At 40.2% G+C, this 72,089-nt stretch overlaps 3 protein-coding genes and 1 long non-coding RNA gene across 7 annotated transcripts in view; 3 read left to right on the forward strand and 1 right to left on the reverse strand.

The window, feature by feature from the left end:
- The first annotated feature begins 401 nt into the window (after positions 1-401).
- Positions 402-14,460, forward strand: chst6 (carbohydrate sulfotransferase 6). Of its 3 annotated transcripts, XM_044194346.1 has the most exons (3): positions 403-829; positions 8,517-8,597; positions 9,552-14,460. In XM_044194346.1, the coding sequence occupies exon 3, from the start codon at positions 9,643-9,645 to the stop codon at positions 10,837-10,839; it is 1,197 nt and encodes a 398-aa protein (XP_044050281.1). In that variant the 5' UTR covers positions 403-829; positions 8,517-8,597; positions 9,552-9,642; the 3' UTR covers positions 10,840-14,460. The 3 variants fall into 3 exon arrangements, with proteins under 3 accessions (XP_044050282.1, XP_044050281.1, XP_044050280.1); XM_044194347.1 differs by lacking the exon at positions 8,517-8,597 and having other exon boundaries at positions 402-829; positions 9,569-14,460; XM_044194345.1 differs by lacking the exon at positions 8,517-8,597 and having other exon boundaries at positions 653-829.
- Positions 4,380-5,542, reverse strand: LOC122875364. The gene is made up of 2 exons (XR_006377812.1): positions 4,681-5,542; positions 4,380-4,588 (listed from the first exon to the last, which is right to left on the reverse strand). It is a non-coding gene; the product is annotated as an uncharacterized LOC122875364 (long non-coding RNA).
- A 5,143-nt stretch (positions 14,461-19,603) lies between the features above and the next one.
- spire2 (spire-type actin nucleation factor 2) lies at positions 19,604-51,969 on the forward strand. 2 transcript variants are annotated; one of them, XM_044194341.1, is made up of 15 exons: positions 19,611-20,078; positions 30,740-30,783; positions 31,752-32,132; positions 33,955-34,035; positions 34,159-34,323; positions 36,042-36,128; positions 36,737-36,854; positions 38,402-38,568; positions 39,993-40,215; positions 43,885-44,012; positions 45,039-45,176; positions 45,268-45,335; positions 46,894-46,921; positions 47,595-47,692; positions 50,557-51,969. In XM_044194341.1, the coding sequence occupies exons 1-15, from the start codon at positions 19,781-19,783 to the stop codon at positions 50,999-51,001; spliced, it is 2,469 nt and encodes an 822-aa protein (XP_044050276.1). In that variant the 5' UTR covers positions 19,611-19,780; the 3' UTR covers positions 51,002-51,969. The 2 variants fall into 2 exon arrangements, with proteins under 2 accessions (XP_044050277.1, XP_044050276.1); XM_044194342.1 differs by lacking the exons at positions 47,595-47,692; positions 50,557-51,969 and adding an exon at positions 47,173-47,588 and having other exon boundaries at positions 19,604-20,078.
- Positions 51,970-54,890: 2,921 nt separating this feature from the next.
- sntb2 (syntrophin, beta 2) overlaps positions 54,891-72,089 on the forward strand; it is a 34,082-nt gene continuing 16,883 nt past the window's right edge. The window contains exon 1 of the mRNA XM_044194343.1: positions 54,891-55,890. Within this exon, the coding sequence (XP_044050278.1) occupies positions 55,167-55,890 (724 nt within the window). The 5' untranslated portion in view covers positions 54,891-55,166. The remainder of the gene's footprint in view (positions 55,891-72,089) is intronic.

Consider the following 72,089-nt stretch of genomic DNA (forward strand, 5'->3'; position numbering starts at 1 on the left):
TGAAATCGAATTAAATGTTTTATTTCTTTAATCAACCATACCTGCATTTATATAGCGCTTTCATCAAAAGCGCTCTACAATTTCGCCTCTCATTCACCCATTGACGCATGTTTGTTTCACAATCCCCGTGGGGGACAGTCATTGACATAATGCTTTCCCTAACCCTAACCTTAGCCTAATTGTAACCTGAACCCTAAAATCGAGTCTTAACCCTCAAAAAGCAGTCTCTACCCATGGAGACCTCAATTTTTTGTCCCCATAGTAACACAAGCCCCTCTCTGGGTTAGTGTGCATTCAGGTTAAAGTCGCCAACGGGCGACTGAGCCACATATAGCTTTAGATGAATAATCTCCATAGCAGCCAACAGAGACGCTTAGCCTACATCATGCTGCATCATTGCTTTTCGTTGCTTAATGTAGCCTAATTTTACTATTTGAACTGACAGAGTAATTTATTACAGTACTAGCCTATATGGAGAGTCGGGTAATGTTTAGTGTTGATACTGTTTTGTAAAACTTCAATGCAAACTTCTATGACTCAGCAGATACGACCCTCAGGGAATACTTCGCAGCACGGTGCTTCTGTCCTCCTGCTGCTCGTACGCTGCTGGCTCCGGTCCCGCCTGCTCCACTACGCACAGCCCCAGCCCGCTGCCACCCAGCCCACTGCCAGCCAGCCCAGCGGAGCCTCTGGCCACGTCTCAAAACGCCGCTTTGCACACAGCCGGAGGAGCCGTGGCCGAGGACAGAGTGGAGGAAAGGAGAGGACAGCGGGGTGTTGGGACAAAGAGCTCCGTCGAGAGGCACGACGACCGAAAACAAAGCTGAAGGTGAGATTTTCCTGCTAAATGTGGGGATTAGAATTAAAATTTGTTGGGTGGTTAACCGCATACAGAAACGTATCTATACTTGAACCAAACTCAGAGTTTCTTCAACGGTTTTACGACTAAGAGACAGGGCGCTCTTTTTTTTTTTGAATCTTTATTTAGTTTCTACTAGTTCAATGCAAAAACAAAAGCGCAACATAGATACATCAATACATTAATATTGATAGGGGCTCCATGACACGCCATTATTCCCATTTAGTCCGGGGATGAACGGCAAGCACAGTAATTTCCATTCCACAGTATTAAATTATGGTCACGTCCATTTCCATTTTCTTATGGAAGCTGACAGTTTAGTTGTTGATACATACATTTAAATTCAAGCTGCTGACATCTTTATTCGTACTTTTTCTTAAAAAAAAAACAACAACAAAAAAACCGTTTTGCCGTTTTGCTGATGTCATTTAAGTGGTCAGAATTTGGCTGTTTGCTGTACTATGACTAGTAGCCGGATCTAATATAGTTAGTTCAACTTTTTATTACCAACTAAATCACTGTGAAATATTGGTATTGTGTCTAGCACAATTAATTGAAGGTAACCTTTAAACAAAAGAGTTGATAGTTGAGCAGCTGTTGTTGAAGAAGACTGCCTGGCTGAGTAGAGTTTATTTATCCTCTTGACACAGTGCTCTTTCCACAAATACTCATGGCTGTATAATGCAGCTGCACAACATTTTGAAACAACACTGTAAAGCTAGTTACCCAGTATGGTTTTGGGTAACTGCATTCTCAGAAACATGCAGGGCAACAGAGGCTTGAAAACTGCAGCTGGGGAAACCAGAGGGTGGCAACATGTCTCTTTTCACAGAAAGAAGTATCTGTTCCCAGATCCAACCTCAGTTGTGGAGGCACCCCAAACAGCCAGTGCCAGTGTTGCTGCATAAAAGGCCCGATACGGACGTGGACAGTGGTCAGGACAGGGTTCTGTTCATACTGTCTTGGGTGTTTGTATAAGCGTATAAGTTCACACACATGATGTCTGTGCACTGTGCTGTCCACATGCGCATACATTTTGGGCTGCAATAAACAAATTTACACTTAATATTGCCTGAAGGCGAAATCGTTGTTGATGAACGGTCGATAATAGGACTTGTTGTTCCCCCCTTTGTCATGAGTATCCTCCCACAAATATTGCATTTCGCAGTTGTTTTGTTGACTTTGGTGAAGTGTATCCACACTTTATATAAGCATTGTAACATATTTGACACATGAGTAAAAATGATCCATACAAGCATTTAAACCGATAGACACCAGACACCATATACAATATCACAAATCACAAATTTGCCTTAGGGGGCTTTACAGTCAGTACAGCATCCACAGCCTCTGTCCTTAGACCCTCAATTTGGATAAAGACCCCCCCCCCAAAAAAAGCTTTTAACAGGGAAAAACTGAAACCTTCTGATTGTGGGCAAATAATAATATGTATTATATATATTAAAGTTATATACAAATATAATAATTAACTTAATGTAACAGCATGTCCGTTAGTGAGGATGGTAAGCTCTCTCCTGTTGGAGTCTCCTGTTGCAGCTCATTCAACAGTTTAGTTCTGCAGTATTGTGTCGTGCAGCATTAATCCTGCTTTGTAATTGAATTCACGTTAACCTCCTCCTGCAGGGCAGACTGTTGAACAATCCAGTATGGTCTAGATTTCAAGGAAATAGAAGTTTGTTTGATTGTCTGGATCCTGTCCCTGTGAATCACAGCCTCACCCACTTAGAGGAATTACAGTATCTGGCAACCCATGAGGACTGGCACTGTCCTGCTTTGGGCCCGGAGATTCAGCCAGAAATTTCACATGCCTGGCTGGGTTTTTGTGAGCTCTCTGGAAATGCAGCAACATCAGTGAACGGAAAAGTCAAGGAATTAGTTACTCAAGATGTATTTTCGTTTGTTTTGACCAGATTTTGAGTTTGTTGTTTGTTGATGTGAGATGCTGTTGTTAAGTTAAACTACTGTAATTGGATTAAATAGACTGCTCTGTCAGGCCAATCAAGGACATTAGAAAGTTATTCCAAACAAGGGACAGGCCTTATGATTCACTAAATAATCAAATTCATGACAAAATTCTTCCAGTGTATTCTGGTAAAGTTACTAATGTATAAGTGATTTGGACGTGAGAGGATCTGGTAAGATGCAACCTATATGACTGGCCTACTAATACAACAATAGAGGCATGTCTGGTGTTTACCTTGATATCCCGAGGGTCCAAACGTGAGGACCTCATGTCGGGGCTTGTTCAATAAGCACAACAGATTATGTTACACTTGCATGGATCAGCTCACTCAGCAGGGATCTTGGTTTCTCTTGGAAACGTCGAAGGACAGTCCATAACACAGTGTCTTCTTTTCACTGTTTAGTGAATATATTCATTTGGATGCTGGGATAGACCCCTGAGTTGGTGCGGTGTCCCTGCCTTCTAACTAACGGGAAAAAAAGACATTAATGTAAAGCAATAATAGCTTGTCACTGCACACGGAATATGGAAAAAACATCAATGCATTAGAACATCAAGATTTGATTAGTCTTGACTGTAGATTTACACAGTGTTCTGCTAATGTGGATGGAGAGCCTCTTGCTTCACCTCAGTACTTTTGTTCGTATCACAATATGCTTTACAGCATAGCAATAAAGTTCATTTAACGGCACGGGAGAGAGCAAAGTCCAAGTTCATGCCAAAGAGTTATACAGGATGGTTTTGAACCAATACACAAAAATAAACAAAGAGATTTGTTCCGACAATTATAATCTGGCATATGGATTATTTCATTAAAAAAACTAAAAATTACTTATGGTTTACTTAACAAACACAATCTAAAGGTTTTTACTTCAATTTTTTCACAGAGACCAGAGCTTCAAGAAGCCATTTCTGGTTCCGTGAAGTTATTTTTGAAAATAGCTAATGATGCAGATATTTGAAGTCTGATATGTTTAAAATTATTTACATGTAGTTTGGTTAAAGTTACTAATAAACCTTGTTTACAAAATCGTCTCATGCACCACTAAGTCACTTGTACGGTCCTGCGTTTGTAAGAAGCCACATATGTTGTTTTTATGGACGTTCGAGTATTGTTTACATGTTTAAAATAAGTAATGATCAACTTCATTGTATCAGAAATGGATGCCTCTTTTCATGGGCCCATTTTCCATAAAGTAATGTCTGTAAAAGCTCTTTTATCCAGTATTCGAGCTACCCTAGGTGACTAGTTGATACAAAAAAATATTGAACATTCTTTTAAAATATGTGTACTTTATCATGGAGAGAACGCATGTAGTTTAAAACAGCTTCTTTGTATTCATAAATAATCAATACAAGTACAGTTGTATTACATTTTGAGTTTATTTTATGTATTTGCTAACTTTCTGATGCTTGATGTATAAAGCTAATGTATATTTTTGTCTTCTGTTTGTTTAATTTTTGATTAGCTCTTATTGTTGTGGTGCACGATCTAAGGACCCAAAAGCAGAACACAGCGAGGCGGAGAGCCGGGTAGTGGTTTTAACAGTCTTTATTGTAACACGGTAAACAGTCACTGGGCGAGTCGTAGTCTGCTGGAGCCGGCAGTGAGGTTTGCCGACACGGTCCGTGGAGAACCAGCAGGGCTCAGGAGCGGCTCGTGCAGCGAGGCAGGCAGACCAGGAAAGGCAGTTTGCAGAGATCGGAGAGGACAAGGTGGCTGCGATCACTGGCAGGGAGTAGCTCTGCGGCAGAGACAGACAAGGTTACACATGAGACGACAACAGTGAGCAGCAAGAACTTAACTTGGTTGGGTTTGGAGCCGTAGCGAAGGTACCTTACTGATGTACTGAGACAATCTGGCGCAGGTTGCGTGGTAGAGCCAGGAGTTGATTGGGTGATGAATGTCAGCTGTGCCGGTGATCCGCAGCAGGAGGGAAAACCCGAGTGCCCCGCCAGGCCCGTACACACACACACACACACACACACACCAAGAGACGAACAGAGGACTGACGAGGAACACAGGGAGGGGAGAGTAACACCAGAGTACACACGGGGGGGAAATGTGGATAAACTATGACGTCGGTTTGTCAATGAACTGCAGAGAAACATAATTAATGGCATTTGACATGCTTACATTGTTTCGACTGGAATGCTGCAGAACTTGTTCACTTATCAGTATCACAAGTATTGTATAAAGTAACTGTGCTTCCTTCCAGTAATTAGAAGAGTTTATTGCACATGTATTGCAGAAGTGCAATAAAATACATATTGTAAAGCTTCCAAGTGGTAGTGTTTTCTGTATTTCAGCCCAGATTGGATGGCAAGGAGAGTGATCTTGCAGGATGCTTAGTCACCTCTTCCTTTGTCCTACGTTCTCCTTCCTTGTCTTATCTAGCCAGTGCTTCCTGCAAATCGAGCCCTTACTGACATTTACGTCTAAAGTGGAATTCTTATTCAACAGGTCCAGACAAGTTCATTGTATGATGCAGTTAGAAGGTCATTTATAATTTTCACCAGTGCTGTCTCCGTGCTATGATGCACTCTAAATCCTAATTAACTGTTATTCTGTAGGAAGTCACACAACTGATTGCCGACTGCTTTCTCAAGGATCTTAGAGAGGAAAGGAAGGTTAGATATAGGTCTGTAGTTGGCTAAAACCCCTGGATCAAGAGTGGGCTTTTTAAGAAGACGTTTAATTACAGCTACTTTAAAAGACTGTGGAACATAGCCTGTTAATAAAAACAGACTGATCATATCTAGTAAAGAGGTGCTAACTAAGGGTAACACGTCTTTAAGCAGCCTAGTTGGAATGAGGTCTAAGAGACAGGTTGATGGCTTAGATGAATTAATCGTCGAAGTCAGCTGAAGAAGATCGACAGGAGCAAAGCCAAAACACATATCAGGCTCTACAGCTGTTTCCAAGGTTCCTGTGTTTGAAGACAAGTCAGCACCGGTTAAAGGCAGGACTTGATGAATTTTTTCTCTAATAGTTAAAATTTTATCATTAAAGAAACTCATGAAGTCGTTACTACTGAGGGCTATAGGAATACATGGCTCAGGAGAGCTGTGACTCTGTCAGCCTGGCTACAGTGCTGAAAATAAACCTGGGGTTGTTTTTATTTTCCTCTATTAATGATGAGTAGTAGGTTGCTCTGGCATTACGAAGGGCCTTCCTATATGTTTTAAGACTATCTTGAGATCTTGCCAGACTAAACGGGATTCTTCCAGGTTGTTGGAACACCATTTCCTTTCAAGTTTTTGTGATGTTTGTTTTAATTTGCAGGTTATACCATGGAGCTAACCTTCTTTGTTTTATTATCTTCTTTTTTAGAGGAGCGATAGAATCGAGTGTTGTTCGCAGTGAGCCTGCAGCACTATCAACTAGATGGTCAATTTGGGAGGGACTGCAATTTGCATAGGAGACCTCTTTTATATTGAGACATAACATTGAATTAAATGCAGATGGGATTGCTTCCTTGAATTTAGCCACAGCAATATCAGATAAACATCTAGAGTAGGAGTATTTGCCTAATGGCGTGTAGTAGCAGTAATAGCAGTGGTCCATTAAAGAAGGATTCTGTGGAAAGACTATTAAATGTTCAATTTCAATGCCATAAACCAGAACAAGGTCGAGGGTGTGGTTAAAACAGTGAGTGGGTTTATGTACACTCTGACAGAAGCCAATCGAATTTAATAAAGAGATAAACGCAGTACTAAGGCTATCATTTTCAACGTCCACATGAATATTAAAATCACCTACAATAATTACTTTACTTGTTTTAAGAACTAAACTTGATAAAAACTCAGAATTCAGATAAAAATTCAGAATAAGGACCAGGAGCGCGATACACTATAACAAATAGAATTGTCGTGTTTTCCAGGTTGGGTGTGAAAGACTAAGAACAAGGCTTTCGAATGAGTTAATATTTAGTTTAGGTTTAGTGCTGATTAATAGGCTTGAGTCGAAGATAACTGCAACTCCACCTCCTCGGCCGGTGCCTCGAGGAATATAATAAGTATTAATATGACTGGGCGGAGTGGATTCATTTAGGCTAACATATTCTTCATGACCCAGCCAAGTTTCAGTAACACAAAATAAGTCAATATGATACTCTGATGTTAACTCGTTCAACAGTACAGCTTCAGATGACAGAGAACTGATGTTTAAGAGTCCACATTTAATTCTCATATTTTGTTTTGCTATTTCAGCATTTTGTGTTTAGGTTTTTATGTACAGCTCCTCTTCTGTTAACTTTTTTTATTAATTTAAGTGGTTGGGGGGCAGACACCGTCACTAAGGAGTTTTGGGTGGGTAACTGCTCTGGAAGCGCAGAGAAGCATGTAGGACTGCAACTCTGCCATGGTTTTGGTCCACTAATAAACTCGGCCAGATTTCTGGATATGAGAGCTGCTCCATCCAAAGTGGGATGAATGCCGTCTCTGCTAATCAGACCAGGTCTTCCCCAAAAAGTCCGCCAATTATCTACAAAGCCCACTAATCCTTTCAATATTAAAGGAGTACTATGTTGTGGACTCCAGAAATGTTAGAAAACCACCCCAAATTTTTTTAAATTCTCCAGGCTTTCCTTTCAGGTTATACATTATCTTTGTATCTATGTTCAAACACTTCTTAAAGCAAACTATCCCTCCCCATGAACTACAAACTGATCTATTTTTAAAAAAAGATCATTTTTTTGAATTTTCAACTTTATTGGACAGTTGACAGTGAAGAGGAAGATTGGGGGAGTAAGACATGCAACTAAGGTCCCCGACTCCGCAGATCTGATCTTTAAGTTGCCTTTTATCTCCAAACTGATTGTAAAGGTGGAGCCAAAAAGCTTTAAGTCACTTTCTCGTCAGGGGAGTGCCCATTCGCTCAGCGGTTGACTTGCAGAGGATCATTGAGCAGGTAGCGGTGGGAAGGCAGTTCCCCCTAGAAGAAGGTGACTCTTTGTAGACGCTGTTTTGCTGCTTCAGAATGCAGTAAAAGTTCACTGACCCAGAACATTGCAGCAAGTATCTATTGTCATCTCCACTGTATTGGCTTCACTCCATTTGCTGCTGGTGAAACACAGGATTGAATTCATTGAGATTCTACAAATCACCTGTAAGGGTCTCCACATCAGGCTCCCAGATACATTCATGAACTTTTCAAACCTGACCCACCAGTCCTGCTGTGCTTATCATCTCTCCCCGCCCCTTCCACTTTAATATATAGTAATTATCTAAATTAATTTCATTTAAGACTCAAAAGTAACACTGCGTTCACACATACAGGTACAAAGTAGTAGGCGGTCTCTGGCCTGTCATGAATCTGTAGCTCTGTAGGTATGTTCCATTGAGCATGTTATTTACATACCTTGCTCTGAGCTCTGACTAGACAGTTGTTTTCATTTTTTTTTTTTTTCCAGTTCATTTTATGTTGCACAGTTTCCGGAATACTGAATAGCCTTGTGTGCTTCCTTTTTTTTAACGCTATGCATGCTGTTGAAACTGTTTAATACAACAATGACGCCCGAGCTGGCAAGACTGACTGGCACTGCAGTCGTGTATCTGCGCTGGAAGTGATCCCCATTCCACTAGTAGAGCGACTAGGAAACAACTCTGTACTTCTGCTTATGCAGGCTTTAAAACAAGCACGCTTGAGCCTTTCTCAACTTTACCCTGCAGTGTCACTAGATGCCTGCTGGACTACAGAGACTTGGCTCACAATGAACAGAAGCCTATCTCTCTCCCAGCTTTTGAATAAGGGTAAGAGATTTTGATTTTGTGGCACCCAGGCTATAGAACAGCCCTCCTGTAGACATAAGTAACGGTCAGCAGTGTAGACTGTTTTAAAGAGTGTCTGAAAACATTCTTATGCAGACACAACTTTCATTGCTGTATCTGCTTTCTTAGTTTGTTAGTTGGTCTTGTGCTCTGTTTTAGTGATAGACTGATTAATTGGTCTGGCATTTTGAGATAATCGGCTCTGGCCGTTGCCTGCCCACACAAGGTAGACAAGATAAACAGAAAATGTCCTAAATGTTAACATGTTTCTCCCATCCTAAATGACAACAAATCGAATCTAAAACCGTTACTGGCTAGCCTTAAATATATATTATGTTATAATGTATAGAATAATGCAGTTGAAAGACATCGCTTCTGACATACTGTACCCCGCTCTCACATTCTGAAATCTACAGCATAACCCAATGTGTTTTTCTATTTCATTAATTAATAAAAATTCCATCTAAAACAACATGTCAGTGGCTAGTATATTACATTGTAATATGCATGGAATAATGGAATTATACATGACTTTTCTTCATTTTGATATTGGCCACCCTTCTCTCTGAATATCGGCATTGGCCATTGAAAAACCTGTATCGGTCGACCACTACTCTGTTTTTACAAGCTTGTTTGTGAAGCTTGCTCTAGGCAGGCGCTCCTGCTTCTGAAACTGTCGAGAGATATTGTTGCTTTTAGCTAAACAGCTTTTAGTCAAAGACCAATTTTATCAGGGTCTCTGATTATTTTAATAATATTTTCCATTATCTCCTGTATTATAACAACTGTACGAGTTGCTAAATTGTCATTTGCAAGGAATATTGTGCATTTCCTGTCCATTTATCACTCTCTCTCTCTCTCCTCTCTCTCTCTCTCTTTCTGTCTGTCTGTCTCTGTCTCTCTCTCCTTCGATTCATGTCTCTCATTCACCCTCAGCCCTGTCTTTTCTACAGCAGAGTCGACACACAAGGTGACGAAAAAGAGAAATATCCACATTAAGCACCAGAAACAGTGATCCGCAGCCATCATGCCACGCTGCAGTGTGAACCTCAGCACCATGATTTTCCTGGTGATCCTGCAGGGGGCAGCAGTGGTGCTGTTCTGTGGCTGGTACATCCAGCTCAATCGCTGCGGCTCTGCCCCCTCCAACAGCAAAGTTCACGTTCTGCTGCTGTCATCGTGGCGATCAGGCTCGTCCTTCCTGGGTCAGGTGTTCAGTCAGCACCCATCTGTCTTCTATCTTATGGAGCCAGCTTGGCATGTGTGGACCAAACTGCATAAACCCGATGCACGGGTGCTCCGAATGGCGGTGAAGGATTTATTACGGAGCGTATTCCAGTGTGACTTTTCCGGGATGGAGGCCTACCTGTCAGAGCACCCCAATGTGTCCTCCTTGTTTATGTGGAGTCATAGTCGAGCACTGTGCTCAGAACCAGTCTGTCCTCTGACACCACGCAACCAGTTCAGTAACCAGACTCTGTGCCTCCAGTCATGTGACGCTAGGGGCCTGCAGCGGGTGGAGAAGGCCTGTGGCATTTATAGTCACGTGGTGTTAAAAGAAGTGCGATTGTTTGAACTTGAATCCCTCTACCAGCTCTTGCAGGATCCAAGCCTAGATCTCCGCATCATCCACCTGGTCCGAGACCCTCGGGCAGTGGTACGGTCTAGAGAGGAGTCAGCCAAAGCCTTTGAGAGGGATAATGCTATCGTCTTGGAGCAGAGAAGCATACCAATAGCCGAGGTGCAGTATCAAGTCATGCAGGAGATCTGCCGTAGCCATGTGCGCATCAATGAGAGGGCAATCCTGAAGCCCCCTCCATTTCTAAAAGGCCGCTACAAAATGGTCCGCTATGAGGACATGGTGCGTGACCCACATGGGGAGATAAATGACATGTATGAGTTTGTAGGCCTGGAGATGACCAGAGAGTTATCTGAATGGATCTACAGGGTGACTCACGGAAAAGGCAAAGGCTCCAGGGCAGAGGCCTTTAAAATCACATCAAGAAACGCCGCTGATGTCTCCCAGGCATGGCGTACCACGCTGCCACACAACAAAGTCAAACGTATCCAGGAAGTGTGTAAAGGGGCCATGTCATTGCTTGGGTACAGGACGGTTAATAGTGTAAAAGAACAGAAGAGACTTGACATAGATCTACTAGTGCCACAGAAACAGTTTCAGTTCAGCTGGTTGCCAGCTAAAACAAAGCATCCAAATAACAGTTAAAACATGAATGACAAAGACATTAACACCACGAGACTACACTGGACTGAAGACGGTATTCTTTATTAGGGGTTTAGGGGTGTAACAGTAAGTGTATTCATCCCGAAGGGTTCGGTACAGGACGTTCAGTTCGGTATGCGACTTCCACGGCTCGGTGCACCCTGTGACCCAGTCTATTACTGTCAAAATAATCTATTTATGTCTACTACTCGCACACGCGGAACAGAAATTCTAGAGCACAAGTTTTTATTGGCTGTAAAGGTCTTTAATGAGTGCTACCACAGACTCATCAACTGAAGGATGGCATGATGTCCAAGGTTAAAGCATTGATTTGTGACAAATACACACCTCACTGTCAGTGGAGTGAGAGGATAGAAATGTGAAATGACAGCACAGCTGTATGATACGTTATACATGATACATTTAGAACTAATGTGAATTCATTACATTTGAATCCGCATTGTTTTAAGCTGGGCGTCTTGCCAGTGACCCCTGCAGGTCTGTCCCAACAGGAGATTGTTGATCAATGACGACGCTCCCACAGAGGAGGAGAGGCCAGGTGTGTCCCTGAAACAGGATATTATGTTTGTTTACAGGGAGATTATTTGGTCTATTTTAGTTGGTCTAGTTTATTAGTTGATTAATAACTGATTACACTCATACACTAAATGACTAGCGTTTTCAGTAAAGTACATTTGACAATGATTAAGGATGAAAGCATTTAGTCAATAGAATGTTAATTCATGTTGATTTACATCTTCAGAGCCAAATTATCTACTGTTACTAGTTAGTATTTAGATTCTCTGAGTTCTTTCTGTTAAGATATTGATCAATTCTGTTTCTATAGAAAAATGTCAAAGCATCAGTAGTTTCCCTTAAACATGAACTTGAGCATATATTTTTATTTTGCAAGTGCAGCACAATTGTTCTGATTGAAACCATATCTACTTTCCCCTTGTAGAATGTTATACGACAAAATATTGTTGCCAGTTGGTATTCAACACAAACGTTGATTTGAGGTCTACGCTTTAAAATATTTCCTAATTTTAAATTTAGAAACTTAAAGCTGCACTAATTATTATTAATCGTTATTTTTATATTAACAATGGATCAAATGACTACGTGTATGTGAAAGGGGTCTATGCAGTTCCCCTCACTTTAGAGAGTTTCAGCGTCATTCAAGAATTCAGCATTTAAAGGAAAATTCCACCATAAATCATTTCAATACAGCCCCAAAATAACAGCTCATCACAAAATACTAGAATGTCCAGAGCATTAATGTGTAACATTGCCATTTGACATTTTGAAGTCTTGGCTGTTGTTTGGCTTCACACTGAAATGAAAGCATTTCTGCACCAGCTCTTGAGTTAGCTTAATGAGTAGCCAATCAGTTTGCAGCTACTGACACATACTGTATTCAGTAAGAAATGTTTACTGGGATGGTACATGCCAAAGTTAAGTATTAGATTAAATATGCAACAGAATACAGTATACAGTCTACTGTGCTGAAAGGGTAATTGTCAGTTCAATCTGCACAATAGGAAAGTTGAAGAGTCTTTGACGTTTGACCCCCTTGTGACATCATATTTTGAGGGGGTAGTGATGCCATGAGCTGTACAGGAATATCCCCCGATAGAGACACTGGTGATGAACGGGTGAAGAGCAATAGATGAAGATTTGGATGAATGAGATGTGGAGCGGCACTTCTGATGAGCTCACTGGAAGGACCAATTGGAAAGACTGGTTGTGATGGAGACCGGAGGGGAACGGGGTGGGCGAGGGTTGCATCGATCTGATGCTGAAACGACAGCTGACAGCAGCAGAGAAAGGAACCATTTTAAACTTTGACAGCAACGATACGATTGGCTCAGAGGTTGTGGCAAAATCTGATTGGTTTAACTGAAAGAGTGAATGCCCTCAGTCATCTGATTGAGTTGGAAACAGGAACAGCCACTGAGAGAGAGAGAGAGAGAGAGAAAGAGAAAGAGAGTGAAAAACACAGAATAAGCATGAAGATGGTCTTCCTGGTTGAACGTACGCTGAGCTTCATTAAGAGTTAATATGGCTGAAGATGTGAGTCTGTTGCTGTGCTCCGTGTGTCTGCCTGAGACATGGAGCGTATGGAACAAAATGTTCACTGAGTACACACTGTTCTCTCACTGTGTGTGTGTGTGTGTGTGCAGAAATGTTTAGGGATTTTCCAGTGACAGAGCTCTGTAGTGTTGAAAAAACAAAGTTGAACAGAACACTGCACCTCTTCTATGTTTAACAGCAGTGTTGTGGGTTTTGTTAGATATGAATCAAAATAGAAAGCTTTTCCCCTTTGCTCCTTATCACTGTCTATTATCCATGCTAATATCATCAGCAATAAAAAGTCAAATTATGAATCACTATTCCAAATTCGTATTGCCACAAGGTTATCCAGTGTCATTTATAAATAATCAGCACTCAACCTTTATCAGTTTATATTCCCTGTGGTGGTACTGATAAAATAAAAACACACTGGAGTGTTTTTTACAGCTACAAATTCAAGTTCAAGTCACTCCTTTTGAGAGTCAAATTAGTGTTTTTGCATGTTTTATCCCATTTATCACAAGTCTTCTCTTTTTGAATGGAATTTTGAATGTGTTTCCCTGCCTTTAAGGCAATAATTGTTTCCCATTCAGTCAGAGAACATCACGTGTGCTTTGATTGTTCTCAGAGTTACATTATTGTTGAAAGGTAATGCAGTGCAGACCTTTCAAATCGGTCTACTCTTTCAGCTGCATCACCATGCAACAAGAATGAGAGATAATAATATTATAATATTATTTACAATATTGTAAATTATGTATTATGCAGCTCAAGCAAGTGACAAATCTCTGCAAGTTCATTTTGATACTGATGTAGTGTGTAGGATTTAGTGGCATCTAGCGGTAAAATTGTAGTTGGCAACCATTTGAATACCGCTCGCCTCACCCTCCCCTTCCAAGCGTGTAGGAGAAACTATGGTGGCCGCAAAACTCGCGAAAAATTTGAAGGGCCCTATCTAGAGCCAGTGTTTGGTTTGTCCGTTCTGGGCTACTGTAGAAACATGGCGGTGCATCCCTCTATAGATATAAAGGGCTTATTCTAAGGTAATGAAAACACAACGATTCTTATTTTCAGCTGATTATACACTAATGAAAACATACTTATAAATTTTATATTCCATTTGAAGAGTGATGAAATAACCAATATCCACCAATGAATTTAGTTTCTGATGCTTCAACCACAACAGGACAAGTTGCCCAACAGTCCAAACTGAGGAGAACGCACAGAGAGAACTAAAGATCAACATAATGTGCTTTTCACTGTGGAATTATTCAAATGTTTTGATAAAAGTTGTTATTCATTTCATGAAGTCCCTGAACAGTTCACATGTGTCCCTATGCAATGTGAAAGATATGAAACACTTAACTGTTATGTTTATCCACATCTCTTTCTTTTCAATTATGTTTCCGATTGTATGAAGAGCCAGTTGGCAATGTTGTGCCTTACAGAGTGTTTAGCTGATAGACCTGCTAGTTTGTTCTTGTATCTGAAGATGACTTACGAAGCAGAAACTATATGGTACTAATGACTAAAATAAATACTGACATGTAACCTTTGGCAGTTTTTATTCTGTTGCCTTTAACTGAAAGCTGCTTAGAAACCTGGCTTCACAATGTTTGTAAGAAAATGCAAGATTTTCTCAGCAGTACATCATTTATGTTTGGGCACCATCTGTTGGCTGAGTCTAGTAAATTGTATGAAATAGAATTTGAACATCTCCACTAAATATTTATTGTATGTCTGTTCTGAATCGAAAGAGCTGGCAAACCAATACTCGTTGCGGAAGGACTCTGAAAAGGTTTTATATAGTAACTACAAAGTGATTCTTTAGTTTTGTATTATATTAAAATAATGTTTCACTAACCACACTCAGCACAGTTTTTACAGTGTTATCTGAAGTTTCTTTGAATGTCCCTCTTAACAGAAATCCAAACATAATTCAAGTAGAACTACACATCCAACAGTACTGACATATGTTATACTGCCTATAATTAGTCAGTGTATGTTCTTCCATATACTTCCATATATATAACATATTTTGTACATATATACACATATCAACATTTATGAAGGCACACCCTATGCACGTCTTTTAGACTTGTAACTGAGGGTAATATAGTATAAGGGAGGGATATTTATCGTCTCCAAATATCTAAAAATACTTACTGTATATAAATAAATACACACACATACATACGCGATTGTGGAATATCAATATAATAAGTACCAAGTGCTGTACAATTTTGAGGTACATGCACCTACTTCAGTATTTCTAACTGATGCTACTTTATACTTCTACTCCACTACATTTCAAAATTATAGTTAGTAGTTACTTTACTCGGTTACTCAGATTAAGATCTAAAATCAAATCACGTATCATAGAAATGCCAAAAACAATAATTAGAAAAAAAATAAACTCACTGTTTTACACTACAGTTGTGTGATTAGTATGCATATACTGCTGTTACCTTCTGTATGATACCTTTATATTATTACAAAGAGGAGGAGGACCATTGAGCCAGCAGATGTTATTTTAAAAAAGCTTTGAAACAATCTTCATTGGATAACATGTACAGACGGTCTTATGAAAGCATGACTCTATATATACTACTGTATTTTTTTATATTTGAATAAGATTCAAGATTTTCGAGATTCAAGGATTTATTTCTCACATACTCATATGTCTCAATAAGTGCAGTGAAATGCGGGGGTGGCATATTCCAGAGGATTCGCTAAAAGGTTAGTGTGCAATACAGTACACAATACACCTCCCCACCAATCACAATCCGGCATTTTTGGTGGCCATGCTAAAATATTTTTAAAGTCAACATATTAAAATAATGGGACTCTCACTTCAGAAGAGGCTGTAATGCGGGCCTCACACATTTAGATTAAGTGCGGATGTTTCTGTAACTTGGTACACTTTCTGTTTCTGGTCCTGGGTCTCTTTTTTATTTCTAATTTTACCCACATGGGCACGTACAGTGATCGAAAGTAAAGATGTTGCAAATGCATTAACATGCGAAATTTACAAGATAATAAACTACGTACTGTAGGTTTTTAGATTTAATGCCTAATGGATTTCTCCTCTTGCAATTATTGTCTCAAAGTGATGATTCTTATTTTCAGGTGATTATACACTAATGAAAACATACTTATAAATTTTATATTCCATTTCCATGGTGTTGGGATGGTTGGGATGTACAGTATACACATACAGCTGCATGTGGAAGGTGTTAAATGTGGACATTCCTTTATGTTGGTAAAGATTTTCATATTGCTTAGTAATTGTTGGAAAGTGCAGTCATATATAATAAAGAGAAGAAAAAAAATCATTATCGTCAATATATAAGTGTTTTTCATTTTAGGTTCAGTGAAGCTCCCACAGGTGCAATTGGGGTGGTGCTGCAGAAACTGATGCTGCAACAAGATAACACAAGAAGCCAGAGTAAAACAGGAAACTAGGCGATTTTGCCTTCAAAATAAAAGCTAGGTTTGACAGGATTGGACCATGAAGGATTAAAGACTCTTAACATGATGTGAAACATCCTGTAATTCCTCTTCTGGATGGGATTATGGCAGCTGCTCAAAACTGATAATAGTGTGAAAGATACAACTTGTGCTTACAAAATTCAGTTGATTATAGTGTTAATTCTGAATATTATCATGTAAAAGCATTTCAGTTTGGAATGTATCATGTCAAAACTACCATATTTTTGCTATAGGCACTGTAGCTATAGCTATTTGCATAAGCTCTATTAGAGCTATTTGCTCTAAGACCTTGTCTATATGCTCGTTTTCACTGGTGCTAGTGCCGCCATAACTTTATATGCAAATGTAATGCATGCACAGAAAATGAAGCTATCAAACGCAGGGGAGAACATCTGTGACTAATGGTTAACATGCCAATGGCTCACATTTTTTGAGAGAGAAGAAAGCTGGTGCCTCCCACTGGATTATCCTCTAAAGAAAACACTGTTGCACTCCCACTTCGACAATGCTTTTCAGGGCTTCTAATTGGACCATTGATTGTAGAAAACATGGTTGTAGCATCTGTGATGGCACAACATTGAAGTTTTGAGGCTTAGATTTGGGTTTATAGCTCATCGCTATCTTGACAGTTAGGGTTAGTGTTAGGGAAAATATAGACCTGGTTTAAGGGGAGGAAGCCTGGATGGAGTTGGGGTGAGACAGCAAATGGTAACCAACATACCTGTGATTATCTGAGACAGCTGTCAATTAAGGAAACAATCATTCTTCTTTTTAAGCCCTAAATGGAACAATGATTCTTGAAATTACTAAGACGCTCAACTAACCCAACGCTCCCTTTCTGAACTGACACCCCCAACACAACAACCTGCCAGTTTGCAGCAGATGTTGCTGGGAGATTTGGTTATGAGTTAAAACTATGCTGCAAAAATAACTTTTTAAAGGACTACATCATTCACTACCAATCAGATTTTTTATATTATTGCCAACCACTTCCCAAAGCATGTACTTATTGACTGTTTTATTGTCTCCCCTGCGGTAACATTAGAGCACCATAAAACGTAGTGTGAGTTATAATATGCAGTACGAGATACGACTGATAAAAGCTGAATTGTCTGTTGTGGGTAAGTATCAATACTCCTGCCAGTATTAGACGACCAAAACCTAGTTTTCTTATAGCCTGATCCGTGATAGCTAACTTTACGATGTCACTGGGGTCTCCAACCTGCAAGTTGCTCTTTAAAATGAGATATCAAGAATTCTAAAAGGACTTTGCCAGTGAAGATGGAGACACCTTCAACTTTAGCTCCCACCCCAGAAAGACACTCTGTTGACAGTAGTATACACGGCTAACGTTAGCATCACTCGATGTAGCCCCGCTGTGTGTACTGAAGTAACCGCAGCAGCTGTCAGTCTCATGCAGTCCTAGCTTCGTTATTCCGTCCTGAACTCCTTCATGTCACCGGGAACATAATCCTCCTTTCTAAAATGAGCGCCGAACACGACCGTGGTGTTCATTACAGATGCAGCGGTAAAGTCCCGTCTCTTCACCTGCGCGCACCAGAGCTAGCTAGTCAGACGGTGGACTCGATGTCTTGACAGGCTGAGTTTGTGAAACACAATAATTCGGCCATGATGTAAAATAGTGAAATCAAATGTAAAACTATCAAAAACAGGCCGACTCGCTAGATTACAGCCGCTCAGACCCGCTACCACCCACTACCTCTCTAACCAATCAGAGAGCTTGTTACATCACAGCTAATTAGCATTGTTTTACCTCGTTTTACCAGCGCAAGGCCCAAAGTTGCTTAGTCAAAGCTAAATGACTAAGCAAATCCAATAGCTGATAGAATAAGGAAAAGCAGCGGGGCAATGCAAATGGAAAAGGAAATTGCCCTTTTAAATGCCTGATTAAAATCTGTATACTTAATTCAATTTGTGAATCCAGTAATTTATTTCTCTTTTTAAACTGCATTTTCAAATAGATTTTGAAATTCCATAATTTATTTATGAATTCATTAATGTATTTTAAAATTATGTACTTATTGACTGTTTTAATGTTATTTTTGTAAATCCCTTTTTAAACTGAACTATTTATTGATGGATTAATATTTAATTTGTAAATTCTTATTATAATTCCTAACCCATTAAAATATCAAATAATATATTTTTAGATTAATAAATTAATTTGTAAATACATATATTTATGCCTATTTTTATTGTACAATTAGTTATTAATTAATTAAATGCTTTAGTACTATTTCCGTGACACTTCTGGTCCTCCATAGAAAGAGCTGAGAAGAGAAGGAGACAGTCAAACACTCATCTCCCACTTCTCCTGTTCCTTTAAAACAGTGATAATATAACATGTCATCACGTAGTTAGAAGTGATTCATGAAGTTAAATAACTCCTCACCTCCTCTCTGATACTAGCAGGCGGATAATGCGACAGCCAGCAGGATGGTTTCTGCCTCACCGGCCGCTGATTGACATTTTCCCGCAGATCCAATCGTCTCTCATTTGCTGATATGACAACAAGCTAAGTCAAGCCACCCAGAATTAGCCAGACCATGATCGGAAGCGTAGTGACTTTACTTTCATAAAATAAAAGCACAAAAGGTGAAACTGAAACCGTGATTATATGCACCTAATTTAAGAATATAAAAAGTGTGACTCCTCAGTGATAATTCAACCCACCATTTTTCTTATGTGTCTGAAACAGATAACATAGAAAATGCAGAAATGTACAGCAAATTTAATATATCGCAATATGGACGTGTGAATAATAATAATGATACTGACACGACAGTAAAAACACAACAAATATACGGTAGACTCTAAGATCAGTTCTCTGTTATATCTGTTAAGTTAAAGAGGTGAAACAATATTTGACCTAAACAGAAACAATATTTGACCTAAACAGTCTTCTGATCTTGGGCTCAAGCAGTTGGGAGTTCAATGCCTTGCTTAAGAGCACCTCAGTAGTAACTGTTAATGGAGGGAAAACATTCAGTCTGCTCCATATGCTAAATAAAACTTAATTAGTAATTTAAATCAGTAAACTGGTTTGGGGTGTATACAACGTTCGGGGGGCATATTTTTCATTAAATACACATTTGTCTTTTACTTTGATACTTTACATTGCTCAAAAGAGTTGCAAGGTGTTGATGACAATGGTTTTATTTTTTAAAACTTGGACCGGAAGTGCTGCGTTTAATATGGCTACCTTGACAGCGCTGTGGTAACGAGGTGCTGCTGCGGTAGCTGAGCAGAGGTACGCGTTAAGCAGAGGACAGGAGACTGGGCCGAACATGAGACAGCGGACAGCATAAATGGCCTCGTTGCTTACGGAGTGAAGGATGGGCTTCACGGTATCGCAGCCATGGCCAGATCCACCAACAGAAGCGCCGAGGACGGGGACTCACGGGTAACCGCCCCCACGGACCGCGGAGAGGCGCGGGACCTGGCCGAGCCCCGGGAACTGTCTCTGGAGGAGGTGCTGAAGTCCTACGAGCAGCCCATCAACGAGGAGCAGGCATGGGCGGTGTGCTACCAGTGCTGCAGCGGGCTGAGGGTGCCCCGCCCGCCGGCCGGGAGAGTCAGCCGGGTGAAGGACCCGTCCTCCATCCTCCTGCACAGGGACGGAACCGTGTCCTTACAGCAGGAGCCCCGACACAACGGTAGGACAGCTGTCCGCTGATGCCCCCAACTCCCTGTCGCTTGCTTGTACAAAACTCAAATATGAAAAAGTAAATTCTAACAATGTGTCCATGCGCTCACAGTTTGACACAGCGGTATATTTTGAATATTAGGAGCCACTTTTCAATTCGGCTTAAAGTTATGTCCACGTAGGCCTATCAGCACTCTGTTTTATTCATAATTCAACTACATTATCTGATCATTTTGTAGAACCTTGAACTGCTCTTACACACTGTATTTTGATTATTCCGACAGCTAGGTGTGCTATTTTGTCGCACTCCCAATGCCAACTAGGATGACTTGTATTATGCCGGTAAATGATTAATTATTCATAGAGCACAGCTTCACCCTAGCATCCCCTCTTGCAGTGACTGTTTTGGAGACTTCAAAGGGTGGATGGAAGCCCAAAGGATTTTGCGCAGTCTTCTAGTTGTTGTCCCCCCCACCCCCCACTGAATTTGTACATGTACCTGCACGCTATCCTACTGTACGTGAAGTGTTTATGTCCTCACTGCGGGCCGGGCCCAAGAAACCTGCACAGAGACAACTTCAGGCCAAACTTCATCTAAAAAAGGTCGTATTCGGACTGTATATTTCCTAGCCTATAGGTGAACTTGCATACCCGCTTTGAGACCTTTTGAGAGCCACTTTACAATAAATCCAACAAACCACATAGCACTTGTTTAAATAATTTTTTTTCACCTCCTTTTCCAACAGTCTTGGGCAATGACAACCATTATTTCCAGAAACGTATGTTTTATTCAAGTACTGCCTTTTGCACTGAATATGCTGAAAGTCACAGAAAGCCTCTCAAAGGTCATATGTCATATTCTGTACTACCTTGCTACCTGCTTTAGGGCCTAAATCAACACACAGCCAGAAAATCAGAATTTCCTTGTGCCCTTGAGCCGCTGCCAAAGAGGCCAGAGAAAGCCTACTAAATATTAAAAACATTAGTGAGAAAAGTAGGAATGTGAGTTATCAAATCTCAATAATAAAAAGGATACTCTTGTTGAGTATGAACACACACCTTTGTGCTGTTGTTTCGCCTAGTAACAGCTGTTTAGCACCCTTTCAGGAATCTAACAGGAAAAGTTTGCAGTTCGTCTACAGGCGATGCTTGATGCATGTTGCTTGGCAACAAGATGGCGTCTATGTTAAACCATTATTAGTTTGTTATTAAGTAATTGTGAAATTCATGCTTTGTTAAACTTTAGACTTAAACTTTAAAATGACTCCCAGAGACCCATATCCAATATGAGTTTAGTTGATATTAATACTCTGACATACAGTGGTGTGCAAAGTGTTTGCCCCCTTCCTGATTTCTTATTGTTTTGCATGTTTGTCACACTTAAATGTTTCAGATCATCAAATAAATTTAAATATTAGTGAAAGATAACACAAAAATGAAGGCTTTTGAGTGGCCTAGTCACAGTCCTGACCTGAATCCTATTTAGATGCTGTGGCATGACCTTAAAAAGGCAGTTCATGCTCGAAAACCCTCCAATGTGGCTGAATTACAACAATTCTGCAAAGATGAGTGGGCCAAAATTCCTCCACAGCGCTGTAAAAGACTCATTGCAAGTTATTGCAAACGCTTGATTGCAGTTGTTGCTGCTAAGGGTGGCCCAACCAGTTATTTTTAAGGGGTTTAGGGGGCAATCACAGGGCCATGTAGGTTTGGATTTTGTTTTCCCTTAATAATAACAGCCTTCATTTAAAAACTGCATTTTGTGTTTACTTGTGTTATCTTTGACTAATATTTAAATTTGTTTGATGATCTGAAACATTTAAGTGTGACAAAGATGCAAAAAAATAAGAAATCAGGAAGGGGGCAAACACTTTTTCACACCACTGTATACTGTCTACATGGTGAAGAGGTAATGGTGAGGTTCTAATAATAAGTCCCTTTGTATTCTACTCAGTCAGACCCATTGGATCCGCCTCCTGGACCACAGGGGGACACTGGAACTACTTAAGGTCCTGGTGAACTGCGTTTGTCTTAACTGTTGCAAACACTTCGCTGTGATCATTAGCTCTCAGCTCTCACTGAGGAGATGTTTAGCTCTCATTAACAGAGTTGTTCATCCTTGCTGCCTCTGTTGGTTTACACTCTGCTGATCCATGAGTAAACACAATCCATATCGAAGCAGTGGTGTGTAAATCCCTTAACCAGCATGAAGTGAGTCTATTATAGTGAGTCTGTCTGCATTATTAATGCAGCTAGCTAGCTAGAGGACCATTTGAATTCTTTAAGTGGCCAGATTCATCCCAAAACATCATGCCAGTTTCAGACAGCTATGTTGATTCATTATTAATGTAGACTATTTTTATTGATTTGTTTTTATTGACCACTTTAATTGATATTTGTACTACTCACACATGCAATTTTAGGGTCACCAAAACCTACCACTGGGCCTGATTTCACATAAATAAAAGTATAGCTTATATATAGTATAGTATAGCTTACTATACCAACAAATGTTTGTACAATATATTTAAATGACACAAAGGTTATTATACAACATATAAACTGTCTCAACATAATATAACCTCATAAAAGTAGATCCAGTTTTTCTACAGACCATATTGCAAACCTCCTTTGGGGTCTTCACGTTGTCACTTTGACCACTGCTGCTGTAATGTTGCTCATATTTTTCCTGGTTATCATTAATTTCTTTCTTTAAAAACTACTACTAAAAAACTATATACAGAAATGCAACTAAGAAACAACACACAGGGGCTTCCCTACTGGTTAAGATTGCCCTGGATTCATTCTCATCAGGGAACTTTGTTGCATGTCATTCCCCCTCTCTTCATTCCCTGTCACCTCTCTACTGTCTATCTCCAAATAAAGGCATAAAATGCCCCAAAAAAGTAAAGTAAATGTCCATGCATGCTGAGATATATTGCATCTCCCTTCAGACATTTATATAATATCCATAGGGCCTAAAATTGTCCATACAAAGGCCCAGTCTGCAGATGTCCAAGAATGTGCTCAGTCCAAATAAACAGACACTCAAGGGGGCACTGAAATCAACATGCAGTCAGTGAAGGGACCCCGAATCTTTACAAATTTACAATAAGTGTCAGAGGAGGAGTACCTTATCTCCTCCAAGAAGACAGAAAACCACGTCATTGAGCCACTTCTTGAAACAAGTAGGCGACTTTGATTTCCATTCTCTCAAACTAAGCATTTCAGCTATAACCGTACCAAACGTTAGAGGCTGCTGGGTCTCACAGGGTTGTTCAAATGACCTCTCAGAATGGCAAGAGCATTGTCTGAGATGATTAGTTTCCCCAAATATTAAACTAATGGCTAGCTAAAAATGTAATATTTCCTCTCAAAATTTCTGCACTTAAGGACATGAACTGAAAAGATGAAATAAGACCCAAAAATATTACGTTTAGAACGATATGAACAAGAGAAAAACAGGAAATCCTCAAGTTTAGACTTAAATGATTCATTTATTGTCAAAATGATTGTCAATTGATTTCCTGTTGATAGACTAACTGATTAATCAACTAATTGTTTCAGCACTAGTCTTGACCTTTTTCAATCCAACCTTGACTTTTGAGAAAACACTCTCACCACCAGGTCCACGTAGTAGCTGTTCAGGCACTTTCAGTCATATCACATGATCTTATTTAGCAGATGGACTTTGCCCAGTTGTCGTGGAATTTTAGATGTTAAATTTAGCATTTTCTCTGAGCTCTTTAAGGACGTCTAGTCTATGTTGCCTTAAAAGTTGAGGTTCGGAGTTCATTCTTGACCTTGGACCTCATAGCTGAGAAAACAATTACACTACAACGTCCATTTAGCAGCTGTTCTGGAGCTTTCGATCACATCACATAACCTTCATTACCAGATGGTCAAACTTTGGCGTTCTTATGAGCAGGTAGCACTGGAGCAAATGCTACCTAAATTTACAGTATCTAATCGCCTAACCTTTGAGCCAATCAAAAGCTGCTACAATCTTGCAAAAGGCACCTGTAGTTGATATATTTTAATTTCTGTCAATCACAAGAGAGAGAAGTGAGCTACGGAGCTTCATCTCTAAATTGCCTTAAAATGATGGTCTAACTGAGCGCTGGTGGGTTGACATGCGACTCCATTCTGGGAATAGTATTAGTATTCACAGCAGGTATCCTAGGCAGTCTCAAATGACTTTGTATTTCCTGGAAATCTAAACCTCATCAGGTTTTACAACAATCAGCAAAGGAGGAGGAGTTAATGTGACTCTAAATACGAGCTGGGACTGAAGCTGCACTCCATAGCATTTTAATGGAAACATACACCTGATGTATCAGCCTGAGTCACTAAGTGAGAGTGCAACAGAGAAAAACATCTCATTCCCACTGACATGCTGCAGATTCACTCTCTTTACCAAATTTAATTCTGGTGTCTGATGCGAACAGGAAGTGAAGAAAGAAAACCTCCAGTAACAGCAGTGAGCCGCACCACGTCCAGAGAAAGCCGGACTCACCAACATTTCTGCTTTCATTTCTTCGTCTTTATTCTCCTGTGGTATGAAACATGACAGACTGTCCCTGTTGGTAAACATGAGTGCGTGTGTGCAGTTTACTGACGTCATTGACATCAGCTGTTGCAGTGACTATCTGGCCCCTTCAGAGAGAGCACAAATCTGACCTGAAACAGCCGTACTGTAATACAGACTGAATCATGGTACTGCAATAAGCTCATGTAAAGCCTTTTTTGTGCAGCAAGCATAGCTGAATTGATGAAGTTTGCTAATTAAAGACAATGCTTCACTTTTGCCGAAACTGCACTGGTGAATGATGTGCTTATGCTGATTATTTCAGGACAGTATAGCAAATTGACCAGAGTTGGGCAGTAATACATTACTAGTAAGAATAATGTGATTACTTTTATCAGTTTTTTTTTTTACGAGTAGTGTAAGGATTTTGAAATTTGAAATTAAGTAATTGCATTACAGTTAAAAACCCCAGTAACATTCCGTTACTTTGAGCTTTAGGGTCAGCTTGTGTGCCGTATCACCGGGAGTTTGATGGCCTCAAAACTGATCCGGCACGTGCTAGCTTGGCGCAGGGGATGTAGGGGAGGAGAGGTGGTTAGCCTCCACCAAAAGAGGAGAAATACTCCAAAGTTGTCTTATTCACATGTTGCGTGTTATTAGCTGGCTCGCTCATGTTAGCTACGGGTTCGCCTGCAGTGTTTAGAGCTGGAGGGTGTGTGTGAACGACTTTAGGGAGAGCTGTGTGCAGTCACCGAGGCTAAGCTAGCTTCCTCTGGATGGAAAGATGTGGGGTGTAGAGGATTTGGAGTTGTTTAAAGGCACTTGACGGAGCTAGTAACCTAATGTATTGATTTTGCTGCTGAGTAATTGGTAAAGTAATGTAATTACTTTTCAGTAATGTGTAATGAATATTTGATTACTGTTTTCTAGTAACTTGCCCAACACTGACACCGACATATTATCATCTTATAGTTCTTATGGTGACCATATTAGCACTTCATTAAGAGTCCACATGAATGCTCATGTTGCCAGTAAATGCACAATGCAAAGACCAGATGAGAGCAGTCAGCGTGAACCAGAACAGTAAAGTTGTGGGCTGTAAAACCAAAACAATGAGTTAAAAGAGACTAAAAATCTCTGTAGATCTGAGGGGAACTGCAATGTCAGATGATGATTTTCTTTGGGTTCGTCACTACGAGCGATCACTTTTCACACATTCATCCATTGATTAGTGCAGCTTTAAGCATATAAATTAGATAGAATGACGATATATTTAAACATATCTTTTCTTAAGATATCTCAAATAAATATCAATACACTGCTTTGAGAAATAGCCTGAGAACCCATCTGCTTATCAAGAAACCTCTGATGTTGCGAAACTGTGAAACTTCTCTTTCAGCTTTGGTTGATAAGATATACTTTATTGTCTCCTTGGGCTCAGCATCACTGCATTACAGAACATTCTTCTCCAGACATACATAGCAGCATCCTTACAATCATTCATACATTCAACAATAAAAGCCAATAAGACCAAAGAGCCTCAATTCTTTCTGTCAAAGTTGGTAACAAGAAAATGATTTGATGACATGTTGGTAATGGTAACTAGGCGTGGTATTGTTCGAAATGTTTACATTTCAGTACCGATTCTAGCACTGTTTTTCATTTATAAAAGAACCCAAAGTTCTCAAATATGATTTGGTATCTAACCAAAGCAGCTGTAAACGAACTTTGCCTGAATAAAATAGTTTAAATTTGGCAAATGTAATTGCTTAAAGGAACTATCTGATCAAAGAATAAGTAAAGAATACAAATCTGTCTAGACATTCAGTGTCAGCTTTCACACTTGACAGACTTACAGAGACATTTTGGTCCATACTAAAAAAAGTACTGAGCTTTGCACTCAGCCCAAATGGAAACACGATACTTTCATTTTTTTTAAATGAATGACTAAGTCCAATGGAAATCATATTGTATCGTAAAAATTGATGGTGCTCACTGCAGCTGCAATGTCCCATATTCCAAAGTGCTCAGTTTGACTGTGTTGATACAGGATGAGGTTCTGAAAAGCTCCTGATTTGTCATCTATTTAACTGTGGATATCTTCCTCCTGCATCAACTGGGCTGCGTCATAATTTGTAAACAATAAACAGAGAGAGTAAGGGATGAGATTTAGAAGAACTTCACATATGCAGTAATTCCTCAGTTTGAAATGAAGCTCTTTACACTTTGTGTTTGAAGGCTGCTGAAGGGTAAAGGGTTAGGTTAACCGTGATTCACTGAGTGCATGTAAGGCCAGCAGGAAGTCAAAGTCCAGATACATATCGTTCCTGTCAGATAAAAAGCTTGCATCATCCAAACGTCAACTGGATTTTTCCAAGATGAAAGACAAAAAGCAGTTTTTAGCTCGCTTACCGTGCATTGATTAAACACGAGACTCCCGAAAGATTTATTTGCAAGGTTCCCCCATTACAGCGTCATTCTGCTCTTTTCAAGAGATTACCCCAAATTTCTGTCACACAGAGGGGAGCTTTGATGCACAGCAGTTAATTCACATAACATGCAACTCAAGATCTGAATGCTTCCCTTATTTTTATTTTTTTAAATCACCTCCAAATATATAAATAGAGACTGTTATTTTAGTGATTTCTTTTCCCCTTGATTATTGCTCTCCTGCAATAAATGCACTCATAATTATAATCTTATACTTATACCGACATGATACTTACTTTATTTCTGACCTGTTTTATAGTGTTTATAGTGTATCATATCGTTTTCTAGTACTTTCTCCTGTGTGCACTGACGTAAAGGCAAGCTACCGTAACAAAGAGTTTCCCTACGGGGATCAATAAAGTATTTCTGATTCTGATTCTGATTCTGATAATGATTTTTGAAAAGTGCAAAGGTCAACTTTGACTTGACATGTAGGTAAAGGTGTAAGTGTTACACCCTACTATACCTGACATGTGTACTTAGAGATAAAGGTAATTTCAGGTGACAGCTGTAAATGAAAATGTTCTGCCTCTGCTCTTCCATTCTTCTTATTTCTTTCCCTTCTTTCTGTCTCTCCTATTCATTTCTAACTAGCTCTGCTCTTCCCAGCCTAGTTTTCCTTCTCTGTCACTTTGTGGTTTCTTTGAATTTTGTTTCTCAGACCTTATTACCATGGCAACAGATGGCAAAGTCCATCTTGGGAGAGTATGTGTGTTATTGTGTGTGTGTGTGTGTGTGTGTGTGTGGGGGTGTATCAGTGTTTTGACTGAAATATCTCTACTACTGTTGGATGGATTGCCATGAAATTTCATACATCCCCTCAGTATGAATTGTAGTCACTTTGGTGATCCTCTGACCATCAGGTCAAAATTTTAATTTGTCCAATACTTTACCAAATACCTTCAAATTGAAAGACATTCCCATCAGCCTCAGCTGTACTTTGTGGCTGTGCATTTATTCATTCACTATTCCTTCATAAGAAACACTCAATAGTGTACTCAGTAGTGAGCAGTAAGATTTTGGACACTTTTTGAATCCTCATCATTTTGCTTTATCACTGAGAAGCACAATCTCTCACAACTGTAATTTTCATATCTATAAAATGTAACGCAATGCATTGTGGAATTGTTAGTAAAAGCTTTCATTCCGTTGTGGGAATTTTTGAGGGCACTACAGTGCATAAATTCCACACTGAGAATTCGGGCACGGAAAGCAAATATAGTGCACTAAATAGCAAATAGGGAGCGATTTCGGACACAGACTACATTTAGTGCTAATTAGCTAAACTTAGATTTTGAGATGTATTTGAAAAAAAAACAGGCCAAACTGATGTTTACGGTGCATCCAGTTAGAAAAGTACTGCAGCTCAATGGAGAAAAACTGTAACATCTCAATGGCTTAAACAGCCTTTAACTGCATTGTGTTTTCTAATCTAAGCTTGAGGGCTCTTAGACGTGTTTTCGATGTAGATTCCTCTCCTCTTTTGTGTTTACTGTCCCGTAACTGTGGGAAAGCTGTGCACGTATCACTGGTTACACTACTTGACCCTGGCCATGCATTATTTGAACCTGTCTGACAGGTTTGCAGGGGTTCATGTTATGATCTCACTCCTGTGGGGCGGGCATCATAATAGAGAGTTTCTTCGCCCTCCCTCATTGTCAGTTGCTGCCTTTTGTTGCAGATTGAAGCAGCGTCTGTGTTCACACGGGGAACAGAGTGACATGTCCTGCTCTCAGCACTTTGTTGTTGACAGGGGAGGATGTTGTGGCAGGCTGACCTCCCCGCATCACCACATCCACACCTACGCTGCCCATTTCTCATCTTTTTTCTGCTGATCTTTCACATCTCTCTCTTGCTTTATCTCTCACTTCTTTCATCTCTCTCTCTCTCTCTCTCTCTCTTCCCTGATGTTTCCACGGGTTCGCATTCTCTGTCTTTGTCTCCATTTCCTGCTTCTCTTGTCCGTCCATTCTCCTGTTTCTCTGCAGTGAGAGCTGCTGATCGAAGACTTTCAGGCCTCTCGGGTGTCATTACTGACATCTGAGCTGGGAGAAAGAGCTTTTTTGCTCTCTCTCACACACACACACACACACACACACACACACATACACTCATAGGCATGCTAAACCTGGCTGCGACACAATAATGCATGGCCAAGTTATGACTGTGGGACATATGGAGTAACACATTTGATTTAATGAATAGAAGATTGAAAAGAGGCTGACTTTTTTTTATTATTGCTATAAAATTCACAGCGTGACTGTTAGTGGCACACATCTTGGGTTTTCTTCTTGGAAGCATTCCTGATTTCTGTTTAAAGGTGCCCTCGGCAACACTTTTAAGTAATATCTATATGTATCTCCAACTGCAGGAAGTGACAAATCAAATTTAATATGGAGTATAAAGCTCTCTTGTTAAAAACTGCAGAGTGCCAGCTGTTAAAATCTTTATTTTGGAAAGAAAATCATGAAAATCAGAGAAGCAGAAACCATAAGTAGTACCTGTTTTGTCTCTTCTGTCATTGTTGTTTTCCCAAATGCTCACATTCATATGAAACTGATAAAAAAAATATCTGTGCTTCAAGAAATTTTAACAAAGCTTTAACTGCTTTGGCAGAAAAAACTTCAGGAGGTGGTAGCAGGTGCAAACTATTCAAATCAAGCCTTCCAATCAAAATATGGATTCAAGTTTTAACAGTGTCATAGAGCTAATTCTTTTATACAGTAGCAAAAACTGGGGCTCCCTAATTAAAGAAGAAAAATAGGACACTAACCTCAAAAGAAAACAAAATGCATTTGGAGTTCTGTAAAAACAACAGTTCACAGAAACTGTCCAAACCTTGGAGTGAAATTAGAACAATATGTTTGTGAAGACTCGCACCATTATTCTGCATCATGAGACAGGAGAATCAACTTCTACTGGAAAAAGGATGGAAACCATTATATGAGACCAATAAAAAAATCATGTGTCAGAACTGGAAAGAGAATATACAACATGTCATACATAAAACAAGACATTCTTTGGTGTATGGCACCATTTTTATATTTTATTTTTATATACTGTAATACAAATACTTCCTTCTTTCTTTTTATGATTTGGAGCATTACACTTAAGTTATCAGAACCTTTTTTTCAGTCCGTATATTATATATCACTACTTTTTATGTTTTCATCATATGTATTATTGACTTTGGCAGCATGTTTGATTAAAATGTCATGCCAAAAAAAGCTTAATTGATTTGAATTAAAAAAAATTATTATTATTATATTGCCATTTTCCACTTTATTTGATAGTTACAGTAAAGAGAGACAGGAAAGGCAGGGAAGAGAGAGGGGATGACATGCAGCAAAGGGCCCGGGCCGCTGTGGCCTTAATACGTGGTGCACACTCTACCATTGAACTGAATTTTTTCAGAAGCTTAAAGTTTCAAACATTTTAAAGTCTCCAGAGCTATTTTCTATGCTGGTCGGAAATGAACAAAAGTGAATTAACCCTGCAGTCTAGGCAGAAACATCAGATGTAGAAACTGTCATGATAAACATTTGAATGGAATAAAAAGTAAAAAAATCACCCACAATTGTCCTTTAATAAAATTTTGTACATCTCAGGCCTTAATTGGTTGTGTATCTCCTGTGTATCCTTTGTCTCTTCAGATGACACTGATGGGCCTCTTCTTCCACTTGCTACAGAGCGTCAGGTGAGAAAGAGAGAAGAGAGACACAAAGCACTTCACTGGCTAATTGGTGATAGTAAAAATGCATTTCATTGTAGAATTTACTTAAAGGTCCAGTGTGTAACATTTAGAAGGAGCTATAGGCAGAAATGGAATATAATATTCATTAGTATGTTTTCATTAGTGTATTATAATCATCTGAAAATAAGAATCATGTTTTTGTTACCTTATAATAAGCCATTTTTATCTACAGAGGGAGTGGGTCCCCTTCCACGGAGGTCGCCATGTTGCACCGCCATGTTTCTACAGTAGCCCAGAACGGACAAACCAAACACTGGCTCTAGATAGGGCCTTTCGCGTTTTTCGTGAGTTTCGCGGCCACCGTAGTTTCTCCAACACTCTTGGAAGGGGAGGGTGAGGCGAGCGGTATTCAGTTGGTTGCAATATGCAACCTCACCGCTAGATTCCACTAAATCCTACACACTGGACCTTCAAGGTATCAGGTATTACAAAACCTTTATTTGCCACAAAAGGGGTTTCCAGGTGACACTTTATTTTACACATTATAAATTTCAGTTAACCCTTATTTTCCAACATGGAACTGTGACCTTGAATATTGTAAATTTCATGTTAATGCTAATTTAAAAGCTTTTGTCTTAGCTATCTCTCATGTAATGCCTACTGTTGAGGGTGAGAGGTGACTGGTTAGAAAGCAAATAACTGTCAGCTACTGCCAGTACTCCAAAAGCTGCTATATATGTATACAAAATGCCCAATAAATGTCTTCAACACCAATCTCACATGATCTGCTGACTTGACCAATCAGATCCACCATAAAGAGTCTTTTATGTGCAACTCATGTTAATGTATTGTCTGACTGGATTAGCTTCCATCCATTTGGGTGTTTAGCTGGATTTTCACAAACTTATTATGGGAAATGTTATTGGTAAAGGACAACCTATTTACTATTGCCTCATCATCCATCCCTCCAGCTGGTCCAGTCGCTGGGTGTGGCCATATACCGAGCTCTGGACTGGGGGCTGGACGACAGCGAGGAGCGGGAGCTTAGCCCACAGCTGGAGCGCCTCATTGAACGCATGGCCGGGGGGGACCAGGGCGGAGAGGGTGGCCGCACCGCTGGGAATAGTACAACTGATGAGGGGTACAGTGGCCAGGAAGAGGAGGAGGAAGAGGAGGAGCAGGAGGGAGTGATAAAGCCGGTGTGTACGTTCCGCCAGGTGATGGCGCTGTGTGCGGCTCGGCTAGCCAACCCAAGCTTGGTTCCAGAGCACTACCAGGCTGTCTGCAGGGCTCTGTTTGTCGAGACTATGGAGCTGCAGACCTTCCTCATCAAGATCAGAGATGCCAAGGAGGTAGGTTGAGTTAGGTTGTCATGTCAATATTAAGGTAACCCTTAAAAAAGAACACCTGTTTATTTTTATAGCAATGTAGCTGAGAACATTTAGGGAATAAATACAAGAAAATAGATGCATGACCTGCTTTTCATTTATTTCAGTGGACTTTTAGTGCTTTTGTCTCTAGTGGCCTGCGCCTCACTGTGTGTGTGCTCTCTGAATTTGAAAAGCTTATAGCCCTGCTCCATTAATATTCCTGTTTACATGCTACAGAGCAGAGGCTGATAAATGACTGAAGATGCCGCCTCCACAGTTTCCTTCCAGTGCTCAACCTCAAATCTTGACTTCTGTTGTTTCACTGCAGTTGTTAACCCTTGTTAAACTGTTCATGTACAAACAGAAAATAGGCACTGTGTCATTTAGCAGATGGATTTCCAGATGTGGCACAAAAAGTCCAGTAGAGAGTCGTAGTTTGATTAATGTGTATGCTGTTTAAAGTGTCCTTCAACGATGCAACTAAGATTTGAATGCTCCACAGGAATTCAGTTATTTGTTCAGTTATCATTTGGGTTAAGCTGATTTAAAAGGATTATCCTTCAGGCCTAACAAACGTGTTAGGGTAAAACTGATTATTTGACTTTGACTGCTAGCAGTCTTCTTCCCTGCCTTTGCTGTTGCATTTCGACGTTTCTTCACACGTTATCACCACCAACTGTCGATCAGAATAGTATTAAACTGTCATCAGGAATATGTGTTTCGTTGCCCCACACACGTTGTGTGTCCACACAAACAAAAACAGAATCCACTCATAAAAACAATGCTGTATGGCTCTACTAGTGATCAAAACTCCACAGGGTACCTTTAATTGCTGAATCTTGAAACGAGGCAACATAGCGAAAAAGAAATCCAATGGGGATCAGACAGCTTATAAACAAACCACTAGGTTAGTTTAATTAATTTAGAAATGAAAGTGAACTGTAAAATTGTGACCCAGCTGTCTGTTGTGAACAACCATCACAGTTTATAGCCCGACCTCTGGACTCAGCTTTTACCTACAATACCTGAGTGGTTTGGTTTGGCTGTGCAATTAGGGACTATTAGCGGTTACATTTGCATTCACTTTTGGTTTTACCTTTTAAATTAAGTGGGTAGCTAATCAATCTAAACCTGTCGGCTTGTTTACAGACTGTCTGATCATCTGTCTGCTCGTGGTTGTTGCCCCCTGGGACCTATTTTTAGCAATCTCGCTGCGTCCCAAGATCTCAGAAAACCATAGTTTTCAGTTAAACTGCCCGCAGGTTAGCCAATCTTACTTGGAAGAGAAAACAAAGTCGAAAAGTAAAATTACTCAAACTTTAAACATCAATCGCAGTTCACAAACCGACTTCCTGCTTCAAATTTGACCCACTGTACTTGCCATATATGCTCATGGTTTTCCATGTGAATTATTGTTGACATTTTGGGTCTCTAAATAAAGTCTTATGTTGAGTGATCCAGGTTAAAACCACTATGTGCAGAATTTGATTTTTTCTAACTTTGGTGCCACCAGGTGGTAGTATCATTAGAACAGAAACTGTTGTAGACAGCAATGCACGATGATACGCCCCACCAATCAGATTCAGGGACACAGGCTAAAAGCAACACATAGACAAGACATTAACCTAGTGCCATCAGAATAATTTGAAATAATCACACATAGCGGTTTTAACATGACAATACTGCAGTCTATGTGCAGTATGTGGCAGACAAACTAGTGTTTGAAATGTTACCGATGTCACTGTTTAATCCTGCAGTTGTTTTAAAAAAAAGCAAAATGTGTCTCTTGTTTTTTGTTGCACAGATGCTGAAGAAGATCACAACAGAGGAAACTGTGGAAGACAGGTCTACAGCTGAGCTGGATGCACTGAAACACAGAGACTGGGTGAGTCAAAACGAGCGAGGACCCAGTGTGACAGGGTGGACAATACAACAGTGTGTTTGACTGAAGAAGGCAGTGTTGTTGTGTTGACGCATGCAGATGTGTGTGTTGTTGTTCCCATCCCAGGCACGTCTGTGGGTGCAGCTGATGAAGGAGCTCAGGCAAGGAGTGAAGCTGAAGAAGGTGCAGGAGCAACCGTTCAACCCGCTGCCCACCGAGTTCAGCCTCACACCCTTTGAGATGCTGATGCAGGACATACGAGCTCGCAAGTTCCAGCTGCGCAAAGTCATGGTGAGATGCAAGACTTAGTTTTAAAAAATCAAGCCAAGCATTAGATATGATATGATAATAAAGATATGAAAGCAGTTGAAATGTCAAAGTCTATGCAATGAAAGCAGTTAAACTGTCAGTTGAAGAGTAAGAGATGAACGCAGCTGACATGTCAGTTGAACTATAAGCATTTAAAGCAGTTTACATTTCAGTTGTAGATGAAGCAATGGAGATAGTGAAAATGTGTGCACTGTAAATCAGTTCAAGTGTCAGTTGACTTGTAAAGCAGTTGAAATGTGAGTAAGCACTTGAAGCTGTTGAAATGTCGGTAGAGGTGTTAACTGCTGAAAGCAGCTAAATCAAACCATCACAGATCTTGAGGAAGAAATATGAAATCTTGCTTTCTTCTCTAAAATGTTAACCCTCCGAGAAATGTTTTCATCATCACTAGACCGTTCAAATGGACTTGGAGGGCAGACAGGAGTGAGACTGTGACTCATGTTTGTCATTTAAAGACCTTGAAGCTGCTATCCTCTTTTTCAGGCAGTCCACTGCATCATATATTGTATTGGTTTTGTTACAGGAAGAAAATGTTTTGTAGCAGGCATACATGTGGCGGTACCTTGAGGCCTTCTCCACGGGCAGATACATAATTCAGCCTCAGAACACAAATATTAATGAAGGCTGCTCTCAGCCTTCTGTTGTTCTGGCAGCATTTGCACAGAAGATCATCACCCAACAGCAGTTCCCCTCAGCACTGGGGAGCGTTTTAGCTTCTTTCAGCTCTTTGTTTTGGTTTTGCAGCCTGCAACTTAACTGTTTTGGTTCAGTCTCACAGTTCTTATGAACCATGTCTCCAACCACAGTAGGTAGCTGTTTTCATTGAAAAAGCTCTGATAAACCCGCTGTGCACTAATTGCCCAGCACCAAATGGCAGACAAAGTTAGCAACCAGCTGGTGAATGTAGTTTTAGCAGCTAAAGAGAGATATTTTTTTCAAGAGTTGGCACAGACCAAAACCAACCTAAAAGGAGAGTGAATATTGGACTTCGATTTTTCAGGTGGCCACAAACACGACTCCAAATGTACACTAATGTTGCTGCTGGGCGTGTTAATAATAGGCTAACATGTTTGCCATATCAGCTTTATCAGGTGATAATATGTCAATGTTGTGTTTATCACTTGTTGCATTGTCCCCAATTAAAGGACCAGTGTGTAAGATTTAGGGGGATCTATTGGCAGAATATGGCAGAAATGGAATACAATATTCATAAGTATGTTTTCATTAGTGTAAAATCGTGTAGAATTTTTGTGTCTTAATAACTTTAGAATGAGCCCTTTATATCTACAGAGGGAGCGGGTCCTCTTCCACTGAGTCCGCCATGTTGCACCACCATGTTTCTACAGTAGCCCAGAATGGACAATTCAAACACTAGCTCTAGATAGGGCCTTTCGCGTTTTTCGTGAGTTTCGCGGCCACCGTAGTTTCTCCAACACGCTTGGAAGGGGAGGGTGAGGCGAGCGGTATTCAGTTGGTTGCAATATGCAACCTCACCGCTAGATGCCACTAAATCCTACACACTGGTCCTTTAAGTGGCCAAAAGTCTATTAATGCAGCTTTAACATTCCGACTATAGTAAACTCATGATGCACTTATTTCTCTCTAAAACATTGCTATGTGGCTGCATCTTACTCTATGATTTACAGACACAGTGCTGTGGTGTTTCTTGTCTTACCCAGGTGGGTGGTGACATTCCTACCAGAGTGAAGAGAAATGCCCATGAATTGATACTGGATTTCATCAGATCAAGACCTCCACTTAAACCAGTGAGTGAGTTTAGCCTTGTAATAAAAGTTCACTTCAGTAGTGTGAAGAAGGGTACATGCAAGTGTGCAATTTTCTTGCCATACAGTATACCCGGAAAACCACTGAGTGTGTATCATACAGAAGCAGTAGAGAATGCTGTATGCAATAACCAGCCTTCGAAATAAAGATGTGTGAATAATGGTGAATAGTCTTACAAGGAAGATTTGTCTGTAAATATAGCTTAATGAGGTTAATGTGACAGTTAACTGCCTTTGTCTTGAGCCCACTTGTCCCCTGACTGAACTCCATTGTAACATGAACTGTAGCATACTTCTAGCTTTGATACATACTTATATTAGCTTCTAATACATACATGCATATTATACATATACTGTATAAATAATACATACCCAGATATTTGCTTCAAAAGCTTTTACACCCTGTCATGAAACACTAGAGACATTTTTGAATGGGTGGTAAGATATGTACACTCATAGCACATGTATTTACATATTTTGGCTTTGACAGCAGCAAGGGAAGCAATATTTTTTTTTTTCTTCTTAATCATCTCTTTTAGATTTCTAAAAGAGATGAGAATGGGGGTGTTCTAATTATTTGTCCACATTAGGTTTCAGAGCGCAGCCTCCCCCCTCCTCCCCCGCAGCAGCAATCCCTCCATGACCAGGTCCTGGCTGAGATCAAGCAGGAGAGAAAGCTCAGGCCTGTGGCCCTGCCCAACTCAAGACGTAAGGGGATAATCATTCACCACAGTTAACTATAACTAAATTAAAGCCTCTCACCACAGGTCAAATTACAATATAAGTACTAAACACACAACATCATAAATATGCTAATTTATTTTAACACTAATATAATATATATATATATATATATATATATATATTAGTGCTGATATATCTGTCTTTATTAAACACAGCATTTTATTTGATTAGGATAAAAGTACATTTTTCCAATTGATCAAAAGCAGACCTTGGTTTGTTTCCACCAGACAGACACAAGTACTTCTTTAATGAAATGATCTCATATTGTATTGGCTGTATGCGTTTGTCAACATAAAAAATAGTTGGATGGTGTCTGGGAGAAGCACTATGGTGATGTGAAGTGAAGTAAAAGATACTGTAAGGTCTGATGGCTGCTCTTGACATCATACTTTATGTGCCTGTGTGTTTGTATATGTCTCTAATCTGCCCATTTAAAATCATTGCTTGGCTTTCAGTGTGAATCTTGTGCTCTCGTTGTGCTATCTAGAAAGTAAATGTTCTACTGAAGGTGAATGGTCCACCCATTCTGCTAAATAATGACTTCAGGGGTAATGCTCTTGTCTGCACCCTCTGTACTGTAGCCTGTGAGGGTCACACTACCGTTATGTATGTACTGCATACAAGTTTGTAAGCTGAAGTGTGTAACAAGAGAATTTTTCCATTTAGAGCTACAGTACATGTGGAGGTGGCATTGCATTTCATAAATATTGACCAGCTATTTACAGATCAAGGTCATTCAGTGTGTGGGCCGTTGATAAAGGAGTCTTAGCAGAAATAGTGAAATCACACAACACATCATCTAAGCAACATCGAACAAACAACACACAACACAAAAATTGCTTTGTTTAAAGCTGCTATAGGTAATTTGATGTCTGGAAATTAATAATTAGCAATATTATGATTGCAACATGTATAGTAATAGCTGGCTCTCTTGCTACTAAATGCTCTACTATGTCCATCAGCTAATCGCTAACTTTGTCTGTTGGCAGTTTGGTGCTGGGCAGGTGAGACTGTTGTGGGCTGTAAAACCAAAACAATGAGCTGAAAGACGCTAAAAAACTCCGTAGAGCTGAGTGTAACTGCTGAGTCAGGGGATCATTTTCTGTGGGTTTTCTTACTATGAGCGACCTCTTTCACATCACACAATTTGACCCATTGTCAATATAAAAATATGAATTAGTGCAGCTTTAAGTTCTGTTTGTATTGGAACAGGAGCTCCTTCTTTCTGCTTTGTGATATAAAGCAATACAGCAAAAGGTGCTTCAAATATGACTCATTGGCTCACAGTTACATTAAATACAGTGGAAAGCTATAAGGGGACTGCAGTTCCTCTCAATACTGGAAATGCAGTCCAACATTGTTGGTTTACAGTACTTATACTCATGTCTCAAAATGAGTGTAGTAATGAGTTACTGATGCTAAAATGCTACATATCAGAATCATTGCCTTCTGATCTCAGTGCTTCTGACTTATTTGTTCCCTGACGGTGTTTTTGGTTTCTCTTGCCTCAGCATTTGGCTCTCTGCCCTGCCTGGCTCAGACTTGTCCTTGTAATGTCAAATCTACTTCGTGCATCGACCTGTCCGTATCAGAGCCCGGGCCCAGGCCGCCATCCCGCCCTCGCATCCTGCTCAAGGCTCCAACTCTGGCTGAGATGGAGGAGATGAACATATCTGAGGTGAGGCCAGGCAGGAGCTCGAACACCGAGATATTGGATCACAATATCAACATCGACAATGTGTTTCTCCATTAGACTTTAGCATTTAAATAAAAATATCCTCACTGGCCCAAAGGGGGAGCCAGCCGCAGGTCAAAACTAACGTCTGCTTCATCCAGGGGGAAAGGCATGTTTACTGTTGCCTTTTCAGTGCCTTCTGTTTTCTTCTTCACCTCAGTTTCACATTTGTATTCTTTTTCTCATTTGTATGCACTGTAAGTAAGCCAAATTTAGGTTAGAAAAGGTGGCATACTTTGTTGTTACCTTGAAGAAAATATTTTATGGAAGTCTTATAAAACACAGAGTCTCTCACAGGAGTTTAAGCCTCCTCTGTCTCCTGTCACTGGCAGGCTCTTTACATCCAGTTGTAATGTCTGTGGTCCATGAAGCACTACGAAGCCTCTGTCCAGCAGCGCAGACAGTTAATACAAACGATAGTATCCCATCTGCCACTGCAAAATGAACCAATTTAAAGCAGAGTTTAAGTTCTGCAAACATTTCTTTGAGGAGCAGCTGCAACTCAATTTGATACATACTTATCATATCTATAATATCTTATCTTCTATCTTTAGCTTTTTCAGTCTAAATGTGTGCACAGTATTCCAGTTGACATATGTGTATTTAAATACACTGCATTTAATATATAGCTAATAACTCTGACCCATGGCTGTAGCCCTATAGTGAGAAACATTTTCTCTCATTTGTTCAGTCTTTTAATGTTACTAAATAAAATGAAAGAAACGGACACCCCAAAATCTGTCTGTTAAAACACAAAAGGGGCAGACAGTCAGTCTGAAGGTATTTAAACAATATTTTCACGATAAAGAGGCTGTGATGTCACTTGTACAAACCAAGTAGTATAATTCAACTGAGTGTCTAGAAATGCCAATTATTGTATTTTATTGCTATAAAATAAATTACTTGCCTGGGGTCCTATTTGATACTTCAAAGTTATTTAAGTACATTGATTTCCAGTACTTATGATACAAAAAACCCTTTCACGTTAATCACAATGCTCAGTGGCCGCAGACATCGCAGTTTTGTCTTTAATGTGAATTGATGTGATCTGTGCTTGATGTCATGAGCAAGCAGTTCTTAGTTGGCTTTATAAAACAGTTTAATCCTGGTTCAGTTTGTTAGGTTCATTCAAAACAGGCTTTTCACAGACTCGCCTACCTTTGAAGCTCAGACTAACCACACTGTACATTAGCTAGATGACATTTCTCCATCTCCACGTTCTTATTCTGTCGCCTTCTGTCCTTCACCTTTTCTTTATTTTCCTCCTTCTCCTCCAACCCCTCCTAATGTTGCCCCCTCACTTCCCTTTTCCTCTTCCTCCCCACCCTTAACCCTTCCTCTCCCTATCCAACATCCATCCCCCGCAGGAGGAGGACTCCCCAGACAACAGTGAGCTGAGGAGGGCAGAGAGCTCCCCCACACCTCTGAAAAGAGATCGCTCCTTCTCAGAACACGACCTGGCCTTGCTCCGTGGCGAGATCTTTCCTTCCCTCTCTGAGTCGGCCCAGCTGGGCGGAGCAGTCAGGCTAAGGGGTGAGAGGCCTCGGTCCAGGACGCTGACCGGCGCCAGGCCGCTTCCTAATCACAGAGGTCAGTATGTAACTATAGACTGATTATCCTTGGTAATAGTTCTTCCGTTTATTAAGGTCACTTCTGTATATAGAGCATTACACAAGGAAAATACCGTCTGATTTACAGGGCACTCATTTTTAGATCAAAGCTGGTCATGGAATTTCTTAAACATCACAGAAATTAGAGATTTCCAGCATTCCAAATAGGGAATATCAGCAAAATTGATAATAGAGTCTATTTGCGTCACACATTCATTAGATTGTGGTTTTTGACTCATCAGTTGTGGAAACCTTTTACAAAAATTACAGCATGTACCTCTACCAAGGCTCCAAATTCATTCAAATTTGTTATTTAAGACAATGTTAGAAGTCAGGATTTCCAAAGACAATCAAGCTGATTTTTGGAGAATAACTAAAAACTGTATACCTACGTCCTAGGAATATTAGGGCTTAGAATAAATTGTGGAAAATTTCAAGTTTAGTCAAATTTATTTTGTCAGGATAAACCCCTTGAGATGTATCATTTCATTTTCAAGGGGGCCCTACTAATGACCACTGAGTGACTCACCCTAATTACCACTGAGTTATTGCCATTTTAAAGTTGTAGGCAACTTGCCATGAAAGTTTTGTAGAATTCCGCAGACTAGCTTTGTGCATGTCATCTAAATTTGATTCACAGTGAAAAACACAATGGAATATGGCAGTCAAATAGGCCTTGCTTACAAACAGCTGTCAGTTAAAAGAAAATCATCTGACATATTGTAAAGACATGATTCACTTTTTTGTGGTTTTCCAAATGCGCCATGTATGAAAGTTCAGTGAAGATTAGACGAAATCAGTAAAAGGAGTGCTGAAAAAGCAAAAAAACAAAACAATTGTGGAACAGGCTTGGTCTATATAAAGAGGTACTGTTTGTGTTGGCCCAAGGCAGTGGTTCCCAAACTGGGGGATGGGCCCCCTTGGGGGGGCACAGAGCTATTGCAAGAAGGTGCACATGACCAGAGGAAAAAGGGGAGTGAAACAAAGTTGAATAGACCTTTTTCACGATAGACATTTTGACTCATCAAACACAGGCGCCACTAACAATATAATAAATTGCTGCTTTGCTGGAGCAGAGCCGTCATAATGTTATTAGATTCACCAAAATGTCTGCTTTGAAAAAGACCTATGAATGATTCATTTGTTAACAATAAAGACACACGAGTGCTCTGATTTTAGCAAGGCTATCGAGATTCAGGTTTGCAAGATTTATTCAGAAAGGAAAACATGTTAAGTACAAGATGAACTGGTGATGCTCAACAAGCAAACATGTCAGTCAAATCCAAGATATGAAGAAGCTCATCTTGCGCTTGAGTTCACTGTCAGTATAGCAGGAGAGCCTTGTGTCTTTTGAGTTTAACTTGCACACCAGAAACCAATGAGAAGCATGTGAAAAGAAAATGCAGTTCATGTTCTGGATAATGTTATTTAAATAATATGCTGCTTGGTTCCTTTTGTTACTAGTTCCCCCAATATTGTTAAGGTTGATAAAAAATGCACTGAGGAGGGGCATGAAGGTTTTTCAACTTCTAAAGGGGGGGTATGATAAAAAGGTTTTGGAATGATCCAAGAAAAATAATTTTACTTCAAGAATTGTGAGTAAAAACATTATAAATGAACACAGGGTGGCACTATTGACACTAAAAACATATCAGTTGTTCCAGTTTGCTCATGGCCTCACTTTCCACCAAATCTCATTGAAATCAAGCTGTCTCACTGTCACACTGTCATGATTTACTGGGCCACTTGAATAAAACAGAGCCAATGTAACATCTGTGCTTTTCCTACTATGACGAGTCGAAATGTCTCAAGTGAAAAAAGTCTGTTAGCTGCAATCAGTGTTCTTTCAGGCCTGGGTAGCATGCTGGATTGCATCATGATTTTGTATTTTTCATTTGCTCTACATTTAGCATAGCTATACACTTCTGCACTTCTGTTTCTTTTACAGTTCTTCTCAGTCTTCATTGACATTCAAAACTCAAATGCAGATAATAAAGCCCAACCAAACACTGCTGCAGCTCATTTAATTGGTTGGATTCTCCTATTTGGCTGAAATACAGATAATTAATGAGCTGCTGTAGTGTTTGCTTGCATTGAAAACCTGCAGACTCTTGGCCCTCTGTGGCAGGTGATTCACACTTGCTGCAGTTTTAATTCTCCTCCCACAGAAGGAGACACGGTGCCAGTTATACCACAGTACAGTCTGTATAGTTATACTCATATTGGATATTTTTACATGTAATTTGACCATAAACTGACATCAAACCCAAGCCCCCACAAACAGTTAAACTGAGAGCACTTAGATCATCGATACAGCGGCTACCAGTCCAAATACCCTTTTTAAAGATTCCAGCTCCTCTGCCTTGAGGCCTGGAAGGAAAGCAGTAGTGCATCAACTAGAAAGTCATGACAAAACCCAACAACTACTTACTAAAAAATTAAATGCTAAAAATGATACACGAGCCCCTTCCAGACCCCTTGTAACTATAGAATGTCTATTAAATTGAAAGTAAAATGTTTTTAAGGGTTTTATTTCAGCCTTCAAGGCAATAAATTATTCACTTGTTGTGGAGACATTATGTCCCCACTGCTTCCAATCTATCCTCAGTTATACCTCAAGCACCAACCTCCTTAAATTACTGTTACCTCACTGAAATAAGAGCTGAATAACTTTTCAGTCCGCCATGGTAAAGTCCTTACAGCCCTTGCTGACAGGGACTTGACAGGGATTACATCTGCCATGAAGCTGTTGGGAGTGTTGTGATGGATTCTAATCAAATATAAAGATGTGCTGATAAAGTCTAACTGATTGAAGGAGGGCAGAAGCTAATGGGTTTGAATTGTGTGTTGCACGTAAGCCACGGGGAGGATGTTATCCGTTTGATGGCCATGATCCATGCATAGCAGTCCATATCCAGAGGTAATTGTTTGAAAAGCAATCCTGTCTTCAATCCATTCTCAGTCTCTAGATGGCTGCAAGCCGACCCACGGCGCTGCATGCCACAAGCCTTAGACAAGGCCGAATAATAGCTGGATGGAGATTAAATATGTAGTACATGACTCTGCCAACAGGGGACTCTCCAGCCTTAACTGTGTGAATATGAGGATGTAAGCCTGTAAGCCCCGGCTGTCATCGGCAGCTGATCCAAATTATATGTGCTGATGTTTACCGGCCTGTTCCAGCCTTCCTCTCAGCCTGTTTACTTTCCATTAGAGCCAAATTGACACCTTCCATTTGCAGAATCGAAGAGGCAACCAGTGTGTGGTCTGATTTTAACCCCCTCCCACCATCGGTTAACTGAGCCTCTTCTGAGCTCCTCTTTTAGACCAGCCGCTGAGTAGACCTCTCACTGTGATCTGAGTTACAGATGTAGCAGGATGGGCTGAATCACTCCACTGAAATCAGATTAATAATACATGGCAGTGTTAGAGTCGATCGACAAACACTCTGAAGGGCTGAGATCTGAGACGGAGCTGAATGAAAGAGGCTGATGTGTAATTCATGGACTTGTTAGACTGGGATTTGTGGCTTCCTGTCATTCACTCCCTGATGCCGTCGTCATTTGATTCGGTCGTATTTATTTCCCCTTATAAACTCTCATTATTTCCTCCCTGTCTTTTTCACCTTTCATCTGTTTCCCCACCCCAGCTTCCTTCCCAGTTCATGGCTGGGTGCCGCCCTCTCCCGCCCGCCTGTCTCTGAGTTCAGTCGACGAGACCACAGAGGGATCAGAAACGATGTCTGGCTCCAGAGGTGGAGACGAGCACCAGTGGATGGTGAGTTAGAATCACAGTCGGCATCAGAGTTGGTCCATTGCTTCATGTGAATTCTCAGTGGTCCCACTGGTAATAAAAATGCACTGCAAAAATATTCATCCTACCAAGTCCGCTTTATCTATTATTGAGTCCTTGAGTCTAATTTTCTTGAAGTAGACACAGAGAAACAGAAACAGAATTTATTTTTGCAGAAAACAGCTGCCTGGTGCAGCTGGAGAGTAGTGAGACTAAACCAGAACAGTAAAGTTGTTGGCCATAAAACCAAAACAATGAGTTGAAAGATGCTAAAATGCTCAGTAGAGCTGAGGGGAACTGCAAAGTCCAATGGTAAATCACTACAAGCGACACCCTTCATATTAGACTTAATCATTTGATCGATCGTTATAAAAATATTGATTAGTGCAGCTTTAATGGTACCGAACTATGAACTACAATTTACAACAAGACCACAGAACTAAATATTATTAGCTTCACAAAGGCAGGACTTATAGCAGGGCTTGTTGTTGTTGTATTGTATTCCACTGGACATGTGTACCTAATAAACGGGTAACTCATTCTAATATCATTCCCGTCAGCTTTTAAATTCAGTCTTCAAGTCCCTCATGTATAACTATTACCAGCCTGCAGGGTTTTCTTTGCAGTGTTAAAAAGTTGAGGTGGTAACATCATCAACATATTTTTAAATGTTCCTGGATCCAAAGTTCAATATTCAAGCGCCGCCATGTTTTTATGAAGTTGCTAATTATTGCTGGCTATTTTTTCAGCAGTCAAATTCTCAGTGTGAAATATATGCACGATACAATTCCCTAAAAAATGCTTAAATTGGAACAAATAAAGTCGTTTTCATAAAATATAGACTACACATAATGCAATGTTTTGCCGTTGATAGATGTCAAATTAACTGTTGTGTGACACTCTGAAATCTCAGTCTACTGCTTGCTATAGACTAAACTATTGAGTGTTCTTTATGTAAAAAATGAGTGGACCGACTGATGGATCTCCTCTTCTGCTGTCGGTTGTTTTCAGGAGGAGTTCAGCCACCCTGTGGAGAGTCTCGCCTTAACAGTGGATGAGGTCATCAACGTGCGCCGAGTGCTGGTCAAAGCAGAGATGGAGAAGTTTCTTCAGAGCAAAGAGCTCTACAATAACCTGAAGAGAGGCAAGGTAACGGAGTGGAACTTCCCTCATTGCTGTTTCTCACTGTGCTGTGTTTACAGTAAATAGACTGTAACTGTGTATGTGTGTGTTTTCTCAGGTTTGCTGCTGCTGCAAAGTGAAATTCCCTCTCTTCTCATGGCCGTCTACCTGCTTACTGTGTAAAAGGTATCAAAGAAAACTTTAATCTCACGTGCCACGTTTATCTTTAAAGGCTGTTTGATGTTTGTTTCAGGGCCGTAGCCAAGATTCTAGGTAATACTGAACCACCACCACCATTCATATTTTATTTGTTCGGTTGACTGTTCATTGATATATTTTCTGTAAATCTGATTTCACCACATACTTATTTCAAAGCCTCTATACTGCCAAAATATTATGTTTTTCTGCCCTAAAAGTAGTCTAATATAAGTCTATTGAAATATAAGTCTAAAAATACTGTTCTTTTATTTATTTATATATGTGTGTGTGTGTGTGTGTGTGCGCTCTTTCTCACATTTCTACGTGCGATTCCCAGAGCAGGGCTTCAGAGCGAGTGCATGCACACGTCGTTAGAGCTTCAGCTTCCTGTGGTGCTGAAGATGATGCTGAATACACTTTACTATAACTCCATAATTGAATTGTCTGTAAACTGTGCTATATATTACAATTACATACATCACAAGGCATAAGTGTTGTAAATAACACAAAGACATTTTTTATACTTTGTCTACAGCTTTCAGCTTGTTGCCTTTTATAATTCCTGGGTGGAAGTTTAAGAAAGTAAACGACTGATTTAGCTGCTGCTCGACTCAGACGTCACTCTTAAGCTCACATTAAACCTAAAATGAAGCAGTTTTCGACAAGTTTCATGAATATGCACGTCATCTATTGTGAAATGTCATTCTGTCTTAGTCAGACAGTTTTAGACCTGCTGTATACAAGAAAAGAAGAAAGTCCGTAACCTGAAAATACACCATCAGGAAAGTTGCATTTCAGCCAGAAGAGCTGAAGATATTAGATGAGAGGAGGGAGAGGAGGACAGAAACTGGCAGACCAACTGTTGAATTTATTTGTGTGTAGTTTTATTTTCTTATTTTCTAATTTAAACACTATCTCTCATCTTACATCAAATATCACTTAATCACTTAATAAAAACTTAAATAAACAAAACATGTAGTTTTTGGTTCCTCCTGCAGGCTCTGGAGCTTGGAAATGGGGCCCTGCTATGTTGTTCAAACACAGACACTATCCTCTTAATTTTCAGATACTGTGTAAGCAAATGCCAGTGTTAAAAAAATCTAATATTTTGAATGAAGTTTTGCCTCATTTCTTTTAAACTCATTTTTAAACAGTTATACATTCATACATATTCCCTAAAGGGACATTAAAGGTTAATTACAGTTTATTACAACTTATTTTCATTGTTTTGTCCATCGTTTCTATTGTACTCACCAATGTAATTGCTGAAATCAGGGGACATTTGCTTTGCTACAACAAAGTCCAGTGTAGGCAGATTATCTAAACCACTTTATTTGGAGGTCAAATTGAATTGTTGGGTATAACAACTTTGATAATGGAGAGGAGTACCCACGCTAATTATAGTTACTGGTATTGATCAGCAGCCCACTTAAACCCCACAGATTTGTCATGGTCATTTTATGATACAAGCTAATAAAAATCTTCTTCTTAACCGTTTGATATTCGGGAATACAGGTGTATTGATTCATTTTTGTTTCTCTTTCAGATCTGTCTGCGGCTCCTGCAGTGCAAAGGTAATTTTAAGAACAGATAGTATGTATTAAGAAATGGCAATTCATCAAACACTTTCTGCTTTATTTTTAGGAGTATGGTTCTGTGCTTATTTGGCTATATATTGCTTTGTAAGTAGTTGATTTTAAATGGGATATTGTACCACTTGTTAACATGTTATTTGAGTTTGTCGTTCGTCTAGTGAAGTGGCTGGTATTTCTGTTGACGTCAATTCCTCTGTTGTTCTTTTGTTGGTTTTGATCTGTTGCCTCAGTCCCAGGCCGTGTTGGATGTGTGGGTCTGTGCTCTGTAGGTTTGAGATTTAGGCTGTTTGGATTTAGTGTGTTTTTTGTGATTCTAAATTTTGTGTGTAGTGCTGTTGTTTGTTGGGGTGCTGTGACTCATTTGTGTTGTGTAACCTTATTGTGGTTTGTCTTTATCGACTCTTTATTGTTTTGGTTATATGTTCATTTGTGACTGTGTGATTTTGTGTGACAGCTAATGATCGTGGTTATTTGTATAGTCCTTAGTGTTTGTGTATTTGAATCTGTTGGTTGTGCTTAGAGACTGTATAAATACTTTTCTAAAAGTATTTTACCTTCAAGTCAGCTGTGTCCCTTAACAGTACAGTTCTCTTTCTCTTCTCTTTTCTCTGTCTCATTGTTTTCCTCTTGTTATGCCTCTTCTGTGCTCCAGATGAAGATTCCCTCTAAGAAGATGGCCCATATTCCTGTGTACACTGTAGGCTTCCACAGCACTCCAAAGAGCCATGGATACAAAAGCCAAGTCTATAAGTGAGTGTGTGTGTGTGTGTGTGTGTGTGTGTGTGTGTGTCTATTGAGCCACCTGAGGCTGTCAGAGAGAGTCTGTTTTTGATTTATAATTTAGAAAATGATAAAAGCTGACTTAAAATAAGACATTTGTACATAAACACCCCGTGAGCCCAAACAGTTTCTATGACACTTGGTATAAGGTAATCAGTAAAAATAGATTTTGCAATGAAGAGCTAGCCAAAAAATAGGCAAAGATCATACATGACAAACATATAGGATAACAACATATAAGAAGGTATTACGATAAAAAGGGGTTAAGAAGGTATTATTATCATTATTATTAAAAAGGAAATAATAATGATAATAATACCGATTCTAAAATAAAAAATGTACCCGTTAACCACACACTTTAAACCCAACTAGCTTGCGAAAAAAGATATGTTTTAATCTGCTTTTAAAAGAAGACACTGTTGTAGCAGACCTTAGTTCATGTGGTAGAGAATTCCAGAGAGTAGCACCGTAATGACTGAAGGCACCTTAAGCTGATCAAAGATCATTTTATTGTTCAGTCCATGCATCAGACACTTTGGTTTAGAGCAGTGGTGATTTAAGTGACCGCTGATGTTCATGGTTATTTGGTGTATAAGTGTGAAGTCCCTAGTGTGGAGTGTGGAGTTCTCCCTAGGTTAGCAGGTGAAATGTTTACCATGTTCACAATCGCGTTAGCCACATAGTTTAGCATTTTAGCATGCTAGCATTGGCTAATTATCACTTAACACAAAGTACAATTAGTTTTGCAGGTACGTGTATTTGGTCATAAATCAAAGTATTGGACAAACATGATAGTGCTAGATGAAAAGTCAGAGGATCACCAAAGTTATTACAATTCATCCTAAGGGGGGCATGAATGTCTGAACCAAATGTCAATCCATTCAAAAGTTGTCAAAACATTTCACAAAAAAACAAATGTCAACCTCATGGTGGCACCAAAGGAAAAGTCAGGGGATCACCAAAGTCAGTAGGCGTCATCCTCTGAGGACCATGAATGTCAGTACAAGATTTCATGGCAATCCATCCTGTAGTTGCTGAGATATTTCAGTCTTGGCCAAAGAGGTGGATCGACAGACCGACATTGTCATTCCTAGAACCATAGTGTGGCCAGAATAATCTGAATGCTGTTATTGTAATATGGTACGGTGTAATGAACATTGAGCCTCGAGGGCCCACTAGCAGGGCTCTGTCCCTTTATTTTTGTTCTGCTATATTTGACTATTTACTGATGCTGAGGAGGCTATTTATTAACTTTTACCCATCTGAGGGCAGTGCAACTAATTTGCCTTTTTGTGTGTCATTTCCAAAGTTCACTCAAGGTAAAGTTGACTTGACATTTGGATGGACTCCTAGCTTGTGACACAGACACTCAGGCCCAGTTTCCCCACAATCCTTTCAGCCAGTCACTATGCTTGTTCAATCCAAGGACAAATGCACACCTCAGGTTAGGAACACAGGTTAAATCTATTTAAGTCTGCCCCTCCCTCAAGCCACTGATTGCTAACCTTCTCCATTCTAAGCAGAAACAGCCTCCGTGCTTACCTCAACCAATCGCAGATTGCCTACTCAATCCAATCACCAGCACCTACCCCCCTCATCCTTTTGTTATATAATCAGTGCAGGCCTCTAAGCGGCTATTATGTAATAATTACCCAGCTGTCATTAATATCCTCACTCCTTATGCATGTGTGAAGACAGACATGGAAGTTAGAGTAAGAGATGAACAGACAGAGCGATGGAGCGAGTGAGCTAGACAGTGAGTTGTAGAGAGAGAGAGAGAGTATGCAGGCACGGTGTTATGCTGATCTGTTGTCATCACGACTGTGCAGCTAAGGACAGAAATAGGTTTTATAACAGCAAATGTTAGTGTTATTTTAATCAGAAAAGATGACCTTAATCTTTTCGTTAGTGACTGTGATGGCCCCACAGCACCGCAGCATGTCTTTTTGACAATTTATCATGTTGTGTTTATATAAAATAAGCTTAGAAAGGCAAACAAGATAACATCCAGCTTATTTTTTCCAGATGATCACCTGTTTTTTTGTGAGAAATGTGTCTGTTTATCTTGTGAACAGTCAATATTAATCAGTTTGTATTCCATTTTAAAATGCTGACCAACAAACATTAAAGATTAAATTATAAGTGGCACAATTAACTCAGTGAACAAGAGAACAGAAGAATAAGACATGAGGAAGAAATTACATAGTGGCTGTGTAAGCAAATGCCAGTGTTAAAAAATCTAATATTTTGAATTAAGTTTTGCCTCATTTCTTTTAAACTCATTTTTAAACAGTTATACATTCATACATTATAATATTCATGCTATTGTTTTTTATGGTTTATATATAACAAGGGGAAAAATAAAATAAAATTAGGGTATAGTCTAAATTTCTTGTTGATGATCATCATAATCCAAGAGCCCTTCTCACAGGAAAATTCTGTATATTTACACATAACTAAACGCCATTTTTGGTCCCTCTGTTTGATAAAGTTTGGATCATGTGGACTCCAAGGCAAGGTAAGGGTTAATCCTAACCCTAAAAAAAAAAGGTTAAACTTAACTAAATGTAACTTAATGTAGCTGAGTAGAAATTTGGTCAATTTGGACAAATCTTTAGATTCGTAATATTGTTACAATAATAGGGCCATCCGTCATGGCAACTTTATTTTCTCAGACTTAAATAAAAACTGCTAAGTGAGATCTCTGCTATGAATTTGTTCCATACATTGCTGTCAGTCAGAAGTAACAGTAAAACTCTATTGCTAGGTTTAGCCTGTGCTACTGTATTCATATAAGATATAAAACCTTTTCAATCCTCCGTGTCCCCCTGCAGGTCCCTGCGCAGCTTATCCCGCCGCTCAGTAGAGGAGGAGTTCCCCCACCTGTATGCTCACGGCTGCACACTGCGCGACATCTGCGCTGAATGTACCAAATTCATCGCCGATGTCATTTCCTCCAGCCGCCGGAGCCTGGACATCCTCAACAACACTCCCAAGAGGGAGGCCAAAACTGCTGCTGCTCAGAGACCACAGCTGCAACGTCAGTCCCACCTCGAGACTTGTCCTCAACCACACCCTCCCCAACCTGACCCTCAGTGTCACCCTCCACCTTACCCACAGTCACAGTGTCACCCCCAGCTCCCTCCCCAGTCCCATCATCAACAGCAGCGGCTTCATGCGTCATCGCCATCTCCTTCGCCGCAGCTCCACACCAAGACCATCAACAATGTGAACTACACTACTACACTGTGCACACACACACACGCGCAGAAAAAGTAGGGTTCTTAAAGGGTTCTAGTGGTTACGTGCACATCAGTAATGACTCAAAGAGCCATCTGATTGGTTCAAATAAATAGAAATAATGAGTGAGAATACATAATTCAGTGAGGGTCCTTCTTTAAATATTGCTGGGTTGGAGCATTAAATGCGTTATTTAACGGTTACCTAAAAAACATTTTCTGGAGCTGTGTAGAACCCTTTGTAGTAAAACTCTAGCGACTCTAAACCACCATCACCTCACCTATCATCCAGTCCCCAACTACATTATCTTCCATATACCACCATGTCACCCACAAACACACACACATGCACAGAGCCCCCCCTCATCACTTTATAAGGTTTGACTAAGAAGCAGTTCTGCCTTATCTACAGCACCATGACTTCACTCCCTGATGCTCACAGCTGCTGGAAGGCAAGCATATGGGAGGAGAAGGCAGATGAGGAAAGTACTGGTGGTTGGGGGAGTATACACTGTGAGAGAGAAGGTAGAGGTAGAGTTGGGTGGTGTTAGTTTGAGGAGGAATAAAACTGCGCGGCATAGAGTCAACATGTAACCCTAGCATTTTAGCTCTCTGTGGTTGCCTTGTTTTTGTCATGAATGTAACTTAGAGACACAGAAACAGAATTGTAAAATTATAAGCTTGTACACAGCATAATAACATTTATTTTTAAGCATCCAAAAGGGGATTTGTAATGAGTGGCTGCTGCATAACAAGGCCTCTTTGCATTTTAGGCATGCCTGTAAAGTCCCAGGTACAGCTGGATGAGGTATGATAGTGGCGACACTGTGAATGTAATGGGGTAAAGCTGCAGACTGCACCTTTAACTGACGCAGCATAATGATGCTGATGTGAGAAGAGCAGATGAAACTCCCGCCTCTCTCACTCCCCATGGACGCTTGCAATCTGCTCTGGTTTTGTAAACACTAAGTAAACCTCAACTGCAATAAAATCTAATGACAAACACGACCAGTGCTGCGTCTGTGACTGTTACTGTTCACTTCTGCATGCTGTGTTCAGCTGTTCTGAACAGCTTCAGTGGTTACAGAGCTGCACATCATAAAGGGCAACATAATGTTGTATATTTAAGTTGTTTTTTTCTGAGTAATAATTACAATGGACAGGGGAACTAAGCAGGCAAGTTGTCTTGATTACAATATAGGTAAATGCTGGCTACGTTAGCAGGATGAAGTTAGATAGTATATACAGTATAGTTCCTTAATGTGAAGCTGCATGGCTGCAGATTCTTTACATCCATCTGTTTTCCTCTCTGTTTTTCAGTGGAGAAACTGGAAATGAATGTCAAATTCCCAACATCTGTACGGTGCTCTTCCTGTCAGGGGCATGCGTAGAAAATCCAGGTGCTCTGACAGCAGTGCAACCCCAGCAATCTCTAATAGGACCGTCTCTTACCAGCCCCAGGCCCCCTGAATCATTAAGATCCAAGCTTTATAGTACACTAGTATGTGTTGCTGTGTTCTTCAGGTGGAGGCTACCAACCCGAGTGTGAGGCAGATTAGGAACAGTTGTTGTTGGGATCATAGCCTGATGATCAGACTGAATTGCCATATCGTTTCACTTCAATTATTCAGCCAGACATTGTGTTCATGTCAGCCAATTTTTCAGGGATGGGGCTACCGATCAGTAGGAACAGTTTTTTTTGGCAATTGTATGCCTTTAGTGGCTAGGTGACAGTAGAGGGATCACAGGAAATGGAGAGATGGAGAATGACATGTAACAAGCATGTAGCTCGGTGGCTACCGAGCTATGAAGGAAGATAACGTCCCCATTCTCTGATTGGTCAACTGTTTTTCTAACTGCTGGAAACAGCCGTCAGTGAGCGCAACTATTTGATTCACTGAATCAGAAGATGTGGTCTGCAAGTCAGAGGTCTGTAACCAGGCTAACGGGATTAAGATTTCCTATTGTATTTCTCACATCTGGGCTCATTAACCTGTAAACAAACAAGTTAAGTTTACCATTACTAAACTCCTCAAGATCCTTTACACAAGATAGGGTTCTCTTTTTATTTCTGTAGTGTAACAAGGGAACAGGTAATGTTCTGCTAAATACACTCAGTTATCACTTTATCAGGTCCACCCAGCTAAAACGAATGCAGTGTAATATAAACAGTAAAACAACAGTAAATCCTACCTGATGTTCAGTGTGTTTTAGAGATATGTTGATTTAACTGTATGGTCAATTTGGAGGCTGTAGTTTATGGTGTTGGTGAATTGTATAGATTTATACTGACATGTGTTTCAAATATTATGTCTGCCTGGAAATGTCTGCCAGTCTCACGCAGCACTTCATCTCTTTATATGTAGAAAGAGCTATTCCAACATGCAGGTTGCAGCAGCGGAGCTCTTGTCATAGAAAATGAATGGATGTGAATTGACCGCTTGGTAAAATGCTCACAGATGTGACTCTGCCACAACATCGCTGGTGGTGAAGAGCAAAGGCACATGAAGCGTGTTGCGGCTCCGCTGGAGAGCAGAACTGTGAGTGCACAAGAGTGTATTTCTCCGCATTGCAGCTTGGTGTTACTGTTAAAAATGACGTTAAAAAGTTAAAATCCTTGGAAGAAATGTTTTTTTTTTAAATTCAGTGAGTCAGGAATCTTACTGCTAAGTGACACCTGGTAACCATGTGATCATCTACATTAGGCTACATCAAGCAAATCTGGGTAGAGGAATTGTATTAAATGCAAGAACTTCCCCATTATTGTATAAGCAGTAAGAACCAAAAGACTTTTTCCTTGTTACATATTATTTTGTGATCACTGGAAAACAAAACATTTGAACACAAGTGGCCTGAGGGATTTGCGGTCGTTTCATTCTGATATTGAAAGGCCAGAGAAGACATACTTGTCATTAGCTCTATAAAGTTTTCTTGTGGCAGTGTTTTATCATCTCAGCGTCGCAGCCCTGATTTTCCTGTGATCATGAAATCATTGTTCTGTGACACAATACATTTGTTTTGACATCTTATGAATGAAAACTGCTTTCTAAATTTGGACACTAACTTGGTTCAGATTAGAGGTAATACAGCAGATGCTTAATGCAAATGCATCTTAGACTTATAAAACAGTTTCATCTTGACAGTTTGCTTTCATGAGAGTTAAACTCACCAACAGAGCAGTTCTACTGACTTTTCACTGATGGGAATGGCATTAAACCCCCCAGAATATGAAAACAAAGGCTATAGCAGGCAGCAGTATCCATTAATAGAGACAACACATGAGTGAACTTAAGAAGGCTTTGCCTCCAGTCAGTGGATCTATAATGCTCTATGGACGCCCCGCCTCTGTCATCATGAATAAATAATCTACAGGTCTACATGTCTATTGGCTGTCTGCGTCTGTCATCCGGCTCTGAGTTCACTCTTGAGACAGACAAGCTGCGTGAAGACAGAATGAATTACAGAGAACGAAACGGGAAGTTGGGTGATCATACTTTCAAAATAAAAGCGTAAACCGTATCCACCTCGTTGTGTAGTCATTAACCTTTGAATGCTATTTACGTGTATTCACTGGTCCACCTGCGATGAATGCATGTCTGTCTCTCTCTTTACCGCTCCAGGTTCCAACATACCCTTATGAGGTGCACATAAGTGGACTCATTATATTTTCAAATATTTTTTTTATGTAGGTTGTAATATTTGCATTTTCTGTTTCTTTGTTTCTCGACTTAGATTACGCAAGTGCATACAGCAAATGCCTTTACATTGGTCCAATAGTCTGCATCATTTCTGGGAGAACAATTTTTGCAGTTGTGTTCATTTTGGTCGTTTTTTATACTCCAAAAATTTAGCCCAAAACAGATGTCGTGGTATTTTATGTTGAAAGATTTGAACGGATGCTCTCTTGCTTTGTTCTTGCTAACCTTCCAGTGGGAGCGGGACAGCTTTAGAGCCTGAACTCAACAACAAGCCCTCTCAGGCTGGCCCATCACAGCCAGTTGTTCTTTTCTAAACCCTCTCCCTCTTTTTTTTTTGGGAGTCCTGTTTTTTCTCGCGCTCTGCCAGCAGTCACAGTGTGAGTGGGTGTGTCGATGCGGGCCAGTGTAGCCTAGTCGCTGCTTGTGCGCACTCTGAAAAAGAGGAAAAAGTTGGTGATGAGTTTAGTGTGAAAGCCGCCCGCCTCGGAGCAGGCTAACCGTCCAGGAATGGCAGTTTGGACCAGAGCGGATAAAAACGGTCAACTGGACCTTCTTCTCCGGGACCGCTGGATCCGAGTGGCCGCCGAACTCACCCGAGAAACGCTGACTTTAACGGCCGAAGCGGAGGTAACCGGACAGGGGGGAAGTCACTGGGACTACAACAACTCTTCGGCGGGCCTGCGAAATGGCATGTCGAACGGAAACGACCCGGGAACGAGTGCGGGGAACCCTGGCCGCGGTCCGTCCTCGGGTCAAGACCAACTCCAGAACCACGGGGGTCGGGGGCGCAGCGGCAGCCCGGGGCGCGGGGGTGCCAGTCGGGTACAATACGAAGGCAGCTACGGTCTAAATAGCCCCGGGAAGTACCCAAATAACGGCACAAACTCTGACTTTGGAAGTCCCGTCTCCAGCTACGGCAGTCCCGGGTCCAGCTTCGGGTCGAGACAAGGCGACTTTCCCGTCAGTCTGGACGGCTCCTCGGAAGCTGTGCGGAAAGTCCGAGTTGTCAAACAGGAGTCTGGCGGGCTGGGGATCAGTATCAAGGGGGGGCGCGAGAACCGGATGCCCATCCTCATCTCCAAGATCTTCCCGGGGCTCGCCGCCGACCAGAGCCGGGCTCTCCGAGTGGGTGACGCGATCCTGTCGGTGAACGGGAACGACCTCCGGGAGGCAACACACGACCTGGCGGTCCAGGCGCTTAAGAAGGCAGGGAAAGAAGTGACGCTGGAGGGTAAGTTGGCCAACGCGAGAGCGGGGACTTGCAAAGGCCGAGATTAGACTCCTGTGGTCTGGCTACACACCTCTGTACATTAGTCCTTTTTCATATTTCTAGTTATTGGCATGGGCGTCAGTCGGGTTGGTACTTTTTATACACATACACATACATCCTTGTGAGTCTAAACTGAACTTTAGTATATTATCAGACAGAAACTAAAACATTAAATATTTAAAGCAATCTGAAAAAATGGAGCATGCAAATACCCCCCCCCCAACCAAAACAAAAGTCACCAGTTGCTGTGTCCCCAGAAGTATGGGTGGAAAGTATTTTAAAAGTATGTATTCTAAGTGAAGTGATGTTCCTGTTAAACTAACATGACCATTCATTCATCAGCACACACCACACAGTTGGCCCATATTTTAAATAAGAGTAGGGTGCGCACTGCCATCACTAAAGCTTGGTGAACTTTCTAGATATTCCACACATGTTCTGTTGGTTTTAACTTTCACCACACAATTAAGCATTTCTATAACGAGCTATGATACAGAACAGCAGACATACTGCCATACACAAACAGGCTCACAGTTGATCTATGAACAGGAGGAGTAGGAGGAGCGGGGCTTAAATAATGTCAACAATATAAAGCCTTTGATTAGTGTAAACAGCAAAGTAACCACAGTTGTGGTCACAGTCAGAGTTAGATACATTGTACTCTGTATATTTGACTGTTTGTAAGTTGCTAAAGATAAGAAATCAAAGTAAACATAAGCAGATGAGATTTGTCCCTGTGTCCCCCGACAGAGAAAGACGAAAACATGTAAATGATCTGTGGGGAAATCAACATGTTGTACCTACACAAAAAAGAATATAAACAATTCCAGTATATCTCATGAGAAAGTATAAGCAGAAGTGTAGTACAACTCTATAAACATGTCCAAAACAACATACTGATCAATGTAAACGATATGAAAAAACCCACCATATAATACTTGTAATCTGTCGATTATTGTATTTGAAAAGATAGGTTAAGTCCATATAGAAGTAATGTGTACTCACTGCATTTAGAAGATGATAAGAGATAATATCTGTATGTAAGTCCTGTACAATTTTTACTGCTGATATGGGGAAGACTGGAATGAAATTTCTTTTAAATCTTCTTTCTGATTTTTTTCTGTCTTGTTTGTCTTAGTTTCTTGTCTAATACAACTAAAAAAATAGCATCGAATGAAAATATTGTGGCCTTTTTTCGATAAACCGTTCAATAACCTGAAATTGATGGTGTTTTAAACTGCATTAAGCAATAATTTAGGCATTTACTGTATGGTTCAGTCTCTGAGCTCTCATCAACCCCTGCAGGCAGCTGTTTCTAGCAAAAAATATCTCATTAAGTAGTAGAGCCAGATTTTTTTCTCAGGAGTTGGTAGAGACCAAAATAGAGCTAAAAAGAGAGTGAATATTGGATTTACATTTGTCATGTCGCCAGAAACACAACTTCCAATGAATGTTGCTCTTTGTCTGCAGCATGTGAAATTAAACAAATATTTGCTAACCCGTTAGCCATAACTTTATAATCTGGTAACAGCATGGTGGCTGTGTATCTAGTTTTGATGTATTTCTGCCCCACTAGTGGCCAAAAATTGATCAATGCAGTTCAATTAACTGCATTTATATACTTAAAAAACAATAACTGCTTTCATTTGATATGGGAGGTACATTATTCTTAAAGGTTTTGTCTACAAGAGTGCCTACCAGTGCATCACACGTGCATAGTATTCATATTAGCAGCTCCACAGAAGGTCGTACCATGTCTTCTGAAAGTTAAGTGTGCAGACATGAATTCCACAAAACTATCCACATATCAACAAGCCTAAAAGCCTACTAAACTTCAGATGGAAGAACCTTAATACATACATAGTGAGACATACTGTAGATGGAGGTAGCATGCTGTATGTAGAGAAATCTGTTAGTTAGGAGATACATACTGGCTCATTATGGGACTGAACAGAGCTACATGGAGATGAGTTCAGAACCTAAACAGTGCTAATGTAGAATTGTTAAATCTTTAGAAAAGTGGAAAAAGAGTGAATTGGAGGGAGAGAGGCCACAGAGCCCCTGGGGTTCGGAAACTTCAGGCCAGGAACAGCTAAATGCAGTGTTTAATGGTTTGGAATGAACGCCGGATGAATACTGACGAGCACGAATTGTAGGAACTAATCAATGTGTGACACATTTACACTCAAGTCAAAATTAGGCCTGTTTTGTACCTCCCAAAATAAACCAAGGTAAATTGTCCTAGACTCTTGAAGCCATCCACTGTGCTGATTAAATAATAACCTGAGACGCTGTATAAAAATGGTATCAACATCAGTTTTTCCCTAATCAGAAATGATCCAAAATGTTGTGTTGTTACAGTCAGTTACTGTTATTTCAGCTGGTTGATGGAGATCTCTAGACAGGGAAATGACATGCAAAATGTAACACAGTAGTAGTGCTTTCGTCAAACAGGGAAATAAGTATCATTTCAAAACAGCTGGTGGAATTTGTCCTATTGCAACTGACATCGGTATAAAAAACATTTCCAGCAGCCCTCGGGCATAGACAGGAGGATGTGCCGCCTCCTGCCACAGCCTCAGTCCACACATGAGCCTCTGTTTGGAAGAATGTGTCAGCTGTCTGTCACTGTTTGTCAGTTTGACAGGCAGTGAGCTGTGTTTGTGGACCAGCTCTTCCTCCCAGTCCCCCACCCCCTTTCTCTGCTTGGCTCCCACCGCGATGAGAAAGAAACAGCAGTCAGACAGAACGAGGCCTGACTTTCCAGACCGCTGTGCCGTGTAAACAATACATAAACCCCCAGATATTCTCACAATTAGCTTTGGTGCCCCACATTCCTGACCTCCGCTTGCATGTGCGTATTTAGGGCAAAGGTCAACACCGGAGGCTCCGGCTTGGATGATTCGTGCTGCTTGCACACTTGCAACACACTTTTCACTGATTTTTATTGCTGGTGCTGCATGAGGGAAGAGAGAGTAGAGAAACACATCTGAGAATGTGATGGATGCAATGGAGGGTAGAGTCTTTTTCATTTAACAATTAGCAGCGTGTTTTCTCAATAGTCTAATCAGTCTAATTTTGGCCCAAATATTGTATACACGGCTATAAATATCCAGCATACGCGTTTAAATGAAACATCTGCCTGTGGCCTGAGATCAGTGTCTTTTTTTTACGCTGCAAATCAACTTACTGGTGTCAGTCGTGTCCTGTTTTCTCAATTACTATTAAAGCTACACGGCACAAAGGTCAATTGTAGAAAGTCATTATCTTATTTAGGATGATTCAATCGTATTTGTTTTCATCCAAGATACTGTAGATAATCTTGTCAAGCACCATTTGCACTGGATAATTAAACTTGTTTCAACATATCCTGTCCATACTAACAAGTTAGAAAAGTGGGTTGCACTAATATCTTTTTAAAGCTGCGTTATCAATATTTTTAATCAAGTATTTTTGTTACCCCATTGGCAGATTTTTTGTTTGTTACTGGCTAACTTCTTAAGCTCACACAATGTTTTGTTTGTTTGTGTTTTTTTTGCAGTGTATGTGCTTTTTTTCATCCTTGGTAACAAAGAAGTAAAACATCTAAACAAAACAAGTGGGATCTTGTTTTAGTCTGCAGAAATCTCCATATTATCCAGATATTTAGTCTATTACCGAGACCAAGTTAAATCTTATTTTCTCAAACCAAGTGAAAAAATCTGGGAATGAGTTGTGATATGTTTCAAATGTTTTATAGAATGTGAAGTGTCATTTTCTTGATTCCAGTGCCTCATTCTGTTTTGCTTTTAGGATACTGACACTGATTCTACCTGATACTGGGAACAAATGAAATGGTCTTACTTTACTGATTCTTAATCAAAGAAAATCACGTGTTATGACGATGGATGTTTTGGGGGTTTTTTTGCCATGGATTAACTTTTCTTGGATTGTAGGCATGTTGGCGGTCATCCTGTCAGAGTTAAGGTTTGTTGCTTGATGAGGGTCGTTTGACTCTCCAAGGCCATAGGAATGAATGAGTTCTTCTTAAACGATTTTCGCGCCATTAACACATGACATACATATTCCAGGCATGATACGCCGCTGGTTAATCCCCCTCCCCATGTCAGCTGACTGAGACATAATATCCCATATGTCCAAATGATTAGTTGAAGCTTGCTGCAGCAGCCCCTTGTGTCTTATTGGGTTAGCCTGCTGATCGGTGGAAGGAGACGCAGGATGAGCCCTTTGTGTGAATAATTGGAAGGATAAAAACAGCACATACCAGACACAGAGGCTATTGATGAAACGGGGACAGCCCTGACGAGGAACAGTACTTTTCTTTTGTTCTGAGGCCAAAACTAGCCAACCGTCCGTTCACTGTGTCGTTCGCTGTCCTCATGGGGCGAGATCTGCCACGGAGCATGAGTCTGCACAGCCTGAAATAGGCCACGCCAGTTTGTCAGCTCTTTCTCAGTATGAACTCGACTGCCTTTGATATCCATCTGCAGATATGTCTCTGGTATCCAGCTGTCAAGAGAGTTTTAAATGACCTTCTGGAATGTGACAGAAACTGAAATTTGAATAACGTGTAAAACAATTAGATTTTTAAATATAAGTACCAAATACATACAGTACATATAGATAAAAGAGAGATCCATGTCAGGAAAGTTGTTTTTGCTCCTTGAAGTCAGCTAAAGTTGGCCATTTTAATGCTGTCTAAAGATGGAAACAAAATTGCCCCCATGAAAGTTCTTTGTTTAGGAAATGTCATTGAAATTTGCAAGATTTAAATGATTTCAAACAACTATTTGCTTAAAATACAGGTCTTACTTAAAGGGTCAGTTCACCCAATTTACATAAAGACATACAGTATTTTTCTACCAAGCCCTAGTGGAATCTAGTCATGTAGTTAGTTTTTATTTTACATTCCGAGGTTTTCAGATATCTGTCTCTCAGATTGCATGGTACTATGGGAAAATGAAGGGACCATTTCTTCAGTAAAAAGTAGTTTAAGTGAAAACGGTGAGGTCAGGGAATTATCCTGAGAAACCAGATCATTGTTTCTGTAAATAAAAGATTCTGATGACTTCAGATAGCATTTTGCATTGCTTTGAGGAGCACAAATGAAATTCCTTTTACCTTAGTCGTATTGGGGTTGATTGGAGAAGCGGATATTGAAAAATCTCTATCTAAACATGAAACTGAAAAATGTCTGCATGGCTGGATACCACTGGATAATATGTTCATTTGTATTTTGGATTAACTGACCCTTTAAAGCTGCGCTAATCATATTTTTCATATAAACAATGGCTCAAATGACTATGTGTAATTTGAAAGGAGTCACTCTTAGTGACGAACCCAAAGAGAATTATCATCAACTCTGCAGTTCCCCTCATCTTTACGTAGCATTTTAGTGTCTTTCAGCTCATTAATGTGGTTTCATGGCCCGCTACTTTACTGTTTTGGTTCAGTCACATCAACCATTGCAGATGCAGCAGGAAAAATCTCTTATAAACTTTTTTCCCCTGCACCAAACTGTTGACAGACAGAGTTAGCAACCAACAGCTAGCAGGTGAGAAAAGTTGAACATCTAGTTGGTAAGAGCCACATATTTTTCTCAGGTGGAGGCCAAACCAGAGCTAAAAGGAGAGTGACTATTGGACTTTTGTTTTTGTTTTTTTTTTGTTATTTTTGTTGCCAGAAACACAACTCCAAATGAATTCTAATGATGCACTGTATCTGCTTTATGTATATTGTTTGCCCAACACATTAGCGACAACTTTAAAAGGTGATAAAAAGTCAAACAAGTGTGTAATTGTCAGCTTGCTCTGGAGTTATACTCCCAAGTATACAAAAAAACGGATTAATTCTGCTTAAAGCTAAACAGAAAATTGTTTAGTTGGTGGTTATTGGTCATGCTCTGTGAGCTGCTTTGACCGGCTGTCTTGTCGTTTTCAAGCCACGCCAAAGTCCAGTATGAGCAAACTGGAAAGTGGCGCGGTGGAGGCATTCATTTGCTAACGTTTGGTCTCCCTCAGAACAGATTTGACTTGGGATGTTGCCCCTTTGCATTGTTGAACCTAAACGCTCCAACTATTTGAAACAATTAGTTATATAATGTAGGACCCAAGTGCTTCTAGAAGAGCTGATAACACTGTACAGTACAGTAGCTTGACTAAAATCGAAAAAATGCATAAGCTTATCATAAGACCATTTTTTTGTGATGTTTTTCATATGATCTAGATGAGAAAGTGTTTGGCCACTCAACAAACAAGACAAGAAACTCATTGTAACAGTTGAATCTGGTAGGGATATTAGTGACAACACCCTCCTCTGTAATGTATGATATAACAATATTATTATAAATGTATTTTCCTTAGTGATTAGACGAAATTTTCATTGATTTCATGGACTAAACGTACTAAATCAATAAAATAATCAACACATTAATCAATAATCAAAACCACTGTTAGTTCAGCCCTAATTTACACCACAGCTCCACCACAGCAGAAAGCATCCAGCTTTTCCTCCCTGCCGGGACCTCCGTTTGTGCCCTCACTGCCAACATGACGGGTAGACATTTGTAATCTTTGACAGTCACTACAGTAGACAATGATGAATGTGATTATTTTTGTCCATAATCTGCTTTATCCTTTGTAAAAAGTTGGCACACATATTCAAATACACTTGCAGGCTATACGCTGAATACACTGACTTTTACAAAACTGACTTATGTGTTTTCATAAATGTTAGTGTGGCGCTGCGGATAAACACACTGTGTTTACACCTCAACAGCATGATTTCCCAAAGGTTTTTTCTCTGATCCAGGTTAGAGGACAACAAAGAAGAGGGGGCAGGTGTGACTCCATGTTTGAGGGATCAAGGGAATACTTTTTCTTGTTATGATCTGTGTGTGTGAGAGAGAGTTTGTCCATAATGGTGTGTGATTATACTGCCATGCAGTCTGGAGTGTATGTAGGCATTTATATTTGCACAGTATATGGCAGGTCATTTTGTCATTTAAAACAGTCACCAGTGATTAATTTTGAGAGATCCAGATCAAGGTTGTCGTCCTGATTCTTATCTGAATCAACTGACATTGAGGATTTTGCAATACAGAATCCCAATCTGAAGTTTATATTTAGTCTAAAGTAGGCCTACATTAAAATTTAAAGACAAGTTTAGATATGATTTGTTTGATAGCTGAATCGTTCTGTATATGTGGGCAATGTGGATAAAATCTTCTGTTACAGTATGCGTCATTTTATATTGCAATAGTGGTATACAGTATATTTTAATATAGTAGATTTTTTGACATGCCTGAACCAAACCAGGTATGTTACAATTATATGGTACACATATTAACCACTAGGTCACTTGTATGTCCCCGATATAGTACATTTTTATGGAAAATAAATTGAAAAAACATTTTTGGTAGAATAACCTAATGGAATGTCTGTTTTGGGCTAATCCAGTGTAGTAGATACCCGACAAATCAAGTGACTTCGCATTGATGCAAAAATCCTGTAAATCCAATATTACCATAAAGCAGTCCTGCTCACTGACGTACAACACAGCCTAATGCAGCCAGAGATATGAGATAGCTACCACTGTAGAAACGGGAAAGCTACACCTCTACAGGACGTGTTGTGGTATTGCCCAAACCACAGTGTCCTGTAACATTTTGTATAATATCTGAGGAGAGAGACGTGTCAGTGTGGTTGGGTTGTGACAAGGAGAATTTGACAGGATTCTGACAGCCTCCCCTCATCGCTAACATGAATGAAATACTGAATTTCAAATGCAATTTTCAAACAACAGCAGCACTTTAGAGGTGCATTCGACCTGAGAAATGATGATGAAACAGAGGCAAAGTGACTGCTCACTAACTCTTACTGTCAGTGGGAATATCATATGCATTAGGGTCCCAGTGTTTAAATTAGATTAGTCTTGGGTTTCAAACCTCAGTAATGTGTTGAACATACTGTAGTGTTGTAACATTGAAAGCTGGCATCAAAGGCTTGGTCAGATTCTTGTTTACTTTTTATTTCATCCTTTAATACTTCCTGATATATATCAGGAAACTTTTCTAAATTGAATCTGTATTTTAGTTAGACAAAGCTATTTATTTAACACTGATACATTAAGTAGTTTGGCAAAATTAGATAAATGACAAAAAGGTGAAGGCCTTTTGGCTGAGTAGAGCTCTTCTCAGTACTCTATGGGTGTCGACAGATGATTCACTCTCCGGTTAGCTTTAGTGCACCTGTTAGGGCGGAACAAATTATACTTTCATCATTTATATATGCCGACTGAGTCAATGACCTCACATAATTCCCAACATAGCTCCACCCACCTTCAACCTGAGCAGCTGCCTAATAAGCCAAAATAATTGAAAACACCTTTGGGGGTTTGCAGGGCCTTTAAAACATGTTTATATTCTCAAAACTAAGGCAGCAAAATAGTATTGTTTTGGTATCAGCAGTGTATCATATTGGCACCAATATGAAAATTGTTCAAACGATTCCCAGTTCTGGTTTGAATAGGATGCATTGGGACAGCTGTCATACACAGGGTGTAAATGTAACACAGGGTAAATAATAAATTTAATGATGACTGAATTCCATTAGCTGCTTCAGTTTCAGGGCCAGGGTATGCTCGTTCTTATGACGTGCTGTCCAACCACGTCGGAAATTAAAAGCAGCGTGAAAAGCCAGCCATCGTAGTGAGGGGGGAGTCGTGATATCGGCACGCATTTTTTATAAATGTGCACATTTTCAGACAGTCTCTCCTGGAGGGCATTCATAGCATTCATACTGAGGTGGGTGTGAATGTCAGATTGTCGCTTTCAGAAAGTTACAGAGAATAGAATAGAACAGAGCCATTGTTAATGTTATTCGTAACACCTGTGCTTTTTCCTACTATGACAAGTCAACATGTCTGCTGGGAGAAAGGCCTGTGGGTTACAATAATCAGGTCAAAAATGGATCGATGCTGATCATTTAAACATTCTGACATCGATGCTGATCGCTTAAAATATGCCTTGACTGGCTCCAGCATTGATCTTGTAGATTGTTGACACACAAGTCAACCTTTCTGTCTTTACTAGTAACAAGTCCAAAACTGAGGAGTAAATTTGAAAATTGTAATTTTTCGATTGATTAATCTGTTGATTATTTTCTCAATTCATCTATTAATTGTTTGGTCCCTAAAATGTTGTCTTTGTGTTGTCCAACCAACAGTCCGAAACACAAAGATATCATAGAAGACTAAGAAAACCAGCAAATACTCACATTTGAGAAGCTGGACCCAGAGAATGTTTGTAATGTTTGCTTAAAAACGATTCATCAATTATCAAAATAGTTGCAGAGTAATTTTCTGTTGATCGATTAATCGACTAATTGTTTCAGCTCTATTACTAACTATAAAGTAAGTACGAGTATTAAATAGTTTAAAACAGAGAAGTGAACAGTAAAATCCCTGTTAAATAAGAACTGCAATGTAAATAGTGATTTGTAAAAACTGTAATATATGACAAAGTGACCTGCCATAGAAATGTTCATAAATGCTATTGTGAATGTATCTGCACATGTGTGTACTAAAGGAGGGACCCCATGAGGACATCTACCCAACTACACACACACACACACACACACACACACAGGGACACATGCTCTCTCTATTGGGGCTGCATTCTAACACATTGTTCTCATTAGGTTTCTGGCAGAAACAGACTTTGAGGGAGGGGGAGGAAGAGAGGGAGAAAGAAAGAGGGAGCGGACAAGATAAAGAAGGAAAAGACAGAGGTAGAGAGGTAGGACTTTCTGAGAGGTGTGGGAATAGAGAAAAGAGAAGGATGAAGAAGGGGAGAGAGAGGGGGACAGCAAGGGAGGTGAGAGACGGGGGACTGTAGATAGAGAAGGAGGGAGGAGAGTAAGAGAGAAATGAGAGAGCGAAGCGAGTGAGGAGAGAGTTGCAGGCCAAACCACAGGGGAATTTCTGGGGCAGTTTTTGGGGAAAAATACAGAGGCTGGGGTCTGACTGCCTGACTTGCTGCTCTGTAAGCTATTATTTCGTTATTTTGGCCATACCATAAGACGATTACTTATGTGTGTGTGTGTGTGGTGAGAAAGAAGAGAAGAAGGCGGTTTGAAGGCGGGTAGTTTTACGGGTAGCTTTGCGCCACAACTAACGCCACAATCAAATATGTGTCGAGTCAGACTCTTCTGCCTTTTGCACTCCTCCTCTTCTACACGTTTTTTTTTCTTCTGTCCATCCTCTTCTATGTTTTCCTCTTTCTCTTCTGTTGCTGCAGGCAGCGAGGTATGAAGGGAGGCAGATGAGCTGGCCTCATGGGATGTTGGTTGGCATCTCTGGGGAATCTCCCTTACACACATTAATGTAGATGCATACACAGAGGCAAAATGTGTGAGCACGCACACATGTAATGAGCTGGTAGTCCTCTGTGTACAGGCCTAATTAGTAGCAGAAGTAGAGCTGAGTGACAGGCCTGACAGAACTTATGAGTTAATTTAAGAGCACCAAAGGAGAGATAGATAGACAGACATGCAATGCAGGCAGAAAGCACTAAATCTCTGTAATGATGGAAAGGGAAAAAAGCATTTTATCTGAGAAAGACTAAAGAGGAAGAGTTATTAGTTCTGGAAGGAAAATCTGTAACGTGGAAAGCAAGAAAAAGGCCTAATGCCACTGTAAACATCCTATGAAGATCTGCTGGTATTTCATATACTCCCATACAGGGTCCAAAACACCCGGCAAGCGGCAAATGCGGATCATTTTTGGGTTTGGCGGAAAAATAAATAAATAATTTCGAATCACGTCATCTAATCGTGACTCCGAGGTAGGCTATATTTTGTATCAGCTGCCACCAAGTCTAAATGTAACATTAACATGATAAACACGTACCGACACTCCCCCACGGACACACACACACACCGGAGAGCCTCTCAGCCTCTCTGAGCCACTAACATTAGCTCAGCTACAACACAGATACACAGGTAGGTGTGTAGTTACTCTTTAAAGAGATGTTGAATTTGTTAGTATATTGCCCTATGCTACTGTGTAGCCTCCTGGCCATGATAAAACCCTAAAAATCTGTGATCTGTTGCTCCGGTTTTGAGAACAGGGGTGACAAAGACATGTCTGATGATGGGGAACAGTATGAGTTTTGCACAGATTTTCCCACATAGCTATGAGCTGTCAGTATCAAAGTAGAGACAGACATCCAGTTTACTAATCAGTTTCAGCACAGAAAGAGCCGAAAAGTCTGCACACTAATTCAACTTGCTCTGTTTGTGTTTGTTGATATAAGCCTGATATCTGCAGACAGTTGTTTAGCTAGCGTTATCTTCCCAGCAGGTAGAGACAGACTGCACGAAGTAGAATCGACGCACTGTTCAGTCAACTCCCAGCGTTTTAACTCTCATAATCAAAATACCTCATCAACAAACAAACCGAGAGTGAAGATCAGTGTGCAGTCTTTTTTCAGTCTGTCCCTCTTGTAGATGTGACCGATACAAGAGATAGTCAGAGCCAGCTAGAGTCACGACAGTTAGCAGGTGTGCACGTCACAGTTTACGTGATTCAAGACAGCTTATATGGCCAGCTTTCATCTATGTTGCTTTTTGACTAAAAGGAACCTTGTTGTGCACTAAAACTCAGTTTTCACAATTTAGACATTTTACACATCCTGCAAAAACAATAATTCGAACTGATCAAATTAATACTGGGTTTCAAACCTCAATACTTATTTTGGTACTAGCCAAAACGTGTTTGTTGCATCAAAAACTGTCGAAAACCAAAAGCTGGCATTGAATGTCTGGTCACATTCATAATCCTTCTTATTGTTTGATCAGTCTTGATTTTAATGATAGTTTTAATGATAGTCCTGATTTTAATGATAGTCTGGTTGGTCCAGACTGAAATAACTATTGGATGGATTACTGTGAAATGTTGTACACACATTCATGGTGTCCAGAGGATAAATCTGCCTGTGGTGATCCCCTAGCTTTTCCACCATGAGAGTGACATTTTTGGCTTTTAGTGAAATGTCTGGAATGCCATGAAATTTAGTCCAGATATTCATGTTCCCCTCAGGATGAATTGTAATCACTTTGGTGATCCTCTGACTTTTCATCTAGTGCCATCAAGTCAGAATTTTAATTTGTCATTTGTGAACAAATACCTGCAAAACTACTGACATTCCCTTCAGCCAGTACAATGCAATTACATATTTTCCTTGAATCATTAAGCCCTATATTTTGGTGCAGTACCAAAACTCAGGTATCATAGCAGCACCAGTATCCCAGATTTTAAAACGATATACAGCACTATTGTTTTGTATTGTCTTCAGATATAAAGTGGTTCATATGTAAACCAACGGACTTCATACAGTATGACGCACGAGTCACCATATTGCAGCCATGTTGTTGACAATAGTAACAATGAGGTAAAAATGTAGAAGGCAGAAACAGCACAATAGATAACGCTGGCTGTAGTGTTTGTAGCATCTCAGCTGTTAAAAGAGGCTACATCCCATGATGATGGATTTGATTTCTTCGGCTACATCAAAGACTGCAACTGCACCCAGTACTTTCATTTAGACCGAACAAAAACAAAACAATAGAAGCAGATGTACAGTGGTCCACACTGCCAACAAATTACACAACAGTTCATTCATAAGCTTCACTGCAGCAGAGGTTTTTTACAACCAGGATTCAAGAAATTATGGCTGTGAAGTTATCTGACAACATAATATGAAAGATATGACAAAAATCTAATTATACACAATAAAAAAATCATAGAACAAAAGAAACAGGTCTCTGTTAACTGTCTCAAGTTTAGTGATACCAGTATGACAGCATTCTGTCTTTTATATAAAAAAAATCCTTTGAAAACCAGCCAACATCTATCAAGGAGCAGGCTTGTTTGCTTGTCATCAACAAATCAGACACAAGAAAAGCAGTCAAGTGACCTGTCCTCAGCCCAAAATAGTTCTAGTAGTGCTAGTAGAATAGCCTTTTGATTTTTACAGGGCTACACACATTATAAAGTAACAGTTTATAGGTTTTTAAAAAATTATTCAATTAACAGTCAGTTAACATTGCCATTGCATAATCACTCCTACTCCTTTCCCATTCCTAACAAATTTTGAATGAGTTTGTAAGCAAATATGATTAGCATCACCTTAAATATGGTGTCAAATTGTTACTACCAGCTTTAGTAACTGTTGTTGATATTGGAGGGGCATCATCAGCTGGAGGTCATAGGTAGCAAACCAATAGATTCTTCAAATCCAGTGACAAGATTAATATTTAGGAATTCTAAAAACTTAAATATTTGTGCAGGCCCGTCACATGAAGTTTGTCAATGCTTACTTATAATGATTAGAACCTGCTGATAAATCAGTGCTTTAAGAGGCAGAACCCCCACAAAGCAGACTCTGTCTCTCCATCCAGCCTGAAACACTGCACTGATCAGCTGTCTCCGGTGTTCACGGACATCTTTAACACCTCACTGGAGACATGCCATGTGCTGCTTCAAAACCTCCACCATCAACCCCAAATCCCTACTCTGCTTCAGGACAAGCTCTCCCAGCTGAGTGACTCCACCTGGAGGTGGATCACAGATCCAGAACTGGGGAAACAGCACCGACAGCACCAGTTCCCCCCAAGGCTGTGTTCTTTCCTCTCTGCTCTTCTCCCTGTACACCAACAGCTGCACCTCCAGTCACCAGTCTGTCAAGCCCCTGAAGTTTGCGGATGACACCACCCTCATTGGGCTGATCTCTGATAGGGATGAGTCTGCCTACAGGTGGAAGATTGGCCCCCTGGTGACCTGGTGCAGCCAAAACAACCTGGAGCTCAACGCTCTAAAGACAGTGGAGATGGTTGTGAATTTCAGATTTCAGCGCCACCCGCCTCCATCACCCTGTGTGACTCCCCTGTCCATAACTGTGGAGTCCTTCTGCTTCCTGGGCACCATCATCACTCAGGACCTCAAGTGGGAGCTGAACATCAGCTCCCTCACCAAGAAAGCCCAGCAGAGGATGTACTTCATGCGGCAGCTGAAGAAATTCAACCAAGACTATGATGATGCACTTCTACACCGCCATCATTGAGTCCATCCTCCCCTCCTCCATCATTCCATCTGGTACACCGCTGCCACTGCCAAGGGCAAGGCATATCATTCGCTCCTCAGAGAAGGTGATTGGCTGCAATCTACCTTCCATCCAGGACCTGTACGCCTCCAGGACCCTCAGCCGAGCAGGAAAGACTGTGGCTGACCCCTCTCACCCTGGACACAAACTGTTTTCAGACACTCCCCTCCATCAGGACCAAAACCTCACGCCACAAAAACACTTTCTTTCCGTCTGCAGCTGGCCACATCAACAAGGCCCAAGACCCCCACGGACACTGACTCTCATATTTGCACCAAAATACTAAAGCATATTCCTTGTATGTGTAAATCTAACTGGCAATAAAGCTGATTCTGATTATGATTAACTTTCCCCTTTACAGAGAACAACCATCATTGTGAAACTCCCTGCCAGTGCTGGAAAATGAATTGTTCTCATATCCTCTTTTCCTGTCCCGATTATTAAAAGGCTTGTTCCGTAAACCAATAAGACATATGCACAAACAGCATTAAGTCCTACTGTATTTTTCTCAAATCAGTCTGGCTGAAGTAACCAAAGATCATTTAGGATTGACATTAAAAAGAAAGCTGCAGAGAGTGTAGGTGATACAGCATGCATGTGTTTTGTCTTAATGGTATAATGCAAAATTTCCAAAAGCAGAGTGTGAGAGTTTTTGATATTGTATAGTCTGTGGCTCTTGCCTCTTGCACAGATTTTAGGGTAACATGATTGAGCTGATTTGCCAGTCACAAAAGTAAGAAATATAAAGGCAAGAACAAACATATTTAAATGTTTAGTTTTGAGCTTATTTTTTCACTTTTACACAGGAACTTGTAGAGCCACAACCCCACATTTGATTTCATATATAGTCCTACCCACCTTTGCCATTTTTGCCTTCATCAGGCTACGTGGAGAATTCATTTTACTGCACTGGGGTCCCTCAAGGCTTCACTCTGGGTCCTTTACTTTTTTCTCGGTACCCTAGATTCTTGCTGTATCATCACTTTCTACGGCTTTTTTCCCGGCCTTTTTCCCTGCTATGTCAAAGATACTGAACTTAATGTCTTTCTGCTTTTACACTCAGGTTCAGGCATGCCTGAGTGTCTTCCTGACATCTCCTGTTTGATTTGTGCCCACTGTTTCAAACTCGGTCTCAACAAGAGTCAGGCATTGTTTCCCTGGAAAATTAGTAAAGTAGTCAATACTTAAAGGACCATACTGCCTGCCGAACTGGCCTACCAAAAATCTCAGCATATTACCCGACGCCACTCTGTCCTTTAAGGCCAACATTATATATGTAATTGTGTAGCAGTGTTGAAGTGGGGAATTAAATCATTGCTCTGTGGTGCAGAAAGATGTTTGCCCTCCCTTATTTTATGTGCCAACTTTTTGGGCAATTCCATCTTCAACATTTGCTATCATTGATTATTTCTTCATTTCCTGTATACAGCCCAGCTTTTTAAATATAGTCTGGTCATAGTCATGAAAGTAGTAATAGTATTTTTATTAGCTTTGTTATTAGCAGTATTATAACTACTAGTAACTATAACTGTAACTATAGAATTGCTAAGAGATGACTTGAATGCTAATAACCACAGTACAGTGATGCTCAGTGAGCTGTTCGTCTAGTATTAGAAGATATAAACATGGACAACCGCAGAGAGCCCTGGATCTGCATTCGGAAAATATCTCAGCTGAACATCTTTGCATCAATTCTGATTATTAGACTGAAAGTAGGGCTTTGCAGTAGAGACATCGTCTTCCATATGACCCTCAGACATAAACATGGGCATTCAGGAATGCTCTCACACTCACTTACTTACTCCAAACCACTTACGTTTGCAGAAATGATCCCAGACCTTGTTGGTATGGGCGGTGTGGTTAGGAGGGCCGGAGAAATGAGGCTCCATTTCTTGACTCATTGCCTCAGCATTACTATCAGCCCCGCCCTTCACTCTTGAGTCATACATAGCGTAATGTATACACAAGCATGCAGGGACTCATGCACTGTGCAGCTCTC

The sequence above is a fragment of the Siniperca chuatsi genome, linkage group LG4 (assembly GCF_020085105.1).
Source record: "Siniperca chuatsi isolate FFG_IHB_CAS linkage group LG4, ASM2008510v1, whole genome shotgun sequence".
Taxonomy (NCBI): Eukaryota; Metazoa; Chordata; class Actinopteri; order Centrarchiformes; family Sinipercidae; genus Siniperca; species Siniperca chuatsi.

Excerpts from the sequence above, each read along its gene's own strand:
- chst6 (XM_044194347.1), top strand. The coding sequence starts at position 9,643 with ATGCCACGCTGCAGTGTGAACCTCAGCACCATGATTTTCCTGGTGATC.
- spire2 (XM_044194341.1), top strand. The coding sequence starts at position 19,781 with ATGGCCAGATCCACCAACAGAAGCGCCGAGGACGGGGACTCACGGGTA. Across the intron at positions 36,129-36,736 it reads CAAGACCTCCACTTAAACCA|GTTTCAGAGCGCAGCCTCCC; the intron begins GTGAGTGAGTTT and ends TGTCCACATTAG. Across the intron at positions 45,177-45,267 it reads ATAACCTGAAGAGAGGCAAG|GTTTGCTGCTGCTGCAAAGT; the intron begins GTAACGGAGTGG and ends GTGTTTTCTCAG.